Raw genomic sequence first — 71,936 nt, forward strand, 5'->3', positions numbered from 1 at the left:
CCCGCTGCCCTGCTTAGCAGAGCAGCGGTGAATAGACGCTGTGCGCATGCGCACAGCGTCTATTCACTGCACCAGAGGGAGAGGGGGCATGCCAGCGGCTCACAGAGCGCTGGGCATGCCCCCTCAGTGACGAAAAAGGGGGCGTGGCTCGCGATCGTGGGTCCTCCCGCGAAGCCACGACCCTTGTTTCTTAGGCCACGCCCCTTTTTCGGGAGCGCGCTTGGCTTCGCCGCGCGTGTGTCCCGCTTTATAAAGAAGAAATGTTGGGAGGTATGCTCTCAGCGGTGCTGTGGAGAAAAAACATGGCGCTGGTGAGTGCTGAGGAAGAAGCCTCGCCCCCTCGACGGTGGGCTTCTGTCCCGCTTTCATGTACAATTTTGGCGGGGGCTCATACATATATACAGTGCCCAACTGTATATTATGTAAACTTTTGCCAAGAGGTACCTAATTGCTGCCCAGGGCGCTCCCCCCTACGCCCTGCACCCTACAGTGACCGGAGTGTGTGGGTTTAGTGTGGGAGCAATGGCGCACAGCTGCAGTGCTGTGCGCTACCTCATATGAAGACTGGAGTCTTCTGCCGCCGATTTCGAAGTCTTCTTGCCTCTGACACCGGCTTCTGTCTTCTGGCACTGCGAGGGGGACGGCGGCGCGGCTCCGGGATCGGACGACCAAGGGTGCGATCCTGTGTACGATCCCTCTGGAGCTAATGGTGTCCAGTAGCCTAAGAAGCAGGACCTATCTTCAGTGAGTAGGGCTGCTTCTCTCCCCTCAGTCCCACGTAGCAGAGAGCCTGTTGCCAGCTGATCTCTCTGAAAATAAAAAACCTAACAAAATACTTTCTTTTTAGCAAGCTCAGGAGAGCCCACTAAGTAGCACCCAGCTCGTCCGGGCACAGATTCAAACTGAGGTCTGGAGGAGGGACATAGAGGGAGGAGCCAGAACACACCAGAATCCAAATTCTTTCTTAAAGTGCCCTGTCTCCTGCGGAGCCCGTCTATTCCCCATGGTCCTTACGGAGTCCCCAGCATCCACTAGGACGTTAGAGAAAGGGGTATTACTATTACCCTCTGCAGCTATGCGTCACTGCAAATAGTGTATTTTTTTTTTATTTTTAAGGCGATGTAGCCACACCTTCCAGACTTAGCTGCACCCACAAGCCCCTCCTGTATTTTGCCAGAACAAAGGTGGCAACCATACCCACTTGCCTCAAATGAAATACATTGTATGTAATGGTATTTAGAATCAGGATGGGAAAAAACAGACCTAAGTACATTTATGATAAATAAAGAATCGCCTGCAAAGCACACGCACTTCTGCCTTTTTACTGACAGATCATTTGGACATAACTGTTGTCATCACAAGAAGACTTGAGTTTGACATACCTCCCAACATGACCCTCTCCAGGAGGGACAAAATGCTCTGTTCCTGGACTTTTCTCTTAATTTAGGATTGCCGGCACCTGTGTTGAACAGGTTAATGGATAAGAAAGGTGTTTCAGCACAGGTGATGGCAATCAGTAATTAAAAGGGAAGTCCAGAAACAGAGTATTCTGTCCCTCCTGGAGAGGGTCATGTTGGGAGGTATGGTTTGAGACTGAGTTGACATTTCACATATAAAACGACACGCCCTGTGAAAGCCACGTGTGGCAAGGTGACCCGGCCGGGCGACTTCCCGCCTTCCCTCTGCGCTGTGACTGCAACCTACAGTATGTTACCTATCACCCAGTGAAATGGCAGCTATAGGTGACATACAAATGATAGACACGCCCTACACCCAATAAGCACACTGCAAGAGAAACCACCCACGTAGTTCAGCCAATTAGACGATGGGTGGGCGGGGCGCTGTTACGGTGTGTGTGGGTCAGAGTGCTTGTGCCCGGCGTCTCTCTCTCGCGTGAAACATGGCTCCCAGAGAGGGCGCAGAGCGGGGCTCCGTCATGGACGGGATCAGGGCCATTTTATTGGGGCCACCCGGAGCCGGCAAGGGAACCCAGGTAACGATTACCCCCGTATTCGTGTTAATGACTTCACTGTATATGTGTGTGCTCATAGCAGTTTCCCTGTCCGCTGCTGTACCTCACACCATCGCTGGCACACGGGGGAAGGGGGGTGGCTCTGGGCGCGGTGACGTATGTCTGTGTCATTGGACACTGCTCTCTGCCTGCTTAGTTGCTCCAGTGTCTGGCCATTGAGGCTGCATGACTTTCTGTAGGGGCAGGGTTGATTCTATATCGGAGTGGGAGAAGGGACCTCCTGACCAGTGTTGCCAACTCTGAAATGAAAAACAAGCAACCGATGACTGAAAAATAAGCCCAAACCAATCCTAAAAAGCCCAACTCAAGTTTTTTTTTATATAAAAACAAACATTATTGTTTGTCTTATTAAAATACATATAATTATATAATCTGCCATTTAAGGTCTTTACAATGATATTTATCAGCACAAATCTGGCTTTTAAAGAATACTGGAATTTTTATAAATATTATAGTTAGAGTTGTGAATTTAAGATACTATACTTTCATGTTTCCTCTAATGAAAAATCTCAAGTGAAAATTGCCAACTGTATATACTGTATCTGTGGTCATTTGTATTCACTGTGAAATATTTATTCTATGGAAAGATAAAACAAATAATCTTACAACATCCAACTTTGTACTTCTATTAAATAAAGAGGCCAAATCAAGGTAACAAAACAAAAGATTATTAAGACAATTCAAAATAATAAATGCATATATAAATATTAAATAGTAACTCAATTCAATAACAAATAAAGGAATTACTGAGAGGTAAAGTGCATTGCAGATGGCACACTGTGAGGTAAAGTGCATGGCACACTGTGTGAAGTAAAGTGCATTGCAGATGGCATACTATGTGAGGTAAAGTGCATGGCACACTGTGTGAAGTATAGTGCATTGCAGATGGCACACTTGGGGTCATTCCGAGTTGTTCGCTCGTTGCCGATTTTCGCAACGGAGTTATTAAGGCAAAAATGCGCATGGTACGCAGTGCGCATGCGCTAAGTAATTTAGCACAAAACGTAGTAGATTTATTCACGTCCGAACAAAGAATTTTCATCGTTGAAGTGATCGGAGTGTGATTGACAGGAAGTGGGTGTTTCTGGGCGGAAATTGATCGTTTTTTGGGAGTGTGCGGAAAAACGCAGGCGTGTCAGGATAAAACACAGGAGTGTCTGGAGAAACGGGGGGGGTGGCTGGCCGAACGCAGGGCGTGTTTGTGACGTCAAACCAGGAACGAAACGGGCTGAGCTGATCGCAGTGTAGGAGTAAGTCTCGAGCTACTCAGAAACTGCTAAGAATTATTTATTTGCAATTCTGCTAATCTTTCGTTCGCAATTCTGCTAAGCTAAGATTCACTCCCAGAGGGCGGCGGCCTAGCGTGTGCAATGCTGCTAAAATTTGCTAGCGAGCGAACAACTCTGAATGACCCCCACTGTGTGAGGTAAAGTGCATGGCACACTGTGTGAAGTAAAGTGCATTGCAGATGGCATACTGTGAGGTAAAGTACATAGCACACTGAATTACAAAGGTTTTATGTAAAATGGATATAAACAAATTCATGTGAGCTGTCTCCATCGTCTATAGAAGCTTCCATGTTATACATTCCTGAGTTGAAGCGCTGAAGCATATTGGTAGTTGGTTTAAAATCCTTGCAACAAATACCCAAGCGTCTTAAACCATATCGGACATAAAGAATACCACATAAAGTGGTCCTGAATTGCTTCACTGTTGTGTGTCTGGTCAGTGTCTTTGTTGTTGTCATTGTTAAAAACAACTTAGCCCTACTGAATACACACAACCGGCAGTCTGCAACAATAGACATAATTAATGACTCATCATCATTTCTTTAAGACTCTATTCATCCACAACGTCTCACCTACAGTATGTCTGTGTGAGGATCTGTGTTGAATGGATGATTGACTAATTATCTCTGAAAGTCGGTGTCAGTGATACCTAAAAACAAAAGAAGCCCAAAAACAAGCAGCAAAAAAAATTATAAGCCCAAAATCAAGCAACCACCCAAAAAATAAGCAACCAGAAGAAAAAACAAGCCCAATTCCGCTTGTTATAAGCTGAATTGGCAACTATGCTTCTGACGTACCTAGGGGAGGAGCCACGTCACCAGGGGGAGGAGCTACGGGCAATCAGGGTACCCGAAAAGTTCGCTCGCCACGCTTCGGGCTCGGTGGCTCGCTCCGCTTCGCTCGCCACCTGATTACTAAAGGTAATAGTTGATGGCGTGGATAGTAGAGGAACTATTCCGCTGGCCTAACTCCTCCCCCTTGTGTCGTGACTCCTTCCCCCAGACGGAAAAGGTCCCTTAGCCCACTTGATTCTAGCATCTACCATGCCAATACACAAACATTTATTGTCATACAAGTGTTGTAAGAAAAATGCATCTCATTGGCTGTTGTAGTATATACAGTTTGCAATGAATTTACTGCAGAATTACAGGGCATACTTTATATAGAGTGCCCCGGAACTTGTCCCTTCCATTCAATACAAATCTTGTTCTGAATGATTTCATAGGGGTATTTTTTTAAAACATTTTATTTTTTTTAGACATTTAATATATGTATATGGAAATGGGTACAGAACAAATAAAAAGGAGGCATATCTAGTGGTGTAGGGCACAATTTGTCAGCTAATAAAATGAATAAACATAACTGTTGTCAGAGAGGCATTTTTTATATCCTAAACTACAGGCTTGAATGTACATTGTATACGAGTGGCATGCAAATAATATATTGGGAATCAGCCAAGTTGAATGAGGGGCGACTTGCAGAAGGGCTGGGTCTAATAATGGCTGCCCCATGTTATACTCGTATGGGTTGGGTTTGGATAACTGCCGGTCACCATACAGATGCGGGGACTCCGGTCGTTAGGTGGCCGGCGGGGGGTGAGCGCAATGAAGCCCCTTGTGGGATCACTGCGTACGCTATGCAGCAGGCTCAGTGGCTGGCTGCGCTCGCCACAGGTTCAATTTCCACTATGGGTGTCGTGGACCCCCACGAGTGGGATAGTGGTCACGCTAGACTGTTTTAGCAGGGCGCCGCTCCCTGGCCGTTTTTTTTTTTTTTCTAACGTCCTAGAGCAGGCCTGGCCAACCTGTGGCTCTCCAGATGTTGTGAAACTACACATCCCAGCATGCCCTGCCACAGTTTTAGCCTTCCCTAATAGCAAAACTGTAGCAAAGCATGATGGGACTTGTAGTTTTACAACAGCTGGAGAGCCACAGGTTGGCCAGGCCTGTCCTAGAGGATGCTGGGACTCCGTAAGGACCATGGGGATAGACGGGCTCCGCAGGAAACATGGGCACTTTAAGAAAGACTTTAGGCTCTGGGTGTGCACTGGCTCCTCCCTCTATGCCCCTCCTCCAGACCTCAGTTTGATACTGTGCCCAGAAGAGATGGGTGCACTGTAGGGAGCTCTCCTGAGTTTTCAGTAAGAAAGTATTTTGGTTAGGTTTTTTATTTTCAGGGAGCCTGCTGGCAACAGACTCCCTGCATCGAGGGACTGAGGAGAGAGAAACAGCCCTACTTCTCTGAGTTTCAAGGTCCTGTTTCTTAGGCTACTGGACACCATTTGCTCCAGAGGGATTGGTACGCAGGTTTAATCCTCGCCGTCCGTCCCAGAGCCGCGCCGCCGTCCTCCTCGCAGAGCCAGAAGATAGAAGCCGGGTGAGTATGAGAAGAAAGAAGACTTCAGAGGCGGCAGAAGACGTCTGATCTTCGTACAGGTAACGCACAGCGGTGAAGCTGTGCGCCATTGCTCCCGTTCACCTCACACACTCCGGTCACTGTAAGGGTGCAGGGCGCAGGGGGGGCGCCCTGGGCAGCAGTATAAACCTCTCCTATGGCAAAAGCATATATATACATGTACAGCTGGGCACTGTACATGTATATAAAGAGCCCCCGCCATGTTTTGATAGATTTTGAGCTGGACAGAAGCCCGCCGCCGAGGGGGCGGGGGTTCTTCCTCAGCACTCACCAGCGCTATTTTCTCCACAGCACAGCGCTGAGAGGAAGTTCCCCGGACTCTCCCCTGCTTACTGACGGTGACAGTGGGTTTTTCAAGAGGGGGGGCACATAATTGGCGTGTATAAAGTTATAACAGCGCTACTGGGTAAAACATTCTGTGTTTTTTCCTGGGTCATATAGCGCTGGGGTGTGTGCTGGCATACTCTCTCTTTGTCTCTCCAAAGGGCCTTGTGGGGAACCTGTCTTCAGATAAGAGCTTCCCTGTGTGTGTGGGGTGTGTCGGTACGCGTGTGTCGACATGTATGAGGTTGAAGGCTCACCTAAGGAGGAGGGGGAGTGTATGAATGCAAGGTCTCCGTCGGCAGCGCCGACACCTGACTGGATGGATGTGTGGAATGTCTTAAGTGCTAATGTGAATTTCTCTGACGTCCTAAGTGGATGCTGGGACTCCGTAAGGACCATGGGGATTAGCGGCTCCGCAGGAGACTGGGCACAACTAAAGAAAGCTTTAGGACTACCTGGTGTGCACTGGCTCCTCCCACTAAGACCCTCCTCCAGACCTCAGTTAGATTCTTGTGCCCGGCTGAGCTGGATGCACACTAGGGGCTCTCCTGAGCTCCTAGAAAGAAAGTATATTTTAGGTTTTTTTTATTTTACAGTGAGATCTGCTGGCAACAGACTCACTGCAGCAAGGGACTAAGGGGAGAAGAAGCGAACCTACCTAACTGGTGGTAGCTTGGGCTTCTTAGGCTACTGGACACCATTAGCTCCAGAGGGATCGACCGCATGGAACCGGCCATTGATGTTCGGTCCCGGAGCCGCGCCGCCGGCCCCCTTACAGAGCCAGAAGCAAGAAGTGTTCCGGAAAATTGGCGGCAGAAGACTTCAGTCTTCACCAAGGTAGCGCACAGCACTGCAGCTGTGCGCCTTTGCTCCTCATGCACACCTCACACTCCGGTCACTGATGGGTGCAGGGCGCTGGGGGGGGGGGGGGGCGCCCTGAGCAGCAATATAAACACCTTGCCTGGCAAGGAAGTCAAACCATGCCTGTCCCAATGTCGCCGAGTCCTTCGGGGTCTCAGAAGCGCACACTATCCCAAATAGTTGACACAGATACCGACACGGATTCAGACTCCAGTGTCGACTACGATGATGCAAAATTACAGCCAAAAGTGGCTTAGGGTATTCGATATATGATTATTGCAATAAGAGATTTTGCATATCACAGAGGAACCCCCTGTCCCTGACACGAGGGTACACGTGTATAAAGAGAAAAAGCCTGAGGTCACCTTTCCATCCTCGTATGAGCTGAACGAATTATGCGAAAAGGCTTGGGAAACCCCAGACAAGAGACTGCAGGTTCCCAAAAGGATTCTTATGGCGTATCCTTTCCCGAAAAAAGGATAGGATACAATGGGCATCCTCTCCTAAGGTGGACAAGGCATTGACACGCTTATCAAAAAAGATAGCGCTACCCTCAAGGATGCTGCTGATCGCAAGCAGGAGGTTACCATGAAGTCCATTTACACACATTCTGGTACAATACTTAGACCGGCAATGGCGTCGGCCTGGGTTTGTAGTGCTGTGGCTGCATGGACTGATTCCTTATCAGCGGAGATTGAGACCCTAGATAAGGATACCATTTTAATGACCCTAGGGCATATAAAAGATGCTGTATTATATATGAGGGATGCTCAAAGAGATGTTTGTTTACTAAGTTCCAGAATAAACGCTATTTCTGTTTCCGCTAGGCGAGTCTTATGGACCCGACAGTGGACGGGGGATGCCGACTCGAAGAGTCATATGGAGTTTTTGCCTTACAAAGGTGAGGAGTTATTTGGAGAAGGCCTCTCGGACCTCGTCTCCACAGCTACGGCAGGTAAATCGAATTTCTTGCCTTATGTTCCCTCACAGCCTAAGAAAGCGCCTCATTATCAAATGCAGTCCTTTCGTTCGAATAAAAGCAAAAAAGTACGTGGATCGTCCTTTCTTGCCAGAGGTAAGGGCAGAGGAAAAAAGCTGCACACAGCTAGTTCCCAGGAACAGAAGTCCTCCCCGGCCTCTGCAAAATCCACCGCATGACGCTGGGTTTCCCCTGAGGGAGTCCGCTCCAGTGGGGGCACGTCTTCGACTTTTCAGCCACATCTGGGTTCTCTCACAGGTGGATTCCTGGGCAATAGAAATTGTTTCTCAGGGATACAAGCTGGAATTCAAAGAGGTCCCCCCTCGCCGGTTTTTCAAATCGGCTCTGCCAGCTTCTCCCTCAGAGAGGGAGTTAGTGTTAAATGCAATTCAAAAATTGTATCTTCAACAGGTGGTGGTCAAGGTTCCCTACTGCAACAGGGGAGGGGATATTACTCAACCCTGTTTGTGGTCCCGAAACCGGACGGTTCGGTCAGACCCATTTTGAATTTAAAATCCCTGAACCTATATTTGAAAAAGTTCAAGTTCAAGATGGAGTCGCTCAGAGTGGTCATCGCCAGCCTGGAAGGGGGGGATTTTATGGTTTCCCTAGACATAAAGGATGCGTACCTTCATGTTCCAATATTTCCACCTCATCAGGCGTTCCTGAGATTTGCTGTACAGGATTGTCATTACCAATTTCAGACGTTGCCGTTTGGGCTTTCCACGGCCCCGAGGATTTTCACCAAGGTAATGGCGGAAATGATGGTGCTCCTGCGCAAGCGAGGTGTCACAATGATCCCATACTTGGACGATCTCCTCATAAAAGCGAGATCTCGGGAGAAGTTACTGGACAGCGTGTCACTTTCGTTGAAGGTGTTACAGCAACACGGCTGGATTCTCAATATCCTGAAGTCGCAGCTGGTTCCTACGACGCGTCTGACCTTCTTGGGCTTGATTCTGGACACAGACCAGAAAAGGGTTTTCTTCCGACGGAAAAAGCTCAGTAACTCATGACTCTGGTCAGGAACCTATTGAAGCCAAAACAGGTGTCAGTGCATCACTGCACTCGAGTTCTGGGGAAAATGGTGGCATCATACAAAGCCATTCCCTTCGGCAGGTTCCATGCGAGAACCTTCCAATGGGACCTGCTGGACAAGTGGTCCGGGTCACATCTACATATGCATCGGCGGATCACCCTGTCCCCCAGAGCCAGGGTATCTCTCCTGTGGTGGCTGCAGAGTGCTCACCTCCTAGAGGGCCGCAGGTTTGGCATTCAGGACTGGATCCTGGTGACCACGGACGCAAGCCTCCGAGGTTGGGGAGCAGTCACACAGGGAAGAAATTTCCAGGGTCTCTGGTCAAGTCTAGAGACTTGTCTCCACATCAACGTCCTGGAGTTGAGGGCCATATACAACGCCCTACGTCAAGCGGAGGCATTACTTCGCGACAAACCAGTTCTGATTCAGTCAGACAATGTCACCGCAGTGGCTCATGTAAACCGCCAAGGCGGCACAAGGAGCAGGGTGGCAATGGCGGAAGCCACCAGGATTCTTCGCTGGGCAGAGAATCATGTCAGCGCACTGTCAGCAGTGTTCATTCCGGGAGTGGACAATTGGGAAGAAGACTTCCTCAGCAGACACGATCTGCATCCGGGAGAGTGGGGGCTTCATCAGGAAGTCTTCGAGCAGATCGCAAGTCGGTGGGGACTGCCCCAAATAGACATGATGGCGTCCCGTCTCAACAAAAAGCTAAAAAGGTATTGCGCCAGGTCAAGAGATCCTCAGGCGGTAGCTGTGGACGCCCTGGTGACACCGTGGGTGTACCGGTCGGTCTATGTATTTCCTCCTCTTCCTCTCATACCCAAGGTGTTGAGAATAATAAGACAAAGAGGAGTGAGAACAATCCTCATTGTTCCAGATTGGCTACGAAGGACCTGGTATCCGGAGCTGCAGGAGTTGCTCACAGAAGATCCGTGGCCTCTTCCTCTAAGACAGGACCTGCTGCAACAGGGGCCCTGTCTGTTCCAGGACTTACCGCGGCTGCGTTTGACGGCATGGCGGTTGAACGCCGGATCCTAGCGAAAAAAGGTATTCCGGATGAGGTCATTCCTACACTAATAAAGGCTAGTAAGGACGTGACATCAAAACATTATCGCCGAATATGGCGAAAATATGTTTCTTGGTGTGAGGCCAGGAATGCTCCTAGGGAAGAATTCCAGCTGGGCCGTCTCCTTCACTTCCTACAAACTGGAGTGAATTTGGGCTTAAAATTAGGCTCCATTAAGGTTCAGATTTCGGCCCTATCCATTTTCTTTCAGAAGGAATTGGCCTTTCTTCCTGAAGTACAGACGTTTGTGAAGGGAGTACTGCATATTCAGCCTCCTTTTGTACCTCCGGTGGCGCCTTGGGACCTTAACGTGGTGTTGAGTTTCCTTAAGTCACATTGGTTTGAACCAGGGTGGAGTTAAAATATCTCACTTGGAAGGTGGTCATGTTGTTAGCCTTAGCTTAGGCTTGGCGAGTTTCGGAATTAGCGGCTTTATCACATAAAAGCCCCTATCTGGTTTTTCATATGGATAGGGCGGAAGTGCGGACTCGTCCTCAATTCCTACCTAAAGTGGTCTCATCCTTTCATATGAACCAGCCTATTGTCGTGCCTGTGGCTACACGTGACTTGGAGGATTCTGAGTCCCTTGATGTGGTCAGGGCTTTGAAGATTTACGTGGCCAGAACGGCTAGGATCAGAAAAACAGAGGCACTGTTTGTCTGTATGCAGCCAACAAGGTTGGCGGCCCTGCTTCAAAGCAGACTATTGCTCGCTGGATCTGTAACACTATTCAGCAGGCGCATTCTACGGCAGGATTGCCGTTACCAAAATCGGTTAAGGCCCATTCCACTAGGAAGGTGGGCTCTTCTTGGGCGGCTGCCCGAGGGGTCTCTGCACTACAGCTGTGCCGAGCTGCTACTTGGTCGGTCAAACACCTTTGCAGAGTTCTATAAGTTTGATACCCTGGCTGAGGAGGACCTCCTGTTTGCTCAATCGGTGCTGCAGAGTCATCCGCACTCTCCCGCCCGTTTGGGAGCTTTGGTATAATCCCCATGGTCCTTACGGAGTCCCAGCATCCTCTAGGACGTTAGAGAAAATACGATTTTAAACCTACCGGTAAATCTTTTTCTCGTAGTCCGTAGAGGATGCTGGGCGCCCGTCCCAAGTGCGGACTACTTCTGCAAGGCTTGTATATAGTTATTGCGTACATAAGGGTTATGTTATAGTTTCATCGGTGGTGGACCGAGGCTATGTTGGTTTTTCATACTGTTAACTAGATAGTATATCACAAGTTATACGGTGTGATTGGTGTGGCTGGTATGAATCTTTCCCTTGGATTACCTAAAATCCTTTCCTCGTACTGTCCGTCTCCTCTGGGCACAGTTTCTGTAACTGAGGTCTGGAGGAGGGGCATAGAGGGAGGAGCCAGTGAACACCCAGAGCCTAAAGTCTTTCTTAAAGTACCCATGTTTCCTGCGGAGCCCGTCTATCCCCATGGTCCTTACAGAGTCCCAGCATCCTCTACGGACTACGAGAAAAAGATTTACCGGTAGGTTTAAAATCGTATTTTTTTTTTATTAGGGCAAAATCTGCCCTGCCTTTTCTGCGGCGCCCTGCTAGAACAGCCCCCCGCTTCCTGCCCTCCCAGCGTGTAAAGATACCGTGCGCATGCGCGCGGCATCCATTCACGCTGTGAGAGTGCTTGGGGGAAGCCCAGCACCTCCGTAGGTGCTGGGCACGCCCCCAACAGTGACGCTGCCCACGCCCCCTGTTTTGATGTCTGTGGGCTGAACCGCCCACTTTTTATGTCATGAAAATGACCAAGCCCCCTATTTTCGTGTCCACGCCCCTTTTTCGGCACGCACAAGCTTGTGCCCCTCAGAGTCCGGCGCCCTGCCCAAAGTCTAGAGTGAACACTAAGTGGGAATAGTCCCTGCTGGTCGGCATGCTGACCTGCAGGCTGTTAACAGGGATCCCGGCGTCTTATAGTGATCGGCGGTCTCCTGACTGCCGGTCACATAACCGCATCCCATATACTCATGCTTTTTAAACCACCTCACTATAGGAGAACAGCCAGAGATGGAATAGGGCATTCCAGAGACGCAATTACAAAATTAAAATGGATTTTGTTAACAATTTTTTCAGTGGGAGGGTGTTTTCAATTTTGTGTAATTACTGCATTTGACTGCATCAAAATGTGCATGCTTCAGAGTAGAGTAATGCCCCCTACAGACTCGGCAATCCACAGATATAGCCGACCCGGCGACGGGGGGGAGTGAAGTTTCTTCACTCCCCCCGTCACCCAGCTTGATAGCAGTGCATGCTAATATGGACAAGATTGTCCATATTGGCCTGCATGCATAAGCGACGGGGCACCAACGATGAACGAGCGCGGGGCCGCGCATCGTTGCTGCCTCCACACTGAACGATATGAATGAGTTCTCGTTCATTAAGAAACAAAAACGTTCATGTCGTGCGGTGTTATCTGCCAGTGTGTAGTGCCCTTAAGGGACTACGTGGAGGAGTGCTAGTCCCCGATTTGTATCAATTGTTTTGTTCAGGATGTGATCAGCTTAAGAACTGCCCTCCAGAAAAGGTTGGTAACCTGTCAGTCCCACATAATGTGAATAGTGCCAATTCGGTCATTATTGCGACAGCAGAATTTAGAGCTGAAAGACCATATTGTACTGTGTGTCATTTATGAGGGATGTAGTTTGAGGCGTAAGATAGGCTATTAAGCTATTTTACTTGTATTTCAGTGTGGTTAAAATATTTTTACTTGTGATAGGTGATCATGAAAATTAGTTCATTGTTGAATTAAGGGGATGGTATCGTAATCCTGGAGCTGTGTGAGAAAGGTGCGTACACATTAATACCGTATTTGCTGACCTATTGTTCACAGGCTCCAAAATTGGCAGAAAAATACTGCGTTTGCCATCTTGCCACAGGAGATATGCTGAGAGCCATGGTGGCTACAGGTTCAGAGCTAGGAAAACGTTTGAAGGCCACAATGGATGCAGGGAAACTGGTTAGTATCTTGGCATCACCTATTAATGTGCATATTTTGTGGAGTCTTGTGGTGATTATTGACTTGTCTTTAGGTCAGTGATGAGATGGTGGTAGAGCTGATTGAGAAGAACCTGGATACAGCGCCATGTCAAAAGGGTTTCTTACTGGATGGGTTTCCTCGCACTGTCAAACAAGCAGAGATGGTAATTTCTTTATGGTGTATGTTTCCTAGCAGCCTAGAGGTAATGAACTCCTCCACTATATTACTCTTATAAGGGGAGTTCTCTCTGCAGGTAGTTATACAGCTATGGTGCATATCCTTCCTAATGTAGGCTGATTTGTCATGTTTAGGTACATCTGTTGATTTTTTTTCTTTTTTTTTTTTTTTGTCAATGGCCATATTGTGGTGATATGTAACAATGTACAATGAGACTGACATTAAACTGAAACAGTCTTTGTGGATAGAAGTCCAAAAATGTAGTGTTTGTCAGCTGCAGCGCTGACCACGCTGTACAGAGGGGGCCGCCTGGTTATCCCGGGACTTTGAAGTGATGTGTGTATTAAGCCGCCTTGTGGCACCCTGCACTCAGCATTAGGCTTCATTCTCCTAAGCCCGCCCCCAGACTCCTATTGGCTAGTTTCTCTGGAGTTTGGGGGAGCCTTATAGTGAGTCCCAGGTTCTGCAGTGCGAGTTAATAAACATAGCGCTGCTGATAACCAGCCAGCACATACATAATTTACAGCAAAACATGTATGTTTATATGTGCTAAGCACCCCACTGCACTGTGTGATTGGCGCTGCAGCCACCACTGGTGTTTGCATAGATTATATAGTGTGCAGTACAGTCAATTAGCGCTATAATTATCTTTAAAGCAGCATTAGCTTGTTTCCTGAGATGTGACAATTGCTTTGGGTAATATTAATCTCTGTTTCTACCTTAGCTCGATGATCTTCTGGAAAAGCGACAGGAAAAGCTGGATTCCGTTATTGAGTTTTGTGTGGATGACTCACTGCTTGTGCGTAGGATCTGTGGGAGGTAATCACAATGCTAATTTTTATTTATTTTATTTTTTACACAATTTATTGAGTAGCTCACAATGAAATACAAGAAGCATAACACAGTATTGTAGTATGCAAATTAGCAACCAATATAATGAACACAATGAATTGGATATCAATGAGGTGAACGAGTTTTTTTTTGGTCGAGTATCAGAGCAAGAATAGAGTCTCACAGCGACTGTGTGGCGACCTGTCACAGAAAAGAAATAGAGAAGAGGAGTAAAGGGATTGGGGGAGGACGATTAAAAGAAAGTAGAGAGGAAGGGGTGACCTCCGGGCACATAGCTTTAAAAACGAAACCGAGTTGTCAGATGATCCAATGATCAAAATGTCAGAATGTCAATGGCCAAATGGGGAGGGGAGGTTTTGAGAAGCCAGCCAGATTGATCAGGTTTGTTAAACAATTTAGAGGAATTACTAATTATGGTGGTCATGTGCTTCATTTTATAGACGTACTAAATGCGGGCTATGATTGCCTGCATAGGGGATGGTGAGGGGTTTTTCCAGTCAGCAACTATTTGACAGGTCATGGCAAAAAACAGTGGGACAGACAGTTTATTTTGGTGTCGGGTAAGAGTAGGGAAAGTCAAGGGGAGTAGGAAGTATTTGGGATCAAAAGGGATAGTGATTTCAAATAGCACCTAGAAAGTAAGGTGATAACCTTTCGACAAATATTAGCAAGTTTCGGGCAGGAACACCAGATATGCAAAAAGATTCCCTCATCGCACAACCTCTCCAGCACCTATCCGAAGTGTAAGGGAACATGGTTTTTAGACGGGAATGTACATTAATACCAGCGATACAGCAATTTATAAACATTTTCCTTACTCTTCACCCATATGGAGCTAGAAGTGGCATTGTCCCAAATTACACACAATCATCACAGATGATAATGTGACCCTGAGCCTCTCTACCCAGACGCTGAAACAGGGAATCAAGCAGTGGTTGGGAGCATGAACTGAAACTAAGGTAAGGGTCCTCGAGCAAAGGGAGCCAATGACTATGAGGAAACAGCCCACCGGATCGTCATATTTCTTGTATGGAGAAATGGAATATTATGACTGATCAAAATAGCTACCCCTGTTTTTTGTTTGTTTTTTTTGTTTTTTTACAAGCCGCTGAAGCAAAGATGGTCTGGGAGAATAATCGACTCCGGAGCTGGGAATGCAAACCAGTTAAATGTGTCTCTTGAAGTAAAAGCAAAATCTGCTTTGTCTTTCCAACATGCTCCCAAGAGAACTGTGCGTTTTCTAGGGGAGTTTAGACCATTTGCATTAATGGATAACCGTTTAAGAGGCATGGAGGAACAGGGGAAATAATTGTGCATGAAAAACTGGACAACTCAATAAATTAAACATTGGCCCTGTGGAAGGCCACACCAAGAAAGGGATAAAGAAAGGAGAACATGGGAAAGCCATACAGAAGAAAGAGCGACAATGTTAATTTTGAATGCTCTTTTATATTTCATCCGATTGACCTGCCCCTTGAGCCTTTACTGTTACAGTTAAAGATAAGTTACTCTTAATTTTCCATCTCATTGACAGATTGATACACCAGGCAAGTGGGCGGTCGTACCATGAGGAGTTTAATCCACCTAAAGAACATTTGAAAGATGATGTGAGTGGGAATTGCAAGTATTTGCTCTTTACAAGACATTACTTATAGCTCATTGAGTGTTGTTTACACACTTGTATGTGTACGTATTACACTATACTGTATGTATGAAAATACAGTGTATATGATATTTCTCTAGCATCCATAAGGGATATTGGGGACAGAATTAGTACGATGGGGTATAGACGGGTCCAAAGGAGCCAGTGCACTTTAAATTTCTTCAACTGGGTGTGCTGTCTCCTCCCCTCTATGCCCCCTCCCACAGGCAGTTTAGATAAAAGTGCCCTCAGGAGAGGATGCACACTCTGCTAGCTCCAGAGTTTTTTCTTAAATTTTTTAAAAAAACTTTTATTTCTGTATGCTGTTTGGGCAACAGCATACCTGCACTGTGGGAGTTGGGGGGGCACCGGCCTCTTGAGGTGCAGAGCTGCTTCCCCGCTGCAGGACCACCGTCCTGAGGGGCTGTTTGTTCAGCGGGGCATGGCGCCTTGGCTGTCGCAGCATGCCGCACACCCCTAACGCTGCCTGAAGGTGATCATTGGTGGTGAGTACACACCGGGGACACCGCTAGGGGGGTCCCCTGGGGCACTGTGCGGCAGAAGCGCGAGTGAGACGTACGGGTCCCTGGGGGGGACTTTCTTTGACCCCTGCATGAGACTGGCTTAATACAAATGTACCAAGCATTTATGTGAGACTACAAACAGTTAAGAGACTTGGCCAGTATAAAGATTACACAGTATCTTTGGCGCCATAGCGGGGGGCGGAGCTACATAAGAGCGGGCTCAGCAGCATTTTGGTGCCTTCCACTGCATAAGCAGCAGCCTCACACAGCTCCTCCATAACGGTCACACGCTGGATCACTGGTACAGGGTGTAGAGGTTGAGAGCCGCTATATTGTGCACAAATATCATCCCTCTGAGGGATTTTTCATTAGACAGACTTACTGTTTATATAAAATGCTGACAGCTTCACTGGGGCTGTGCAGCGCTGGGTGCGCTTGTGTCCCCTCTCCTGTGTCTCCTCTCACATGCAAAAGAGCAGGCTTGTATTATGTTTCAGGCTGTGTTGTATGCGTATTGTACCTGTTTTCTTCGCAATGGTAAAACAGAAGTTATGCAGTGTGTGTAATGTTAGATTTTCCCCTAGCTTATCTGACTCAATATCATGTGAGCAGTGTAGTCAGTCATCACAAAATGCTGATGATAATGTGGGGGAGAGTCCATAGCCTTCCTGGAGAGTCCATAGCCTTCTGGGAAGAATCTCCAGCAGTGGATGTCTCCGTCTCTCGCCTTTCTAAGAAGGCGGTGCTTCCTGCTCTGGGCTCTTTCACGGAAAAAGATCCGGAGGATAGGAAAATAGAGACTACTCTAAAATCTATCTACACTGCTGCAGTTGTAGCTCAAAGGCCGGTCATTGCTGGTTGCTGGATGACACATGCCATTCATACATGGGCTACTCAAATTCAAGAGGGCCTTTCAGGGGATATGACCTTGGTTACTACGGTAATTTTCCTAAAACACATTCAGCACACTACAAGAATCCTCTGTGACTCCCTTAAAGAGATTGGCAATATACAGGCTAGCACAACTGCTATGGCTGTGTCTGCTCGCAGAGCCATATGGTTGCGTCAGTGGATTGCAGACGCTGACTCCAAACATAATATGTAATCTCTTCCCTTCACAGGCGAATGTCTCTTCGGAGGGGAATTGGACGCATGGATCTCCAAAGCTACTGCTGGGAAATCCACGTTTCTCCCTTCAGGGGCTCCATATGCTAGACATACCTACCCGGGACCGTCTACTCAGTCCTTTCGGTCCTACAGATTTCGATCTAGGGCCCGGGATGCCTCCAGTGCAGCTAGAGGCCCCAAAGGGAAGCCTAAGAAACCAGCCGTTGTCAGCTCTCAGGACCAGAGCACCAGTTCAGCTTCCGTTAAGACTTCAGCATGACTGTGCCCACCCACTCCGAGGGAACCTCGTGGTGGGAGCTCGATTACGTCACTTCAGCCACATCTCGGACAGTTCCTGCCAAGATGCCTGGGTAAGGGACCTTATCTCTCAGGGTTACAAGCTGGAGTTCGACGGTGCTCCTCCCCAACCATTTTTCAAATCATGCTTGCCAGCTTTGGAAAATATGCGTGTTACCCTACTGCTGGCCATCGACAAGTTGGTCCAGTCCCAGGTAATTGTTCCAGTACCCCTGATACAACCAGGTCAAGGTTACTACTCGAGTCTGTTTGTAGTGCCAAAACCAGACGGGTCTGTGAGACCCATTTTGAATCTGAAGTCCTTGAATCCTCACCTCATATTCAAGATGGAATCTTTCAGAGCGGTGATCGCGGGCCTGGAACAAGAAGATTTCCTCATGTACCTGGATATCAAGGACGCCTACCTACATATCTCGATTTGGCCTCCTCATCAGGCCTATCTACGGTTCGCCCTACTGAACGATCACTACCAGTTTCAGGCGTTGCCCTTCGGCCTATCTACAGCTCCGAGGGTGTTCACGAAGGTGATGGCGGAAATGATGTTCCAGCTCAGAGTCCAGGGGGTCAACATTGTACCTTACCTGGACGATCTCCTGATAAAAGCGAGTTCCAGGGAGCTTCTATTGCTTCATATAGATCGCACTATCCAACTCTGTCTCACCATGGGTGGATCCTCAATCTTCAGAAGTCTCAACGGTTCCTGTTTCTGGGTATGATACTGTAACTCAGAGTGTTTCTCCTAGAGGACAAGGTGAGAACACTCCAAGAGATGGTTCGCATGGTTCTCCGTCCTGCTCGAGTTTCCATTCACCTTTGCATATAGTTGTTGGGAAAAATGGTGGCCTCGTACGAGGCGATACAGTTTGGCAGGTTCCATGGCAGATCTTTCCAATTGGACATCCTGAACAAGTGGTCCGGTTCACCGGATGCACCGACTGATTCAGTTGTTACCCCAGTGCAGGATTTTGCTCCTGTTGTGGTTGCAGTCTTCCAACCTGTGTGAAGGTCGACGTTTCGGGATTCAGGATTGGACCCTCCTCACGATGGATGCGAGTCTGAGAGGATGAGGCGCTATCACCCAGGGGGCGCAGTTCAGCACAGGTGGTCTGCCCAAGAAGCCCTACTCCCAATCAACATTCTGGAACTTCGGGTAATATACAATGCTCTGCTTCAGGCCTCCCCTCTGCTCAGGGATCGGGCGGTCCAGGTTCAGTCGGACAACGCCATGGCAGTGGCGTACATCAGTCGACAAGGAGGGTCAAAATGCAAGGCCTGCATGCGATAAGTGTCAAAAAGAACTCTCTGGGCGGAGAGAAATGCAAGAGCACTGTCCGCAATTTTCATTCCGTGTGTGGACAACTGGGAAGCGGACTTCCTGAGTTGCCACGACCTCCACCCGGGGGAATGGGGATTACATCCTCTGGTGTTTCAACAGATTTGTCAACATGTGGGGATACCCGCAGATCAACATGATGGCGTCTCGCTTCAACAAGAAGCTCTGCCGCTGCTGCTCGCAAACCAGGGACCCTCAGGCGAGTCTACCTATTTCCTCCGATTCCGTTGATCCCAAGGGTGCTCCAACAGATCAGGCATCAGAGTCCAAGCAATCCTGATTGCGCTGGATTCGCTCTGAGGTGCGTGGTACTCAACTCTTCTTGACATGTCTGTAGAAGAGGTTTCAAAAGGAAAAAGACTCTGTGTTGGGGCACTCTTTAAAATAAAACTTAACTTTTAATTAGTATGCGTTAAAATGTAAGGTACACAAACACACACATATAATACACTGAGGGAGGTTATGGGTTAAACCTACCTCATATGATATCACGAATCTGTAACCCAAATTGGGAAAACTAGGAGTAACACATTCTCCAAGCATTTTAGGTGTCAGTGGCACCAAAGGTGAAAATATCAAAAATCAAGATTCCAAATAACCGAAAATTCAAATATGTAACACAGTGGCATCTATTATGGAAAATAGGACTGAGAATTAGTCAAATTTAGGATGTCAACTGTAATAATATCTCCTGGTAAAGATTAATTGGCCATTTAAAGAGCTACGAACATCAGAATTAAATAAGCTATATGTTGATCTCTGTCAACTAGTTTGTCATGAAGATAGATAAATGAATGAAGAGGGTAGGGGTCAAATGTTGCTCCACCACTTCTGCTGTTCACACAGGTTCAGGAGTGTTATATTACTGCACCCAATATTCCCTAGTGGTCTCCCATCTAGGTACTAATGAAGCTGCTCACTGCTTTAGCTTCCAAGATCAGGCGAGATTGGGCGTGGCCAGTGAGATATGACAGTAATATCCCAAGAGTTGTGAATGAGAGAGTGTTTGGTTATTGACGCCCACCAGAGGAAAGGCACTTCTGCTGTCCAATATTAATGCACAGATTCTCTGTTACTTTGAGCATTGCAGAGAGATAATAGGCTGGTATTTGGATGAGAGTGTGCCGGAAAAAAGTGGATACATGAGAAAGTATAGGTTCGGGACCCGTCTTCTGCTGTCCACTGTCATATACTGATATAGCAGACAGTGGATGAGAGAGGCGGGTTGCCTTTGCCCATGGAAAGTAGCTAGGATGGAAGGTTATGAACACAGTGAATATAGATGACACAATAATAACAATATGATATTACTGTCAAATCATGAAGCTATAGATAGATGTTCAAATACAGTATATCCACTTAGGCAAAGTGATTACTGGTAGAGAGATTCACTGTACGTGATGTATACTGTAAGTGAGAAGCATAAGTGAGCTAATATAGGTATTAAGTGAATGACGGCTGTTTAAATAAATATCTCACCGTATATAGTGATTTCTAAGAGAAATAGATGTTCAGCTGGTAATACACAAATAAATGCATGATTGCTTCAAAATGGGAAAAGGAAAACAGGAGCAAAAAAAATTGACAAGGAAAAATATTAGATTTTATCAGCTCAATAAATGGACCACAATAAATTGAAAATTCAAAATAGCAAATAATTTAACAGCCCAAAATGAGCATGTATACGATACCAGGAGGTGCGTGGGCTGAACCGTGCACTGTTCAGCTCCACATTACACAGACGGCCGTTTCACCTGGAGGTGGCTTGTTCACTCCCTCAGTGTATTATATGTGTGTCTGTTTGTGTACCTTAAATTTTAACGCATACTAATTAAAAGTTAAATTGTATTTTAAAGAGTGCTCCAACACAGAGTCTTTCTTTTTCCTTTTGAAACCTCGATATGTATCACTGACTCTGGGTGCACCACCAACAAAATCAATTCCTTGGATACCTATCTCAGGCATCTTCTATGTACATGCACTGTTGGTTTACAAGGGACAAACTTTATAAGAGCCCATTATGAAGATTACCAAAATAGTCCTGTGCAGCACTAAATTGAACCTCTTATGTCTGTAGAAGACCCTTGGCCTCTGCCGTTACGAAAGGATCTTCTTCAGCAAGGACAGTTCGTCTACCTTGACTTACGGCGGCTTCGTTTGACGGCATGGAAGTTGAGCGGAATATCCTAGCTCACAAAGGGCTTTCCAAAAGGGTCATTGCCACTTTGGTGCAAGCCAGAAAACCTGTGACGTCAAAACATTATCATTATATCTGGAGGAGATCCGTCTCTTGTTGCAAGGAACGCACGTATCCGCCTGCAGAGTTTCACTTGGGACGTTTCCTGCAGGTTGGTGTGGATAAAGGCTTGCGTCTGGGTTCCGTTAAGGTCCAGATTTCAGCTCTTTCAATTTTCTTTCAGAAGAAATTGGCTGTGTTGCCAGAAGTTTAGACCTTCTTACAAGGGGTGCTCCACATACAACCTCCCTTAGTGCCGCCTACGGAACCCTGGGCTTTGGATGTAGTGTTGCAATTTCTACAGTCCTCCTGGTTGGAGCCTTTGATGACCGTAGAAGACAAGTACCTCACATAGAAGACAGTGATGTTGTTGGCCCTGGCTTCTGCTAGACGCGTCTCAGAATTAGGGGGGCCTTATCGTGTAAAAGTCCCTACTTGGTCTTTTACGAGGACAGAGCGGAGCTCCGGACAAGACAGCAGTTCCTGCCGAAGGTTGTCTCCGCTTTCCATCTGAATCAACCTGTTGTGGTTCTGTCTTGTTCTGATGCTTCGGCTCCTTCGGAGTTTTTGGATGGTGTGCGCTTTGAAGATCTATGTCACAGCTCGGGTAAGGAAGATGGATTCCTTATTCGTGCTCTATGATGCGCAGAAGAAGGGTTGTCCTGCTTCAATGCAGTCCATTGCTCGTTGGATTAGGCTTGCTATCCAACAGGCCTATGTGTCGGCAGCCTTACCTGTTCCTAAGTCTCTGAAGGCCCACTCTACAAGATCAGTGGGGTCTTCCTGGGTGGCTGCCCGTGGAGTCTCGGCCTTGTAACTATGCCGAGCTGCTACCTTGTCTAGGAAGAACACTTTTGTGAAATTCTACAAATTTGATACCCTGGCCAAAGAGGATACCCGGTATGGGCAGGCGGTGCTGCAGCAGTCTCCGCACGTTTCCGCCTGTTCTGGAAGCTTTGGGACATCCCCATCCTACTAATTCTGTCCCCAATATCCCTTATGGATGCTAGAGAAAATAGGATTTTAAATACCTACCGGTAAATCCTTTTCTCTAACGTCCTAGTGGATGCTGGGGACTCCGAAAGGACCATGGGGAATAGCGGCTCCGCAGGAGACTGGGCACAAAAGTAAAAGCTTTAGAACTACCTGGTGTGCACTGGCTCCTCCCCCTATGACCCTCCTCCAAGCCTCAGTTAGATTTTTGTGCCCGAACGAGAAGGGTGCATACTAAGGGGCTCTCCTGAGCTGCTTAGAGTAAAAGTTTAAAGTAGGTTTTTTTATTTTCAGTGAGACCTGCTGTCAACAGGGTCACTGCACCGAGGGACTAAGGGGAGAAGAAGCGAACTCGCCTGCGTGCAGAGTGGATTGGGCTTCTTAGGCTACTGGACATTAGCTCCAGAGGGACGATCACAGGCCCAGCCATGGATGGGTCCCAGAGCCGCACCGCCGGCCCCCTTACAGAGCCAGAAGACTGAAGAGGTCCGGAAAATCGGCGGCAGAAGACGTCCTGTCTTCAATAAGGTAGCGCACAGCACCGCAGCTGTGCGCCATTGCTCTCAGCACACTTCACACTCCGGTCATTGAGGGTGCAGGGCGCTGGGGGGGGCGCCCTGAGACGCAATAAAAATACCTTTTTTGTCAAAAAAAATACATCACGTATAGCTCCTGGGCTATATGGATGCATTTAACCCCTGCCAATTTTTCCATGAAAAAGCGGGAGAAAGGCTCCGCCCCCTTCTCGGCGGCCTATCTCCTCAGCACACTGGCGCCATTTTTTCCTCACAGCTCCGTTGGAGGAAGGCTCCCTGACTCTCCCCTGCAGTCCTGCACTACAGAAACAGGGTAAAACAAGAGAGGGGGGGCACTAATTTGGCAGATAAATATATACAGCAGCTATATCAGGGAAAAACACTTATGTAAGGTTATCCCTATATGTGTATGTGTGTATATATATATATATATATATATATATATATATATATATATATATATATATATATATATATATATATAGCGCGCTCTGGTGTGTGCTGGCAAACTCTCCCTCTGTCTCCCCAAAGGGCTAGTGGGGTCCTGTCCTCTATCAGAGCATTCCCTGTGTGTGTGCTGTGTGTCGGTACGTTGTGTCGACATGTATGAGGAGGAAAATGGTGTGGAGGCGGAGCAATTGCCTGTGTTAGTGATGTCACCCCCTAGGGAGTCGACACCTGACTGGATGGTCTTATGGAAAGAATTACGTGATAGTGTCAGCACTTTACAAAAGACTGTTGACGACATGAGACAGCCGGCAAATCAGTTAATACCTGTACAGGCGTCTCAAACACCGTCAGGGGCTATAAAACGCCCGTTACCTCAGGTCGATACAGACACAGACACGGACACTGACTCCAGTGTCGACGGTGAGGAAACAAACGTATTTTCCAGTAGGGCCACACGTTACATGATCACGGCAATGAAGGAGGTTTTGAACATTTCTGATACTACAAGTACCACAAAAAAGGGTATTATGTGGGGTGTGAAAAAACTACCCGTAGTTTTTCCTGAATCAGATGAATTAAATGAGGTGTGTGATGAAGCGTGGGTTTCCCCCGATAAAAAACTGCTAATTTCTAAAAAATTATTGGCATTATACCCTTTCCCGCCAGAGGTTAGGGCACGTTGGGAAACACCCCCTAGGGTAGATAAGGCGCTCACACGCTTATCAAAACAAGTGGCGTTACCGTCTCCTGATACGGCCGCCCTCAAGGAACCAGCTGATAGGAAGCTGGAAAATATCCTAAAAAGTATATACACGCATACTGGTATTATACTGCGACCAGCAATCGCCTCAGCCTGGATGTGCAGTGCTGGGGTGGCTTGGTCGGATTCCCTGACTGAAAATATTGATACCCTGGACAGGGACAATATATTATTGACTATAGAGCATTTAAAGGATTCATTTCTATATATGCGTGATGCACAGAGGGATATTTGCACTCTGGCATCAAGAGTAAGTGCGATGTCCATTTCTGCCAGAAGAGGGTTATGGACGCGACAGTGGTCAGGTGATGCGGATTCCAAACGGCATATGGAAGTATTGCCGTATAAAGGGGAGGAATTATTTGGGGTCGGTCTATCGGACCTGGTGGCCACGGCAACGGCTGGGAAATCCACCTTTTTACCCCAGGTCACCTCTCAGCAGAAAAAGATACCGTCTTTTCAGGCTCAGTCCTTTCGTCCCCATAAGGGCAAGCGGGCAAAAGGCCACTCATATCTGCCCCGGGGCAGAGGAAGGGGAAAAAGACTGCAGCAGACAGCCTCTTCCCACGAACAGAAGCCCTCCCCCGCTTCTGCCAAGTCCTCAGCATGACGCTGGGGCCTTACAAGCGGACTCAGGCACGGTGGGGGCCCGTCTCAAGAATTTCAGCGCGCAGTGGGCTCACTCGCAAGTGGACCCCTGGATCCTGCAGGTAGTATCTCAGGGGTACAAATTGGAATTCGAGACGTCTCCCCCTCGCCGGTTCCTGAAGTCTGCTTTACCAACGTCTCCCCCCGACAGGGAGGCGGTATTGGAAGCCATTCACAAGCTGTATTCCCAGCAGGTGATAATCAAGGTACCCCTCCTACAACAGGGAAAGGGGTATTATTCCACGCTGTTTGTGGTACCGAAGCCGGACGGCTCGGTGAGACCCATTTTAAATCTGAAATCCTTGAACACTTACATAAAAAGGTTCAAGTTCAAGATGGGGTCACTCAGAGCAGTGATAGCGAACCGGGAAGAAGGGGACTATATGGTGTCTCTGGACATTAAGGATGCTTACCTCCATGTCCCAATTTGCCCTTCTCACCAAGGGTACCTCAGGTTTGTGGTACAGAACTGTCACTATCAGTTTCAGACGCTGCCGTTTGGATTGTCCACGGCACCCCGGGTCTTTACCAAGGTAATGGCCGAAATGATGATGATTCTTCGAAGAAAAGGCGTCTTAATTATCCCTTACTTGGACGATCTCCTGATAAGGGCAAGGTCCAGAGAACAGTTAGAGGTCGGAGTAGCACTATCTCAAGTAGTACTACAACAGCACGGATGGATTCTAAATATTCCAAAATCGCAGCTGATTCCGACGACACGTCTGCTGTTCCTAGGGATGATTCTGGACACAGTACAGAAAAAGGTGTTTCTCCCGGAGGAGAAAGCCAGGGAGTTATCCGACCTAGTCAGGAACCTCCTAAAACCAGGCCAAGTGTCAATGCACAAGGGTCCTGGGAAAAATGGTGGCTTCTTACGAAGCGATTCCATTCGGCAGATTCCACGCAAGAACTTTTCAGTGGGATCTGCTGGACAAATGGTCCGGATCGCATCTTCAAATGCATCAGCGGATAACCCTGTCTCCAAGGACAAGGGTGTCTCTCCTGTGGTGGTTACAGAGTGCTCATCTTCTAGAGGGCCGCAGATTCGGCAATCAGGACTGGGTCCTGGTGATCACGGATGCCAGCCTGAGAGGCTGGGGAGCAGTCACACAGGGAAGAAATTTCCAGGGCTTGTGGTCAAGCATGGAAACGTCACTTCACATAAATATCCTGGAACTAAGGGCCATTTACAATGCCCTAAGTCAGGCAAGGCCTCTGCTTCAGGGTCAGCCAGTGTTGATCCAGTCGGACAACATCACGGCAGTCGCCCACGTAAACAGACAGGGCGGCACAAGAAGCAGGAGGGCAATGACGGAAGTGGCAAGGATTCTTCGCTGGGCGGAAAATCATGTGATAGCACTATCAGCAGTGTTCATTCCGGGAGTGGACAACTGGGAAGCAGACTTCCTCAGCAGACACGACCTCCACCCGGGGGAGTGGGGACTTCACCCAGAAGTCTTCCACATGATTGTGAACCGTTGGGAAAAACCAAAGGTGGACATGATGGCGTCCCGCCTCAACAAAAAACTGGACAGATATTGCGCCAGGTCAAGGGACCCTCAGGCAATAGCTGTGGACGCTCTGGTAACACCGTGGGTGTACCAGTCAGTGTATGTGTTCCCTCCTCTGCCTCTCATACCCAAGGTACTGAGAGTCATAAGAAGGAGAGGATTAAGGACTATACTCGTAGCTCCGGATTGGCCAAGAAGGACTTGGTACCCGGAACTTCAAGAGATGCTCACGGAAGACCCGTGGCCTCTACCTCTAAGAAAGGACCTGCTCCAGCAGGGACCATGTCTGTTCCAAGACTTACCGCGGCTGCGTTTGACGGCATGGCGGTTGAACGCCGGATCCTGAAGGAAAAAGGCATTCCGGATGAAGTCATCCCTACCCTGATCAAAGCCAGGAAGGATGTAACTGTGCAACATTATCACCGTATTTGGCGTAAATATGTTGCGTGGTGTGAGGCCAGGAAGGCCCCTACAGAGGAATTTCAACTGGGTCGTTTCCTGCATTTCCTGCAAACAGGACTGTCTATGGGCCTAAAATTAGGGTCCATTAAGGTTCAAATTTCGGCCCTGTCAATATTCTTCCAAAAAGAACTAGCTTCAGTTCCTGAAGTTCAGACGTTTGTCAAGGGAGTACTGCATATACAGCCTCCTTTTGTGCCTCCAGTGGCACCTTGGGATCTCAATGTAGTTTTGGGGTTCCTAAAATCACATTGGTTTGAACCACTCACTACTGTGGACTTAAAATGTCTCACATGGAAAGTGGTAATGCTGTTAGCCCTGGCTTCGGGTTCACTACGGCTGGCCGGCGGTCGGGCTCCCGGCGACCAGCATCCCGGCGCCGGGAGCCCGACCGCCGGCTTACCGACAGCTTGGCGAGCGCAAATGAGCCCCTTGCGGGCTCGCTGCGCTCGCCACGCTACGGGCACGGTGGCGCGCTACGCGCGCCACACTATTTTATTCTCCCTCTATGGGGGTCGTGGACCCCCACGAGGGAAAATAATTGTCGGTATTCCGGCTGTCGGGCTCCCGGCGCCGGTATACTGAGCGCCGGGAGCCCGACCGCCGGCAAACAGAAGACCACCCCTGGCTTCAGCCAGGCGTGTTTCAGAATTGGCGGCTTTATCCTATAAAAGCCCTTACCTAATTTTTCATACGGACAGGGCAGAATTGAGGACTCGTCCTCAATTTCTCCCTAAGGTGGTTTCAGCATTTCACTTAAACCAGCCTATTGTGGTGCCTGCGGCTACTAGGGACTTGGAGGATTCCAAGTTACTGGACGTAGTCAGGGCCCTGAAAATATGTTTCCAGGACGGCTGGAGTCAGAAAATCTGACTCGCTGTTTATCCTGTATGCACCCAACAAGCTGGGTGCTCCTGCTTCTAAGCAGACGATTGCTCGTTGGATTTGTAGTACAATTCAGCTTGCACATTCTGTGGCAGGCCTGCCACAGCCAAAATCTGTAAAAGCCCATTCCACAAGGAAAGTGGGCTCATCTTGGGCGGCTGCCCGAGGGGTCTCGGCTTTACAACTTTGCCGAGCAGCTACTTGGTCAGGGGCAAACACGTTTGCTAAATTCTACAAATTTGATACCCTGGCTGAGGAGGACCTGGAGTTCTCTCATTCGGTGCTGCAGAGTCATCCGCACTCTCCCGCCCGTTTGGGAGCTTTGGTATAATCCCCATGGTCCTTTCGGAGTCCCCAGCATCCACTAGGACGTTAGAGAAAATAAGAATTTACTTACCGATAATTCTATTTCTCATAGTCCGTAGTGGATGCTGGGCGCCCATCCCAAGTGCGGATTGTCTGCAATACTTGTACATAGTTATTGTTACAAAAATCGGGTTATTATTGTTGTGAGCCATCTTATCAGAGGCTCCTCTGTTATCATGCTGTTAACTGGGTTCAAATCACAAGTTGTACGGTGTGATTGGTGTGGCTGGTATGAGTCTTACCCGGGATTCAAAATCCTTCCTTATTGTGTACGCTCGTCCGGGCACAGTATCCTAACTGAGGCTTGGAGGAGGGTCATAGGGGGAGGAGCCAGTGCACACCAGGTAGTTCTAAAGCTTTTTACTTTTGTGCCCAGTCTCCTGCGGAGCCGCTATTCCCCAGCATCCACTACGGACTATGAGAAATAGAATTATCGGTAAGTAAATTCTTATTTTCTCGTAGTCTATAAGGAATATTGGGCGCCCGCCTCTGTGCGGTTACTTTCTGCAGGTTTCTCTGTTCTGTGTTACCTGTTCAGCTGTTACTGTTGCCAGACGTTGCTGGCTTGGTTTTGTTTTGGTGTGCTCATGGATAATTCTCACCACCATTATTGTTATGTTCCTTCTCTCAATTGTCATTCTCCCTCGGGCACTGTTTTACCTATAACTGACCTGTAGGAGGAGCCAGCACACCCTGTTGAAGAAATTTAAAGTGCACTGGCTCTTTTGGACGCGTCTACACCCCATCGTACTAATTCTGTCCCCAATATCCCTTATGGACTACGAGAAAAGGATTTACAGGTAGGTATTTAAAAATAAGAATTTACTTACCGATAATTCTATTTCTCATAGTCCGTAGTGGATGCTGGGGACTCCGAAAGGACCATGGGGAATAGCGGCTCCGAAGGAGACTGGGCACAAAAGTAAAAAGCTTTAGGACTACCTGGTGTGCACTGGCTCCTCCCCCTATGACCCTCCTCCAAGCCTCAGTTAGGATACTGTGCCCGGACGAGCGTACACAATAAGGAAGGATTTTGAATCCCGGGTAAGACTCATACCAGCCACACCAATCACACCGTACAACTTGTGATCTGAACCCAGTTAACAGCATGATAACAGAAGGAGCCTCTGAAAAGATGGCTCACAACAACAATAACCCGATTTTTGTAACAATAACTATGTACAAGTAATGCAGACAATCCGCACTTGGGATGGGCGCCCAGCATCCACTACGGACTATGAGAAATAGAATTATCGGTAAGTAAATTCTTATTTCTCTATCGTCCTAAGTGGATGCTGGGGTTCCTGAAAGGACCATGGGGAATAGCGGCTCCGCAGGAGACAGGGCACAAAAAAGTAAAGCTTTACTAGGTCAGGTGGTGTGCACTGGCTCCTCCCCCCATGACCCTCCTCCAGACTCCAGTTAGATTTTGTGCCCGAACGAGAAGGGTGCAATCTAGGTGGCTCTCCTAAAGAGCTGCTTAGAGAAAGTTTAGTTTAGGTTTTTTTTTCTTTACAGTGAGTCCTGCTGGCAACAGGATCACTGCAACGTGGGACTTAGGGGGAAAGTAGTAAACTCACCTGCATGCAGAGTGGATTTGCTGCTTGGCTACTGGACACCATTAGCTCCAGAGGGATCGAACACAGGCCCAGCCGTGGAGTCCGGTCCCGGAGCCGCGCCGCCGACCCCCTTGCAGATGCTGAAGCGTGAAGAGGTCCGGAAACCGGCGGCTGAAGACTCCTCAGTCTTCATAAGGTAGCGCACAGCACTGCAGCTGTGCGCCATTTTCCTCTCAGCACACTTCACTGGGCAGTCACTGAGGGTGCAGAGCGCTGGGGGGGGGCGCTCTGAGAGGCAAATATAAACCTTATACAAGGCTAAAAATACCTCACATATAGCCCATAGGGGCTATATGGAGATATTTAACCCCTGCCTGACTGGAAAAATAGCGGGAGAAGAACCCGCCGAAAAAGGGGCGGGGCCTATCTCCTCAGCACACGGCGCCATTTTCTGTCACAGCTCCGCTGGTCAGGACGGCTCCCAGGTCTCTCCCCTGCACTGCACTACAGAAACAGGGTAAAACAGAGAGGGGGGGCACATTAATGGCTATATATATATATATTATATATTAAAGCAGCTATAAGGGAGCACTTAATATAAGGATATCCCTTGTATATATAGCGCTTTGTGGTGTGTGCTGGCAGACTCTCCCTCTGTCTCCCCAAAAGGGCTAGTGGGTCCTGTCTTCATTAGAGCATTCCCTGTGAGTTTGCGGTGTGTGTCGGTACGGGGTGTCGACATGTATGAGGACGATATTGGTGTGGAGGCGGAGCAATTGCCAAATATGCAGATGTCACCCCCCAGGGGGTCGACACCAGAATGGATGCCTTTATTTGTGGAATTACGTGATGGTTTATCTTCCCTTAAACAGTCAGTTGAGGACATGAGGCGGCCGGACAATCAATTAATGCCTGTCCAGGCGCCTCAAACACCGTCAGGGGCTGTAAAACGCCCTTTGCCTCAGTCGGTCGACACAGACCCAGACACAGGCACTGATTCCAGTGACGACGGTAGAAATTCAAACGTATTTTCCAGTAGGGCCACACGTTATATGATTTTGGCAATGAAGGAGACGTTACATTTAGCTGATACTACAGATACCGTAAAACAGGGTATTATGTATGGTGTGAAAAAACTACAAACAGTTTTTCCTGAATCAGAAGAATTAAATGACGTGTGTGATGAAGCGTGGGTTGCTCCTGATAAAAAGTTGATAATTTCAAAAAAGTTATTGGCATTATACCCTTTCCCGCCAGAGGTTAGGGCGCGCTGGGAAACACCCCCTAAGGTGGACAAGGCGCTCACACGCTTATCTAAACAAGTGGCGTTACCCTCTCCTGAGACGGCCGCACTTAAGGATCCATCAGATAGAAAGATGGAAGTTATTCAAAAGAATATATACACACATGCAGGTGTTATACTACGACCAGCTATAGCAACTGCCTGGATGTGCAGTGCTGGAGTAGTTTGGTCAGAATCCCTGATTGAAAATATTGATACCCTAGATAGGGACAATGTTTTACTGTCGTTAGAACAAATAAAGGATGCATTTATCTATATGCGTGATGCACAGAGGGATATTTGCACACTGGCATCTCGGGTGAGTGCTATGTCCATTTCAGCCAGAAGAGCCTTATGGACACGACAGTGGACAGGCGATGCGGATTCAAAACGTCACATGGAGGTTTTGCCGTATAAAGGGGAGGAGTTATTTGGAGTTGGTCTATCAGACTTGGTGGCCACGGCTACTGCCGGGAAATCCACTTTTTTACCTCAAGTCACTCCCCAACAGAGAAAGGCACCGACCTTTCAACCGCAGCCTTTTCGCTCCTACAAAAATAAGAGAGCAAAGGGTTTGTCGTACCTGCCACGAGGCAGAGGAAGAGGGAAGAGACACCAACAGGCAGCTCCTTCCCAGGAACAGAAGCCCTCCCCGGCTCCTGCAAAAACCTCAGCATGACGCTGGGGCCTCTCAAGCGGACTCGGGGACAGTGGGCGGCCGTCTCAAAAATTACAGCGCGCAGTGGGCTCACGCGCAGGTAGACCCCTGGATCCTGCAGATAATATCTCAGGGGTACAGGTTGGAATTAGAGACGGATCCTCCTCATCGTTTCCTGAAGTCTGCTTTACCAACCGTCTCTTCCGAAAGGGAGAGGGTGTTGGAAGCCATTCACAAGCTGTACGCTCAGCAGGTGATAGTCAAAGTACCCCTATTACAACAAGGAAAGGGGTATTATTCCACTCTATTTGTGGTACCGAAGCCGGATGGCTCGGTAAGGCCTATTCTAAATCTGAAGTCCTTGAACCTCTACATAAAAAAGTTCAAGTTCAAAATGGAGTCACTCAGAGCAGTGATAGCGAACCTGGAAGAAGGGGACTTTATGGTATCCTTGGACATCAAGGATGCGTATCTACACGTTCCGATTTACCCCGCACACCAGGGGTACCTCAGGTTCATTGTTCAAAACTGTCACTATCAGTTTCAGACGCTGCCGTTCGGATTGTCCACGGCGCCTCGGGTCTTTACCAAGGTAATGGCCGAGATGATGATTCTTCTTCGAAGAAAAGGCGTATTAGTTATCCCATACTTGGACGATCTCCTAATAAGGGCAAGGTCCAGAGAACAGCTGGAGACAGCTTTAGCACTATCTCAAGAGGTGCTAAGACAACACGGGTGGATTCTGAATATTCCAAAATCCCATTTAATCCCGACAACTCGTCTGCTGTTCCTAGGAATGATTCTGGACACGGTTCAGAAAAAGGTTTTCCTTCCAGAGGAAAAAGCCAAGGAGTTATCCGATCTGGTCAGGAACCTCCTAAAACCAGGAAAGGTGTCAGTACATCAATGCACAAGAGTCCTGGGAAAAATGGTGGCTTCTTACGAAGCAATTCCATTCGGCAGATTCCATGCAAGAATATTCCAAAGGGATCTGTTGGACAAATGGTCAGGGTCGCATCTGCAGATGCACCTGCGAATAACCCTGTCACCAAAGACAAGGGTGTCACTTCTGTGGTGGTTGCAGAAGGCTCACCTATTAGAAGGCCGCAGATTCGGCATTCAGGATTGGATCCTGGTGACCACGGACGCCAGCCTGAGAGGCTGGGGAGCAGTCACACAAGGAAGAAACTTCCAGGGAGTATGGACGAGTCTGGAAAAGTCTCTTCACATAAACATTCTGGAACTAAGAGCAATCTACAATGCTCTAAGCCAGGCGGAACTTCTCCTGAAAGGAAAGCCGGTGTTGATTCAGTCGGACAACATCACGGCGGTCGCCCATGTAAACAGGCAGGGCGGCACAAGAAGCAGGAGTGCAATGGCAGAAGCTGCCAAGATTCTTCGCTGGGCGGAGAATCACGTGATAGCACTGTCAGCAGTGTTCATCCCGGGCGTGGACAACTGGGAAGCAGACTTCCTCAGCAGACACGATCTTCATCCGGTAGAGTGGGGTCTACATCCAGAAGTCTTCAACATGTTAATAGACCGTTGGGAAAGACCAATTGTAGACATGATGGCGTCTCGCCTCAACAAGAAACTGGACAAATATTGCGCCAGGTCAAGAGATCCACAGGCAATAGCTGTGGACGCACTGGTAACTCTTTGGGTGTACCAGTCAGTGTATGTGTTTCCTCCTCTGCCGCTCATACCAAAGGTATTGAAGATCATACGGCAAAGAAGAGTAAGAACAATACTAGTGGTTCCGGATTGGCCGAGAAGGACTTGGTATCCGGAACTTCAAGAGATGCTCACGGACGAACCGTGGCCTCTACCTCTGAGAAGGGACCTGCTACAGCAGGGTCCCTGTCTTTTTCAAGACTTACCGCGGCTGCGTTTGACGGCATGGCGGTTGAACGCCAGATCCTAAAAGGGAAAGGCATTCCAGAAGAAGTCATTCCTACCTTGATTAAGGCACGGAAGGAAGTCACCGTGAAACATTATCACCGCATTTGGCGAAAATATGTAGCGTGGTGCGAGGATCGGAGTGTTCCGACGGAGGAATTCCAACTGGGTCGTTTCCTACATTTCCTGCAATCAGGATTATCTATGGGTCTCAAATTGGGATCCATTAAGGTTCAAATTTCGGCCCTGTCAATATTCTTCCAAAAAGAATTGGCCTCTGTCCCTGAGGTCCAGACTTTTGTCAAGGGAGTACTGCATATACAGCCTCCTGTGGTGCCTCCGGTGGCACCGTGGGATCTAAATGTAGTTTTAGATTTCCTCAAATCCCATTGGTTTGAACCATTGAAAAAGGTGGATTTGAAATATCTCACATTGAAAGTGACTATGTTACTAGCCCTGGCCTCTGCCAGGAGAGTATCTGAATTGGCGGCTTTATCTTATAAAAGTCCTTATCTAATCTTCCATTCGGATAGGGCAGAACTGCGGACTCGTCCGCATTTTCTCCCTAAAGTGGTATCAGCATTTCATCTGAACCAACCTATTGTGGTGCCTGCGGCCACTAGCGACTTGGAGGACTCCAAGTTGTTGGACGTTGTCAGAGCCTTAAAAATATACATTTCAAGGACGGCTGGAGTCAGAAAATCTGACTCGCTGTTTATATTGTATGCACCCAACAAGTTGGGCGCACCTGCTTCTAAGCAGTCGATTGCTCGTTGGATTTGTAACACAATTCAACTTGCACATTCTGTGGCAGGCCTGCCACAGCCTAAAACTGTAAAAGCCCACTCCACAAGGAAGGTGGGCTCATCTTGGGCGGCTGCCCGAGGGGTCTCGGCATTACAACTCTGCCGAGCAGCTACGTGGTCGGGGGAGAACACGTTTGTAAAATTTTACAAATTTGATACCCTGGCAAAGGAGGACCTGGAGTTCTCTCATTCGGTGCTGCAGAGTCATCCGCACTCTCCCGCCCGTTTGGGAGCTTTGGTATAATCCCCATGGTCCTTTCAGGAACCCCAGCATCCACTTAGGACGATAGAGAAAATAAGAATTTACTTACCGATAATTCTATTTCTCGGAGTCCGTAGTGGATGCTGGGCGCCCATCCCAAGTGCGGATTATCTGCAATACTTGTACATAGTTATTGTTAACTAATTCGGGTTATTGTTAAGGAGCCATCTTTAAGAGGCCCTTTCTGTTATCATACTGTTAACTGGGTTTAGATCACAAGTTGTACGGTGTGATTGGTGTGGCTGGTATGAGTCTTACCCGGGATTCAAAATGCCTCCCTTATTGTGTATGCTCGTCCGGGCACAGTACCTAACTGGAGTCTGGAGGAGGGTCATGGGGGGAGGAGCCAGTGCACACCACCTGACCTAGTAAAGCTTTACTTTTTTGTGCCCTGTCTCCTGCGGAGCCGCTATTCCCCATGGTCCTTTCAGGAACCCCAGCATCCACTACGGACTCCGAGAAATAGAATTATCGGTAAGTAAATTCTTATTTTTCTCTAACGTCCTAGTGGATGCTGGGGACTCCGAAAGGACCATGGGGATTATACCAAAGCTCCCAAACGGGCGGGAGAGTGCGGATGACTCTGCAGCACCGAATGAGAGAACTCCAGGTCCTCCTCAGCCAGGGTATCAAATTTGTAGAATTTAGCAAACGTGTTTGCCCCTGACCAAGTAGCTGCTCGGCAAAGTTGTAAAGCCGAGACCCCTCGGGCAGCCGCCCAAGATGAGCCCACTTTCCGTGTGGAATGGGCTTTTACAGATTTTGGCTGTGGCAGGCCTGCCACAGAATGTGCAAGCTGAATTGTACTACAAATCCAACGAGCAATCGTCTGCTTAGAAGCAGGAGCACCCAGCTTGTTGGGTGCATACAGGATAAACAGCGAGTCAGATTTTCTGACTCCAGCCGTCCTGGAAACATATATTTTTTAGGGCCCTGACTACGTCCAGCAACTTGGAATCCTCCAAGTCCCTAGTAGCCGCAGGCACCACAATAGGCTGGTTTAAGTGAAAAGCTGAAACCACCTTAGGGAGAAATTGAGGACGAGTCCTCAATTCTGCCCTGTCCGTATGAAAAATTAGGTAAGGGCTTTTATAGGATAAAGCCGCCAATTCTGAAACACGCCTGGCTGAAGCCAGGGCTAACAGCATTACCACTTTCCATGTGAGATATTTTAAGTCCACAGTGGTGAGTGGTTCAAACCAATGTGATTTTAGGAATCCCAAAACTACATTGAGATCCCAAGGTGCCACTGGAGGCACAAAAGGAGGCTGTATATGCAGTACTCCCTTGACAAACGTCTGAACTTCAGGAACAGAAGCTAGTTCTTTTTGGAAGAATATTGACAGGGCCGAAATTTGAACCTTAATGGACCCTAATTTGAGGCCCATAGACAGTCCTGTTTGCAGGAAATGCAGGAATCGACCCAGTTGAAATTCCTCTGTAGGGGCCTTCCTGGCCTCGCACCACGCAACATATTTACGCCAAATACGGTGATAATGTTGTACGGTCACATCCTTCCTGGCTTTGATCAGGGTAGGGATGACTTCATCCGGAATGCCTTTTTCCTTCAGGATCCGGCGTTCAACCGCCATGCCGTCAAACGCAGCCGCGGTAAGTCTTGGAACAGACATGGTCCCTGCTGGAGCAGGTCCTTTCTTAGAGGTAGAGGCCACGGGTCTTCCGTGAGCATCTCTTGAATTTCCGGGTACCAAGTCCTTCTTGGCCAATCCGGAGCCACGAGTATAGTCTTTACTCCTCTCCTTCTTATGATTCTCAGTACTTTTGGTATGAGAGGAAGAGGAGGGAACACATACACTGACTGGTACACCCACGGTGTTACCAGAGCGTCCACAGCTATTGCCTGAGGGTCCCTTGACCTGGCGCAATACCTGTCCAGTTTTTTGTTGAGGCGGGACGCCATCATGTCCACCTTTGGTTTTTCCCAACGGTTCACAATCATGTGGAAGACTTCTGGGTGAAGTCCCCACTCCCCCGGGTGAAGATCGTGTCTGCTGAGGAAGTCTGCTTCCCAGTTGTCCACTCCCGGAATGAACACTGCTGACAGTGCTATCACATGATTTTCCGCCCAGCGAAGAATCCTTGCCACTTCCGTCATTGCCCTCCTGCTTCTTGTGCCGCCCTGTCTGTTTACGTGGGCGACTGCCGTGATGTCCGACTGGATCAACACCGGCTGACCCTGAAGCAGAGGTCTTGCCTGACTTAGGGCATTGTAAATGGCCCTTAGTTCCAGGATATTTATGTGAAGTGACGTTTCCATGCTTGACCACAAGCCCTGGAAATTTTTTCCCTGTGTGACTGCTCCCCAGCCTCTCAGGCTGGCATCCGTGGTCACCAGGACCCAATCCTGAATGCCGAATCTGCGGCCCTCTAGGAGATGAGCACTCTGTAACCACCACAGGAGAGACACCCTTGTCCTTGGAGACAGGGTTATCCGCTGATGCATTTGAAGATGCGATCCGGACCATTTGTCCAGCAGATCCCACTGAAAAGTTCTTGCGTGGAATCTGCCGAATGGAATCGCTTCGTAAGAAGCCAACATCTTTCCCAGGACCCTTGTGCATTGATGTACTGACACTTGGCCTGGTCTTAGGAGGTTCCTGACTAGGTCGGATAACTCCCTGGCTTTCTCTTCCGGGAGAAACACCTTTTTCTGTACTGTGTCCAGAATCATTCCTAGGAACAGCAGACGTGTCGTCGGAATCAGCTGCGATTTTGGAATATTTAGAATCCATCCGTGTTGTCGTAGTACTACTTGAGATAGTGCTACTTCGACCTCTAACTGTTCCCTGGACCTTGCCCTTATCAGGAGATCGTCCAAGTAAGGGATAATTAAGACTCCTTTTCTTCGAAGAAGAATCATCATTTCGGCCATTACCTTGGTAAAGACCCGGGGTGCCGTGGACAATCCAAACGGCAGCGTCTGAAACTGATAGTGACAGTTCTGTACCACAAACCTGAGGTACCCTTGGTGAGAAGGGCAAATTGGGACATGGAGGTAAGCATCCTTGATGTCCAGAGACACCATATAGTCCCCTTCTTCCAGGTTCGCTATCACTGCTCTGAGTGACTCCATTTTGAACTTGAACCTTTTTATGTAAGTGTTCAAGGATTTCAGATTTAAAATGGGTCTCACCGAGCCGTCCGGCTTCGGTACCACAAACAGCGTGGAATAATACCCCTTTCCCTGGTGAAGGAGGGGTACCTTGATTATGACTTGCTGGGAATACAGCTTGTGAATGGCTTCCAATACCGCCTCCCTGTCGGGGAGAGATGTTGGTAAAGCAGACTTCAGGAACCGGCGAGGGGGAGACGTCTCGAATTCCAATTTGTACCCCTGAGATACTACCAGCAGGATCCAGGGGTCCACTTGCGAGTGAGCCCACTGCGCGCTGAAATTCTTGAGACGGGCCCCCACCGTGCCTGAGTCCGCTTGTAAGGCCCCAGCGTCATGCTGAGGACTTGGCAGAAGCGGGGGAGGGCTTCTGTTCGTGGGAAGAGGCTGTCTGCTGCAGTCTTTTTCCCCTTCCTCTGCCCCGGGGCAGATATGAGTGGCCTTTTGCCCGCTTGCCCTTATGGGGACGAAAGGACTGAGCCTGAAAAGACGGTATCTTTTTCTGCTGCGAGGTGACTTGGGGTAAAAAGGTGGATTTCCCAGCCGTTGCCGTGGCCACCAGGTCCGATAGACCGACCCCAAATAACTCCTCCCCTTTATACGGCAATACTTCCATATGCCGTTTGGAATCCGCATCACCTGACCACTGTCGCGTCCATAACCCTCTTCTGGCAGAAAAGGACATCGCACTTACTCTTGATGCCAGAGTGCAAATATCCCTCTGTGCATCACGCATATATAGAAATGCATCCTTTAAATGCTCTATAGTCAATAATATATTGTCCCTGTCCAGGGTATCCATATTTTCAGTCAGGGAATCCGACCAAGCCACCCCAGCACTGCACATCCAGGCTGAGGCGATTGCTGGTCGCAGTATAATACCGGTATGTGTGTATATACTTTTTAGGATATTTTCCAGCTTTCTATCAGCTGGTTCCTTGAGGGCGGCCGTATCCGGAGACGGTAACGCCACTTGTTTTGATAAGCGTGTGAGCGCCTTATCCACTCTAGGGGGTGTTTCCCAACGCGCCCTAACCTCTGGCGGGAAAGGGTATAATGCCAATAATTTTTTAGAAATTAGCAGTTTTTTATCGGGGGAAACCCACGCTTCATCACACACCTCATTTAATTCATCTGATTCAGGAAAAACTACGGGTAGTTTTTTCACACCCCACATAATACCCTTTTTTGAGGTACTTGTAGTATCAGAAATGTTCAAAACCTCCTTCATTGCCGTGATCATGTAACGTGTGGCCCTACTGGAAAATACGTTTGTTTCCTCACCGTCGACACTGGAGTCAGTGTCAGTGTCTGTATCGACCTGAGGTAACGGGCGTTTTATAGCCCCTGACGGTGTTTGAGACGCCTGTACAGGTATTAACTGATTTGCCGGCTGTCTCATGTCGTCAACAGTCTTTTGTAAAGTGCCGACACTATCACGTAATTCTTTCCATAAGACCATCCAGTCAGGTGTCGACTCCCTAGGGGGTGACATCACTAACACAGGCAATTGCTCCGCCTCCACATCATTTTCCTCCTCATACATGTCGACACAGCGTACCGACACACAGCACACACACAGGGAATGCTCTGATAGAGGACAGGACCCCACTAGCCCTTTGGGGAGACAGAGGGAGAGTTTGCCAGCACACACCAGAGCGCTATATATATACAGGGATAACCTTAGATAAGTGTTTTTCCCTAATATAGCTGCTGTATATATTAATATGCCAATTTAGTGCCCCCCCTCTCTTGTTTTACCCTGTTTCTGTAGTGCAGGACTGCAGGGGAGAGTCAGGGAGCCTTCCTCCAACGGAGCTGTGAGGAAAAAATGGCGCCAGTGTGCTGAGGAGATAGGCTCCGCCCCCTTATCGGCGGCCTTTCTCCCGCTTTTTAATGGAAAAATTGGCAGGGGTTAAATGCATCCATATAGCCCAGGAGCTATATGTGATGTATTTTTTGCCAAACAAAGGTTTTTTATTGCGTCTCAGGGCGCCCCCCCCCAGCGCCCTGCACCCTCAGTGACCGGAGTGTGAAGTGTGCTGAGAGCAATGGCGCACAGCTGCGGTGCTGTGCGCTACCTTATTGAAGACAGGACGTCTTCTGCCGCCGATTTTCCGGACCTCTTCACTCTTCTGGCTCTGTAAGGGGGCCGGCGGCGCGGCTCCGGGACCCATCCATGGCTGGGCCTGTGATCGTCCCTCTGGAGCTAATGTCCAGTAGCCTAAGAAGCCCAATCCACTCTGCACGCAGGTGAGTTCGCTTCTTCTCCCCTTAGTCCCTCGGTGCAGTGAGCCTGTTGCCAGCAGGTCTCACTGAAAATTAAAAACCTACTTTAAACTTTTACACTAAGCAGCTCAGGAGAGCCCCTTAGCCTGCACCCGTCTCGTTCGGGCACAAAAATCTAACTGAGGCTTGGAGGAGGGTCATAGGGGGAGGAGCCAGTGCACACCAGGTAGTCCTAAAGCTTTTTACTTTTGTGCCCAGTCTCCTGCGGAGCCGCTATTCCCCATGGTCCTTTCGGAGTCCCCAGCATCCACTAGGACGTTAGAGAAATCCTATTTTCTGTACCATGTTGTGCTATGAGAAGCATTACATTTTAAAATTTTGGGCTAAAACATGGAACCACTGATGGTTTGTGGCTGTTTTACTGGATCCAAGTTGGTGACTTGCACCCTGAACCAAAAGAGCTAACGCAGTATTTTGCGGCACCATGTAATACCTTCTGGTGTATGCCTAGTTGGCCGAGGGTTTACCTTACAGCAAGATAATCACCCAAAACATACCGCCAGGCTATGTCAGAATCAACTTCCAGATAAAGAACATGATGGCAGGCTTCAAATCATAAAATGGCCACCAGAGTCTCCATCTTAAAGTCTATCCAGCTAGTTTTAGCTGAGCTAAGGCGCACAGCGTACAGAGTACATTAAACAGCGTAAAATTCAGTATAAACTGGAAAAGTGGGGAGGGTGTTCTATAACCTTTTACTGATGCTGTCTGTCACTCAACCATACATCGCTGTAAAGTGCCCCGTTTCCTTCCAAAATAACATGACAGATAAACCATGAAGCCCCCACACTTAAGGCTAAGAAATGAAGTATGCTAAAACTTAGGATCAAACTTGATTTAGCCTACCATATTTGCTTGTCTTTGAATGTCGCCTGCATTATATCTCTGGCGTGACTGTGCTATATGTATATATTTAAATTTAAAAAAAATCTGTGTCTATTTTGGAGAGTTGTTTAATGGTTAAAATAACTGACTTGAATGGTATTGGTTCCATTATTACTTATGTTTTTGATATGCCAACTCTTATTATTTCATCTTGTAATCTGCATTTGTCACACTGGAAATAGTTTCCTTGCAATTTTAACAATGGAGACCTATTCAGACGACATTGTAAGTGCACAGTGGACCTAATTAAGAGTTGATCGCAGCAGCAAATTTGTTAGTAGTTGGGCAAAACCATGTGCAGTGCAGGGGGTGCAGATATAACGTGCAGAGAGAGTTAGATTTGGGTGGGGTGTGTTCATACTGAAATCTAAACTGCAGTGTAAAAATAAAGCAGCCAGTATTTACCCTGCACAGAAACAAAATAACCCACCCAAATCTAACTCCCTCTGCACAAGTTATATCTGTCCCCCCGCAGTGCACATGGTTTTGCCCAACTGCTAACAAATTTGCTGCTGTGATCAGGTCTGAATTAGGCCCTTAGTCCTAATTCAGCCACTCAGGTCCTGCAATCCTCTATGGTTGTATGGTCTGATACTGGTACGGGACTCTGTCTACCCAGTACCCTGTGTATTTGTGGGGTGTTTGGTGTGTGTGTGACAACATGTCTAGGGACACTGTTTCATATGCTTCAGAGGATTTATCTTCCCAGGAAGACTGCTTACCATGTAATCAGGATTGCACTGTTGTAGCGCAGATCCCAGCTAGAGACCCAGAATGGTTAGTCTCTCTGAGGGGGGTATTTCTCAGATTTCTGGTAGGGTTGCTAGGACTGAGCATGCCACTCAGGTCCTGCAATCCTCTATGGTTGTATGGTCTGATACTGGTACGGGACTCTGTCTACCCAGTACCCTGTGTATTTGTGGGGTGTTTGGTGTGTGTGTGACAACATGTCTAGGGACACTGGGGTAGATTTATTAAAGTTCTTTAGGGGTTAAAGCGCTATCTGCACACGTTATGTGCCGCAGATAGCGCATCCCCTGATGTAGTATCCCGGCAATGCGGTATAGAAGGCTGGGGCGCTATGCGCCCGCTGCCTTATCGGCGCCTCTATCTGTTAGATAGAACACCGATAAGCTTGCTAACTTATGAACGTTCGGTGTGCCCGAACGTTAGTCACTCCTACCCTGCTCCTCTTCGCCTCCCAGATCCAGCGCTGTGGGTGTACAAGCAGTTCCTCCCCCTACACACACGACAAGCTCCGGCATCCACAGAATGAAAGTGCGCATGCGCCAGCTTAACTCCCGAAAGGCACGCTGGGAGTTACTGGACGGCGCAGGCGTGGAAGTAGATACTGCAGCCGAAGCGGACGCATGTTATGGGAGGACACGTATCACCAGAAGGGTGAGATAACGTGCTCCCATAACGAACAAGGCAGGGTTAGTAAATTCACTTGAAAAGAGGTCCCGCTTCACCACGATAATGCGGTGAAGCGGGACCCTGCTTATAAAGAACCTTATGTGCATTTTAATAAATCTACCCCACTGTTTCATATGCTTCAGAGGATTTATCTTCCCAGGAAGACTGCTTACCATGTAATCAGGATTGCACTGTTGTAGCGCAGATCCCAGCTAGAGACCCAGAATGGTTAGTCTCTCTGAGGGGGGTATTTCTCAGATTTCTGGTAGGGTTGCTAGGACTGAGCATGCCACTCAGGTCCTGCAATCCTCTATGGTTGTATGCAAAAAACAAGATTTTTCCCCAGCGCACAGTACAGGATGTATAATAAGGAAATCTGAAAACAAACTTTTTCAATTCCTTAAATTTCTTTTTATTAAATAATTCAGGAAAGGTCCAATATTCAGTTAAAAAGTATACATACAGTGAAGAAGGTGACTGCCTATTACCGGTAAACATACATTTAACAATCACAAACACACAAACAACAATGTTGAAGGGTAAATATTCACTATACCCCACAGTATTTTGGTAGTCTCCAGTGTAAAAATTCAAAAGCAACCAGTTCTCATAGATCGGATGCGCTGCTCTGCGGCTTACTCCTTCTATGCTATATAATGATGACCGCAAATTTCCTCTTAAGGCAAACACCCTTTTTTAAGGGAGGGGGGAGGGGGGGGGGGGGAGCACACTCCTGGTTATATAACTGAATTTATAGGAGGAGATGATCTTTTCCAATCGGAATGTGTGCACCCCTATCTGTGTTGCTAGCAGCAAATCAAGTCTTGTCGTAATGAGGGGTTACCTTCCAAATGCACGAAAGGGTTCCCTCCAGAAGGAGTCTCTCTGGCTGGTGTGTCCTCCGGGCTGATGTGCTGGGTCCGGAGTCCGCCGGCGGAAGTCCCGTGCACGCTGTACGGAGAACATCGATCCTGAGCAACGCTGAGTAGCGCTACACACAGCGTGCACGGGACTTCCGCCGGCGGACTCCGGACCCAGCACATCAGCCCGGAGGACACACCAGCCAGAGAGACTCCTTCTGGAGGGAACCCTTTCGTGCATTTGGAAGGTAACCCCTCATTACGACAAGACTTCCTTTGCTGCTAGCAACACAGATAGGGGTGCACACATTCCGATTGGAAAAAATCATCTCCTCCTATAAATTCAGTTATATAACCAGGAGTGTGCTTCCCCCCCCCTTAAAAAAGGGTGTTTGCCTTAAGAGGAAATTTGCGGTCATCATTATATAGCATAGAAGGAGTAAGCCGCAGAGCAGCGCATCCGATCTATGAGAACTGGTTGCTTTTGAATTTTTACACTGGAGACTACCAAAATACTGTGGGGTATAGTGAATATTTACCCTTCAACATTGTTGTTTGTGTGTTTGTGATTGTTAAATGTATGTTTACCGGTAATAGGCAGTCACCTTCTTCACTGTATGTATACTTTTTAACTGAATATTGGACCTTTCCTGAATTATTTAATAAAAAGAAATTTAAGGAATTGAAAAAGTTTGTTTTCAGATTTCCTTATTATACATCCTGTACTGTGCGCTGGGGAAAAATCTTGTTTTTTGTCTATAGCTTAGTGGAGCTAGGTAGTAGCCCCACTCCTTGCAGCAGCACTATACAGTTTTAACCTATTCTTTTTCTTTAGCGCAGTGCAAATCTGTTTTTTTTCCCTCTATGGTTGTATGGTCTGATACTGCTTCCTCGGGGTCCCCTGCGGTACATTCCCACAAACGTGCACTTGCGAAATTTATGCAGGATGACACGGACACCGATTCTGACACTGCAGACGGTGACGGGGATGTGTCGAGGGGGACAGCTTCACTTGCTAAGGGGGTGCAGTTGATGATTGAAGCTGTGAGGGATGTGTTGCACATTTCTGACACCGCTCCTGAGCAGGTGGAGGAGGCCTTTTTCACAGACAGTAGGAAGCCCCCCCCCCTCACCGGCATCCAGAGAATTAAATGCTATCTTTGAGAGAGCCTGGGAAACTCCGGAGAAGAAATTCCAGATCCCTACGAGGGTCTTGGTTGCCTTTCCCTTCCCAGAGGAAGATAGAAAAAAATGGGAGTCCCCACCGATAGTCAACGCCTCTGTCTCAAGGCTGTCCAAACAGGTGGTGTTGCCAGTCCCAGGATCTACCGCGTTGAAGGACCTGGCGGATCGCAAGGTAGATGCTACCCTAAAAACCATTTACATGGCTTCAGGGGCTATATTACGGCCTACTATAGCCTGTGCTTGGATTGCAAAAGCTATTGCCAGGTGGTCAATCACTCTGCAGGAGGAATCGACTACGATGGATAGAGGTAACGTTGATTTATTTTTACGTAATATTCAGGATTCTGCAGGGTTCCTGGTAGATTCCATGAAGGACCTGGGTTTCATGGCTGCGGGGATCTCCTCCATGTCCGTCTCGGCTCGCAGGGGTCTCTGGCTGCGACAATGGTCTGCGGAATACAGGAAAAGTGTGGAAGGCCTACCCTATACAGGTCAGGCTCTCTTTGGGGAGGCGCTGGATGCGTGGATTGCCACGGCTACCGCGGGTAAGTCTCATTTTCTCCCCTCAGCTGCACCGGCTACGAAGAAGCCTTTTACACCAGCCACGTCAGTCCTTTCGGCCCGCGAGGCCTAGAAAGAACAAACCTTCGAACACCTTCTTCAGAGGTGGTCGTGCCAAAGGAAAGAAACCTGCTCCCACAGGTTCCCAAACGCAGAAGCCTGCTTCTGATACCCCCAAGTCCTCCGCACGGTGGACAGCTAGGCCTGGAGGAAGGTCAGGTGGGGGCGAGACTCCGGCATTTCAGCCACGTCTGGGTGTCATCTGGCCTGGACCTATGGGTGCTGGATATTGTGTCCAGGAGGTACAGACTGGAGTTTCAAAATCCCCCACCTCACCGTTTCTTCAAGTCAGGCTTGCCGGCTCTGCTGGCAGATAAAACAATTCTTCTGGAAGCCATCCAAAAATTGGTGGTGTCGGTGGTCATTGTTCCAGTTCCGCCTCAGCAGTGGAACAAAGGTTTATTATTCGAACCTTTTCGTGGTACCGAAACCGGATGGTTCGGTACGGCCAATTCTGAACTTAGTCTTTGAACCCTTATCTCAGGGAGTTCAAATTCAAGAGGGAATCTCTGAGAGCTGTCATCTCAGGACTGACAGAGGGGGAGTTCCCGGTGTCTCTGGACATCAAGGATGCGTACCTCCACATTCTAATTTGGTCGCCGCATCAGGCATATCTAAGGTTTGCACTGTTGGAAGATCACTATCAGTTTCAGGCGCTGCTGTTTGGCCTCTCCACAGCACCGAGGATCTTCACCAAGGTGATGGCGGAAATGATGGTTCTCCTCCGCAAGCAGGGGGTGAACATAATCCTGTATTTGGACGATCTCCTGATCAAGGCGTCGTCCAGGGAGAAGTTGTTGCGATCCATTGCTCTCACGACACATCTGCTCAAGGAGCACGGTTGGATCCTGAACCTTCCAAAGTCCTCATCTGGAGCCGACAAGGTGGCTGTCTTTCCTGGGAATGATCCTAGACACGGAAGTGCAGAGGGTGTTTCTGCCGGTGGAGAAAGCATTGGTGATTCAATCAATGGTGCGAGATGTCTTAAAGCCTACCCGGGTCTCGGTTCATCAGTGCATCCGCCTTCTGGGGAAGATGGTTGCCTCCTACGGGGCTCTACAATATGGAAGGTTTCATGCTCGATCCTTTCAACTGGATCTCCTGGACCAGTGGTCGGGATCTCACCTACACATGCACCAGAGGATCCGTCTCTGAAAGCCAGGATTTCGCTCCTCTGGTGGATACAACTGCCTCACCTTCTGGAAGGCCGAAGGTTCGGAGTTCAGGACTGGATCCTTCTAACCACAGATGTAAGTCTAAGAGGTTGGGGAGCAGTCGCTCAGGGGGAAACCTTCCAAGGACGGTGGTCGGATCAAGAATCCCTTCTCCCGATTTAAACATTCTGGAGCTAAGAGACGTGTACAACGGCCTTCTGCAAGCAGCACACCTTCTACAGGATCGGGCTGTTCAGGTGCAGTCGGACAACGTGACCACAGTGGCCTACATAAACCGACAAGGCGGAACGAAGAGCAGGGCTGCCATGTCAGAGGTGTCAAAAATCCAATTCTGGGCAGAAAGGCACGCGGTGGTGATGTCGGCAATCTTCATTCTGGGTGTAGACAACTGGGAAGCAGACTTCCTCAGCAGACACGATCTCCATCCAGGAGAGTGGGGCCTCCATCCGGAGGTGTTTGAGGAGGTAACCGGTTGGTGGGGGGGTTCCTCACATAGACATGATGGCCTCCCGCCTCAACAAGAAGCTGCGGAGGTACTGTTCCAGGTCGGGGGACCCACAGGCAGTGGCGGTGGACGCATTGGTAACACCGTGGGTGTTCACGTCGGTGTATGTGTTCCCTTCACTTCCTCTTGTACCAAGGGTTCTTCAACTGGTAAGAAGAACAAAGGTTCTGGCAATCCTCATTGCTCCAGACTGGCCAAGGAGTGTTTGGTACGCGGATCTACTGGATCTTCTGCTGGAAGATCCAAGGCCGTTACCTCTTCGGAATGATCTGCTACTGCAGGGGCCGTTCGCTTATCAAGACTTAACACGGCTACGTTTGACGGCATGGCGTTTGAACGCCAGATCTTAGCTCGGAAGAGTATCCCGAGTGAGATCATTCCTACCCTGATACAGGCTAGGAAGGGGATAACGTCTAAACATTACCATCGCATTTGGAAAAAATATGTTTCTTGGTGTGAGTCCAAGACGTTTCCTGCGGTGGTGTTTCAACTTAGAGGTTTTCTCCTTTTCCTGCAAGCAGTGGTGGAGATGGGACGGAGATTGGGCTCCATCAAGGTCCAGATCTCTATTTTGTCCATCTTCTTCCAAAAACAATTGGCTGTCCTCCCTGAGGTTCAGACCTTTTTGAAAGGGGTTCTGCACATCCAGCCTCCCTTTGTGGCGCCAACGGCACCCTGGGATCTTGATGTGGTGTTGCAGTTCCTGCAATCTGCTTGGTTTGAGCCTCTGCGGGAGGCTGATCTCAAGTTTCTCACAAGGAAGGCAGTCACTTTGTTGGCCTTGGCTTCTGCACAATGCGTGTCGGAATTGGGGGCTTTATCTTGTAAAAGCCCCTAACTGATCTTCCATGAAGACAGGGCGGAACTTAGGACTCGTCCACAGTTCCTTCCTAAGGTTGTATCGGCTTTCCATATCAACCAACCTATTGTGGTGCCAGTGGCTGCTGACTCCTCAATTGCTTCAAAGGCCTTGGATGTTGTGAGGACTTTGAAGATTTTTGTGCAGAGGACGGCGCGTCATAGGAAAAGTGACTATCTGTCCTCTATGATCCCAAGAAAATTGGGTGTCCTGCGTCTAAGCAGTCGATTTCACGCTGGATCAGGTTCACTATCCAGCATGTTTATTCCACAGCAGGATTGCCTTGTCCAAGATCTGTAAAGGCCCACTCTACTCGTAAAGTGGGCTCTTCCTGGGTGGCTGTCTCGGCTGTACAACTCTGCCGAGCTGCTACTTGGTCTAGGTCGAACACGTTTGCCAAGTTTTAAAAGTTCGATACTTTGGCCTCTGATGACCTCAAGTTTGGTCAAGCAGTATTGCAGGAGCCTCCGCGCTCTCCCTCCCGTACTGGGAGCTTTGGTACATCCCCCATGGTACTAATATGGACCCCAGCATCCTCTAGGAGTAAATAGGATTTTGGTTACCTACTGGTAAATCCTTTTCTCGTAGTCCGTAGAGGATGCTGGGCGCCCGCACAGCGCTGCGTTTTCCTGCTTTGGTTTTATAGTTCAGTACTGCCTGGTTCATAGGTAAGTTCTGCGTTATTTACTGTTTCAGCTGTTGCTGAGTTGTTCCGGCCTGTTGGCCGGATTTGCTTTGTTGTGTGAGCTGGTATGACTCTCGCCACTATCTGTGTATTTCCTTCTCTCGAAGTATGTTGTCTCCTCGGGCACAGTTTCTAGACTTAGTCTGGTAGGAGGGGCATGGAGGGAGGAGCCAGCCCACGCTATTAAACTCTTTAAAGTGCCAATGGCTCCTGGTGGACCCGTCTATACCCCATGGTACTAATATGGACCCCAGCACCCTCTACGGTCTATGAGAAAAGGATTTACCGGTAGGTAATTAAAATCCTATTATCTGCCCAACCCCCTGCAGTGCACATGGTTTTGCCCAACTGCTAACAAATTTGCTGCTGCGATCAACTCTGAATTACCCCCTAGGTCTAGTAGGACCACAGTCCACCTGAATCTACTCTAAGGTGCAGTTGAAATCCATTCTCAGTGATGTGCTTATGCTAACATCACACAGTCACAGTACTCCAACATCACACATTTTCTTGTGCACCCTTCTATTTGGTGCAAAGAAAAATGTGCAATGTAAGTGGCTGCAAGATGCTGGCCCTCTTTTAATTTCATAGTATTACATCCCAATAAAAAAAAAAAATGATTCATATAAATAAAGTATGTTGTGACATTTCCTTCTGTCAATGCTGTGAACCAAAGCTATGAAATACTAAATCTGCATGCCATGAAAATTAATGTCTCCCTAAACCAATTCCATAGTGTGCGTTCTACTTGTGGCTCTTTGATAGGGAGGTGCTTTGGTTAGATTAGGGAACAGTATTTCACATTCTTTCATGATTAGAGAGTATCTGCTTTAGAACACTCTAGTCAGAAAATTGCAGAGTTTGTCTCCTATTTTACAGTGGTTCTCAATTGCTCAATTTACATTCAGATTCTCATTTGCTCCACAGATAACTGGAGAACCTCTGGTGAGACGCTCTGATGACAATGAGACGACTTTGAAGTCACGGCTGGAGGCTTATCACACCATGACTGCACCATTGGTGGAATATTATCAGCGCCACGGAATCCACACTGCAGTGGATGCTGCACAGTCTCCAGATGTGGTGTTTGCAAGCATCCTGGCAGCTTTCTCCAAAGCTCGCAGTAAAGACCTTGTTATATTTTTGTGAAACTCGTGTAGAAGACAGACAAAAGTATGGTTAATGTTCTGCTGTTAGTGACTCTCGGTGCATTAGTATCTTCTATGTTGCATTATATGTTGTGCAGGGACTTGTTTCAGAAGTCTAGTGAGAAGGGCTGGCAATGTGTAGTATGCTGTTACTACTTGTGTTGTCACCCACTAGCAGCGCACTCTATCATATCTAAATAAGCTGAACATTTCTAAGTGTAACTGATTACAGAAATATAATTTTATTTTTGCCCCATTTCTTTGCATCTTGTTTGCCACTGTGTTGTCATTTGTGTATATGGCTCTACACCTTTAGTGCTCACTTTCAAATTTTTATTACATTTTTTTTTTTTTTTTGTTGTTTTTATTCATTTCAGCGCACTGATTTCCAACCCTCCTGGAGTGTGTTGTCTGCAGGCATGAAATCCTATGCACAAGAGTAGGGCAGTGCATGATAACTGATGACTGAGTTGACTCGCCGATTCCTCTGCTGCTGTGTGGTGCTCCTCCATTGTAGTAAAATGTTATTGCATTCGTCATCTGACAGTCTTACAATTTTAGCTGTAGAAGCTACAGCGTGTCTTACCTCATTGTTGAGGTGTGTATGTGACGAAACCATTACACATAAACCATGTCTTCCTTGTTATCCCTCAGGTACAAACAGCTGACCTAGGTCCGGTGGAAAGACTGTGACAATAGATATGAATGGTTTAAATGAGCCCATAATATATACACTCTGGGAACCTCCATGTTATCACCTGTTAAGGATCATGGACTGAATATTCATTAACCCTAGAAACATTTTGTCAAAGCTGTGGTTGTTGGTGTTTGCAGAGGCACTAGCAATAGGCTATCTCTATTTAGGTACCAAAACCAGTATAAAATAAACTGCAAATATGTAATAAGGTGACACCTTATAAGCTACGAATCCTGACGGGACTCTTTCATACGTTCTGATAAAAACTTGATCATTTGTCTATTGCTTACTTCCAAATCTAAACACTGTGCCTTATGTGATTACCAAAGCAATAAACAGTGTGCGAAAGTGACTGACTTGTTTTTATTTTTATTTATGTATATATATATATATTTTTTTATATTCTGCATTGTTTGCTAGCAGATGTGCATGTTGTGTGTACCTATTGCCAATCTTTAGTATACACAAATAGCACAGGTCTTGTCATTTTCATTATCAGGACTGGTGTAAAGGTGGCACTTGCAATCATGCTCAGAAGAATGTGGGGATAAATTTGACCTGTATTAGCTGTGTCTTCTCGTCCTCTTTCCCAGGCTTCTGCTAACAGAGCTCAGACATACAGGCTGCATTTGGGTTCAACAGTAGTTTTAATTCAAGTTTTCTCAATCCAAGCTCCCATAGAGGCACAATTGTAACACCACAGCCAATTAGTATTTAGGCGTACCAACAAGTAACGCTGAATCGATCTCAAGGTGGGTACACACTAGTAGATATATCTGCAGATCAATTGATCTGCAGATATGTCTACGGACGGATCGGGCAGTGTGTTGAGCATACACACTTCCCGATCCGTCGGGGACTGACGTCATGAGAGTACACACGCCCAGTTCAGCTGTCAATCACCGCCGGCCGCCGCAGCATGTGTACGGGTGGTCGGCCGACTGCCGTACACACACAGCTACGCGCCAATATATCGGTAGATATATTGGCCGTCGGCTGTGCTGCGGGGCCGATGCGATAAGTCTGTGAACGACGGAGTTCACAGACGTATCAGCCGTACACACTGGCCGACGGACACGCGATATATCGGCCGTTCAAGAGAACGGCCGATATATTGGCCAGTGTGTACGGGCCTTAAGGTGAGTGTAAATGAGCTGTGCCTGCTTTAGTTATTTTGTAACATTTATATAGTGGCAACATATTCCATGGTGCTTTGAAATATGTATCAAAAGTGTTAAAAAAGAAAACTGGGTAATAACCGACAAAGAGGGTAAGGGAGCCCTACTCACTTGCAAGTTTAAAATCAGGTCTGAGGCTCCGAGGACGATAAGCACTGTTACTGGCTACTGCTGAAATTAATTCTTGTCCTTTTGTAGCTGGAAGGTGGTGAGTACTGCTGGGTTTTTTTACATGAAAGTATCGTACATTTCTCTAACGTCCTAAGTGGATGCTGGGACTCCGTAAGGACCATGGGGAACAGCGGCTCCGCAGGAGACAGGGCACAAAATAAAAGCTTGAGATATCAGGTGGTGTGCACTGGCTCCTCCCCCTATGACCCTCCTCCAAGCCAGTTAGATTTTTGTGCCCGGCCGAGAAGGGTGCAAACTAGGTAGCTCTCCAGAGCTGCTTAGAATAAAGGTTTAGTTAGGTTTTTTTATTTTCAGTGAGTCCTGCTGGCAACAGGCTCACTGCATCGTGGGACTAAGGGGAGAAGAAGCGAACTCACCTGAGTGCAGAGTGGATTGGGCTTCTTAGGCTACTGGACGTTAGCTCCAGAGGGACGATCACAGGTTCAGCCTGGATGGGTCACCGGAGCCGCGCCGCCGTCCCCCTTACAGAGCCAGAAGAGACGAAGGTCCGGTGAAAGCGGCGGCAGAAGACATCCTGTCTTCAAGACTAAGGTAGCGCACAGCACCGCAGCTGTGCGCCATTGCTCTCAGCACACTTCACACTCCGGTCACTGAGGGTGCAGGGCGCTGGGGGGGAGCGCCCTGAGACGCAATATAACACACATATACCTTAGCTGGCAAAAGGAATACATCACATATAGCTCCAGGGCTATATGGATGTATTTTTTCCCCTGCCATTTTACACAAAAAAGCGGGAGTTAAGGACGTCGTGAAGGGGCGGGGCCTATCTCCTCAGCACACTGGCGCCATTATTCCCTCACAGCTCCGCTGGAAGGACGGCTCCCTGATTCTCCCCTGCAGTACTGCATCTGATTCAGGGTAAAAAAGAGAAGGGGGGGCATTTTGGCAGCAAATAACTAGATTAACAGCAGCTATAAGGGATTAACACTTATATAAGGTTATCCCTGTATATATATAGCGCTGGGTGTGTGCTGGCAGACTCTCCCTCTGTCTCTCCAAAGGGCTAAGTAGGGTCCTGTCCTCTATCAGAGCATTCCCGGTGTGTGTGCTGTGTGTCGGTACACGTGTGTCGACATGTATGAGGAGGAAAATGAGGTGGAGGCGGAGCAGTTGCCTGTGTTAGTGATGTCACCCCCTAGGGAGTCGACACCTGACTGGATGATTGTGTTTAAGCAATTAAGTGATAATGTCAGCAATTTACAAAAAACTGTTGACGACATGAGAAAGCCGGCAAATCAATTAGTGCCTGTTCAGGCGTCTCAGACACCCTCAGGGGCCCTAAAACGGCCGCTACCTCAGTGGGTCGACACGGATCCAGATACTGAATCTAGTGTCGACGGTGACGAGACAAACGTAATGTCCAGTAGGGCCACACGTTACATGATCATGGCAATGAAAGAGGCATTGAACCTTTCTGACACTACAAATACCTCAAAGGCGGGTATTATGTGGGGTGTGAAAAAACTGCCAATAGTTTTTCCTGAGTCTGAGGAAATAAATGAGGTGTGTGATAAAGCGTGGGTTTCCCCCGATAAAAAACAGCTAATTTCTAATAAGTTATTAGCACTATACCCTTTCCCGCCAGAGGTTAGGGCACGGTGGGAAACACCCCCTAGGGTAGATAAGGCGCTCACACGTTTATCTAAACAAGTAGCGTTACCGTCCCCTGATACGGCCACCCTCAAAGAACCAGCTGATAGGAGGCTGGAAAATATCCTGAAAAGTATATACACACATACTGGTGTTATACTGCGACCAGCAATCGCATCAGCCTGGATGTGCAGTGCTGGAGTCGCATGGGCGGATTCCCTGACTGAGAATATTGATACCCTGGATAGGGACAATATTCTGTTAACTATAGAACATTTAAAGGATGCATTGCTATATATGCGTGATGCGCAGAGGGATATTTGTACCCTGGCATCAAGAGTAAGCGCAATGTCCATCTCTGCCAGAAGAGCATTATGGACCAGACAGTGGTCAGGGGACGCAGATTCCAAACGGCACATGGAAATATTGCCGTATAAGGGGGAGGAGTTATTTGGGGCTGGTCTAACAGACCTGGTGGCCACGGCAACGGCTGGAAAATCCACCTTTTTACCCCAGGTTACTTCACATCAACAGAAAAAGACACAGTCTTTTCAAACTCAGTCCTTTCGTTCCCATAAGTACAAGCGAGCAAAAGGTCACTCTTTTCTGCCCAAGGGCAGAGGAAGAGGAAAAAGGCAGCACCATGCAGCCGCTTCCCAGGAGCAGAAGCCCTCCCCTGCTTCTGCCAAGTCTTCAGCATGACGCTGGGGCTTTACAAGCAGACTCAGACACGGTGGGGGCCCGTCTCAAGAATTTCAACGCGCAGTGGGCTCACTCGCAAGTGGATCCCTGGATTCTACAGGTAGTATCACAGGGGTACAAACTGGAATTCGAGGCGTTTCCTCCTCATCGGTTCCTGAAGTCTGCTTTACCAAAGTCTCCCTCCGACAGGGAGGCAGTTCTGGAAGCCATTCACAAGCTGTACTCCCAGCAGGTGATAATCAAGGTACCCCTCTTACAACAGGGGAAGGGGTATTATTCCACACTATTTGTGGTACCGAAGCCGGACGGCTCGGTGAGACCAATATTAAATCTAAAATCTTTGAACACTTACATAAAAAGGTTCAAATTCAAGATGGAGTCACTCAGAGCGGTGATAGCGAACCTGGAAGAGGGGGACTATATGGTGTCGCTGGACATCAAGGATGCTTATCTCCACGTCCCAATATATCCTTCTCACCAAGGGTACCTCAGGTTTGTAGTACAAAACTGTCATTATCAGTTTCAGACGCTGCCGTTTGGATTGTCCACGGCGCCTCGGGTCTTTACCAAGGTAATGGCCGAAATGATGATTCTTCTACGAAGAAAAGGCATCTTAATTATCCCTTACTTGGACGATCTCCTGATAAGGGCAAGAACCAAGGAACAGTTAGAAGTCGGAGTGGCACTATCTCAGGTAGTGCTAAGTCAGCACGGATGGATTCTAAATATTCCAAAATCGCAGCTGATTCCAACGACACGTCTACTGTTCTTAGGAATGATTCTGGACACAGTCCAGAAGAAGGTGTTTCTCCCGGAGGAGAAGGCCAGGGAGTTATCCGAGCTAGTCAGGAACCTCCTAAAACCAGGACAGGTCGCAGTGCATCAGTGCACAAGGGTCCTGGAAAAAATGGTGGCTTCTTACGAAGCGATTCCATTCGGAAGATTCCATGCAAGAACTTTTCAGTGGGATCTACTGGGAAAATGGTCCGGATCGCATCTTCAGATGCATCAACGGATAACCCTGTCGCCAAGGACAAGGGTGTCTCTCCTGTGGTGGCTTCAGAGGGCTCATCTACTAGAGGGCCGCAGATTTGGCATTCAGGATTGGATCCTGGTAACCACGGATGCCAGCCTGAGAGGCTGGGGAGCAGTCACACAGGGAAGGAATTTCCAGGGCTTGTGGTCAAGCATGGAAACATCTCTTCATATAAACATTCTAGAACTAAGGGCCATTTACAATGCCTTAATTCAAGCAAAACCTCTGCTTCAGGGTCAGGCGGTGTTGATCCAGTCGGACAACATCACGTCAGTCGCCCACATAAACAGACAGGGCGGCACGAGAAGCAGGAGGGCAATGGCAGAAACTGCAAGGATTCTTCGCTGGGCGGAAAATCATGTGATAGCACTGTCAGCAGTGTTCATTCCGGGAGTGGACAACTGGGAAGCAGACTTCCTCAGCAGACACGACCTTCACCCGGGAGAGTGGGGACTTCACCCAGAAGTCTTCCACCAAATTGTACACCGTTGGGAAAGACCAAAGGTGGACATGATGGCGTCACGTCTAAACAAAAAACTGGACAGATATTGCGCCAGGTCAAGGGACCCTCAGGCAATAGCAGTGGACGCTCTGGTAACGCCGTGGGTGTACCAGTCAGTGTATGTATTCCCTCCTCTGCCCCTCATACCGAAAGTATTGAGAATCATAAGAAGGAGAGGAGTAAGAACTATACTCGTGGTTCCGGATTGGCCAAGAAGGTCTTGGTACCCGGAACTTCAAGAGATGCTCACGGACGAACCGTGGCCTCTACCTCTAAGACAGGACCTGCTACTGCAGGGGCCTTGTCTGTTCCAAGACTTACCGCGGCTGCGTTTGACGGCATGGCGGTTGAACGCCGGATCCTGAAGGACAAGGGCATTCCAGAAGAAGTCATCCCTACTCTGGTAAAAGCCAGAAAGGAAGTAACCGCAAAACATTATCACCGCATTTGGCGTAAATATGTTGCGTGGTGTGAGGCCAAGAAGGCCCCTACACAGGAATTTCAACTGGGTCGTTTCTTGCATTTCCTGCAAACAGGACTGTCTATGGGCCTAAAATTAGGGTCCATTAAGGTTCAAATTTCGGCCCTGTCGATATTCTTCCAGAAAGAACTGGCTTCAGTACCTGAAGTTCAGACATTTGTGAAAGGGGTGCTGCACATACAGCCTCCTTTTGTGCCTCCAGTGGCACCTTGGGATCTCAATGTTGTGTTGAGATTTCTAAAATCACACTGGTTTGAACCATTGTCTACGGTAGATTTAAAATATCTCACGTGGAAGGTGTCGATGCTGTTGGCCTTGGCTTCAGCTAGGCGTGTGTCAGAATTGGCGGCTTTATCATGTAAAAGCCCTTACCTAAATTTTCATTCTGACAGGGCGGAATTGAGGACTCGTCCTCAATTTCTACCTAAGGTGGTTTCTGCATTTCACATGAACCAACCTATTGTGGTACCTGCGGCTACTAGGGACTTAGAGGACTCTAAGTTGCTGGACGTTGTCAGGGCCTTGAAAATATATGTTTCCAGGACGGCTGGAGTCAGGAAAACTGACTCGCTGTTTATCCTGTATGCACCCAACAAGCTGGGTGCTCCTGCTTCAAAGCAGACGATTGCTCGTTGGATTTGTAGTACAATTCAGCTTGCACATTCCGTGGCAGGATTGCCACAGCCAAAATCAGTAAAAGCCCATTCCACAAGGAAAGTGGGCTCATCTTGGGCGGCTGCCCGAGGGGTCTCGGCTTTACAACTTTGCCGAGCAGCTACTTGGTCAGGGGCAAACACGTTTGCTAAATTCTACAAATTTGATACCCTGGCTGAGGAGGACCTGGAGTTCTCTCATTCGGTGCTGCAGAGTCATCCGCACTCTCCCGCCCGTTTGGGAGCTTTGGTATAATCCCCATGGTCCTTACGGAGTCCCAGCATCCACTTAGGACGTTAGAGAAAATAGGATTTTACTTACCGATAAATCTATTTCTCGTAGTCCGTAGTGGATGCTGGGCGCCCATCCCTAGTGCGGATTGTCTGCAATACTTGTATATAGTTATTGTTACAAAAAATTCGGGTTATTATTGTTGAGCCATCTTTTCAGAGGCTCCTTTAAATTTATCATACTGTTAACTGGGTTCAGATCACGAGTTGTACGGTGTGATTGGTGTGGCTGGTATGAGTCTTACCCGGGATTCAATTATCCTTCCTTATTATGTACGCTCGTCCGGGCACAGTATCCTAACTGGCTTGGAGGAGGGTCATAGGGGGAGGAGCCAGTGTACACCACCTGATATCTCAAGCTTTTATTTTGTGCCCTGTCTCCTGCGGAGCCGCTGTTCCCCATGGTCCTTACGGAGTCCCAGCATCCACTACGGACTACGAGAAATAGATTTATCGGTAAGTAAAATCTTATTATCTGCTGTAAAACACATTCCGGAACTATTGGTGTGTACACACGGTGAGATTTTTTTCTTACGATTTTGAATATGTATTCAAAATCGAAAGAAAAGTTAGTGCAGATCGCAAGGTGAAAGTCTCCTTGCGATCCCGATAATGCTGCCGAAGCACGGTCGACATTGCAAGCCTAGATAGACTGTGCAGGCAAGTCAATTTTGACTATCTCGTAGAAGAGAGTCAAAATTGACACTTAGTCAAAATCGACATAGTCAGTATCGACATAGTCAGTATCGCAAGCACAGTCACTATGTGCCTGCGATACCGACCTAGCCCCTGTCGCATAGTGAGAATTGAGGTTAGCCTGAATCTCACCATGTGTACACACCTTTAAACAACCCCCCCTCCTCCTGAACTCCCCTTAGATAAAGAAATGTGTGATTGATTTCTACAAAGTTACATTTAAAAGAATTCTATAAGTGTCATATCTAACACTTTCAATCAGGACAGGTGCTTATCTCAACCCCACACCTATTCATTACTATGTGTAGCAGCCATTGTTTGCTCCTCTCTTAAGCAGAGTATAAAGGGGGGGTACACACGGAGAGATCCGTGCTTAAAATCTAAGCAATCTTGCTAGATTGCTTAGATTTTAAGCACGGATCTGCCGTGTGTATGCCCCCCAGCGATAGCGATGCGCGGCCCCGCACATCGCTATCGCCGGTGCTAGATTGAGCCTGCATGCAGGCTCAATCTAGCGGGTCGCTCACTTCACCGTTGTGTGAAGTGAGCGGCCCCCCCGTCGGCTTTCCCCCTCGCTCAGCACATCGCGCTGTGCTGAGCGGGGTGAGAGATGTGTGCTGAGCGGTCTGCGTTAAGATCGCTCAGCACACATCTCTCCCGTGAGTACCCCCCTTTTCTCTGACGTCCTAGTGGATGCTGGGGACTCCGTAAGGACCATGGGGAATAGCGGCTCCGCAGGAGACTGGGCACAAAAGTAAAGCTTTAGAACAACCTGGTGTGCACTGGCTCCTCCCCCTATGACCCTCCTCCAAGCCTCAGTTAGATTTTTGTGCCCGGCCGAGAAGGGTGCGTGCACACTAGGTGGCTCTCCTGAGCTGCTTAGTGAAAAGTTTAGTTTTAGGTTTTTTAGGTTCAGTGAGACCTGCTGGCAACAGGCTCACTGCATCGAGGGACTAAGGGGAGAAGAAGCGAACTCACCTGCGTGCAGAGTGGATTGGGCTTCTTAGGCTACTGGACATTAGCTCCAGAGGGACCGATCACAGGCCCAGCCATGGATAGGTCCCAGAGCCGCGCCGCCGGCCCCCTTACAGAGCCAGAAGACAGAGTTCCGGAAAATCGGCGGCCCTGAGACGCCTTGGATGGCGAAAAATGCATCACATATAGCTCCTGGGCTATATGGATGAATTTAACCCCTGCCAGAATACACAGAAAAACGGGAGATAAGGCCGCCGAGAAGGGGGCGGAGCCTATCTCCTCAGCACACTGGCGCCATTTTCCCTCACAGCTCCGTTGGAGGGAAGCTCCCTGGCTCTCCCCTGCAGTCACTACACTACAGAAAGGGTTAAAAAAAGAGAGGGGGGCACTAATTACGCGCAGTATTAAAAATACAGCAGCTATAAGGGGAAAAACACTTATATAAGGTTATCCCTGTATATATATAGCGCTCTGGTGTGTGCTGGCAAACTCTCCCTCTGTCTACCCAAAGGGCTAGTGGGGTCCTGTCCTCTATCAGAGCATTCCCTGTGTGTGTGCTGTGTGTCGGTACGTTTGTGTCGACATGTATGAGGAGAAAAATGATGTGGAGACGGAGCAGATTGCCTGTAATAGTGATGTCACCCCCTAGGGGGTCGACACCTGAGTGGATGAACTGTTGGAAGGAATTACGTGACAGTGTCAGCTCTGTATAAAAGACAGTGGTTGACATGAGACAGCCGGCTACTCAGCTTGTGCCTGTCCAGACGTCTCATAGGCCGTCAGGGGCTCTAAAGCGCCCGTTACCTCAGATGGCAGATATAGACGCCGACACGGATACTGACTCCAGTGTCGACGGTGAAGAGACAAATGTGACTTCCAGTAGGGCCACACGTTACATGATTGAGGCAATGAAAAATGTTTTACACATTTCTGATAATACGAGTACCACCAAAAAGGGGTATTATGTTCGGTGAGGAAAAACTACCTGTAGTTTTCCTGAATCTGAGAAATTAAATGAGATGTGTGATGATGCGTGGGTTTCCCCCGATAACAACTGATAATTTCTAAAATGTTATTGGCATTATATCCTTTCCCGCCAGAGGTTAGGGTGCGTTGGGAAACACCCCCTAGGGTGGATAAAGCGCTCACACGCTTGTAAGAACAAGGGCTCTACCCTCTCCTGAGATGGCCGCCCTTAAGGATCCTGCTGATAGAAAGCAGGAGGGTATCCTAAAATGTATTTACACACATACTGGTGTTATACTGCGACCAGCAATCGCCTCAGCCTGGATGTGCAGTGCTGGGTTGGCGTGGTCGGATTCCCTGACTAAAAATATTGATACCCTAGATAGGGACAGTATATTATTGCCTATAGAGCATTTAAAAGATGCATTTCTATATATGCGTGATGCACAGCGGAATATTTGCCGACTGGCATCAAGTCTAAGTGCGTTGTCCATTTCTGCCAGTAGAGGGTTATGGACACGACAGTGGTCAGGTGATGCGGATTCCAAACGGCATTTGGAAGTATTGCCTTATTAAGGGGAGGAGTTATTTGGGGTCGGTCTTTCAGACCTGGTGGCCACGGCAACAGCTGGGAAATCCACGTTTGTACCCCAGGTCGCCTCTCAACATAAGAAGACGCCGTATTATCAGGCGCAGTCTTTTCGTGGGCAAGCGGGCAAAAGGTTCCTCATTTCTGCCCCGTGACAGAGGGAGAGGAAAAAGGCTGCAGAAATCAGCCAGTTCCCAGGAACAGAAGCCCTCTCCCGCCTCTGCCAAGCCCTCAGTATGACGCTGGGGCTTTACAAGCAGAATCGGGCACGATGGGGGCCCGTCTCAATGAATTTCAGCGCGCAGTGGGCTCACTCGCAAGTAGACCCCTGGATCCTTCAGGTGATATCTCAGGGGTACAAATTGGAATTCAAGACGTCTCCCCCTCGCCGTTTCCTAAAGTCGGCTTTACCGATGTCTCCTTCTGACAGGGAGGCAGTTTTGGAAGCCATTCACAAGCTGTATTCCCAGCAGGTGATAATCAAGGTACCACTCCTGCAACCGGGAACGGGGTATTATTCCACACTGTTGTGGTACCGAAGCCGGACGGCTCGGTGAGACCGATTCTAAATCTAAAATCTTGAACACTTACATACGGAGGTTCAAATTCAAGATTGAGTCACTCAGAGCAGTGATTGCGAACCTGGAAGAAGGGGACTACATGATGTCTCGGGACATCAAGGATGCTTACCTTCATGTCCCAATTTACCCTTCTCACCAAGGGTACCTCAGGTTTATGGTACAGAACTGTCACTATCAGTTTCAGACGCTGCCGTATGGATGGTCCTCGGCACCCCGGGTCTTTACCAAGGTAATGGCCGAAATGATGATACTCCTTCGAAGGAAGGGAATTTTAGTTATCCCTTACTTGGACGATTCCCTGATAAGGGTAAGATCCAGGGAACAGTTGGAGGTCGGTGTAGCACTATCTCAGGTAGTGTTGCGGCAGCACGATTGGATTCTCAATATTCCAAAATCGCAGCTGATTCCGACGACTCGTCGTCTGTTCCTAGGGATGATCCTGGACACAGTCCAGAAAAAGGTGTTTCTCCCGGAGGAGAAAGTCAGGGAGTTATCCGAGCTAGTCGGGAACCTCCTATAACCGAGCCAAGTCTCAGTACATCAATGAAAGGGTTCTGGGAAAAATGGTGGCTTCCTACGAAGCAATCCCATTCGGCAGATTCCACGCAAGAACTTTCCAGTGGGACCTGCTGGACAAATGGTCCGGGTAGCATCTTCAGATGCATCAGCGGATAACCCTGTCACCAAGCTCAAGGGTGTCTCTCCTGTGGTGGTTGCAGAGTGCTCATCTTCTAGAGGGCCGCAGATTCGACATTCAGGACTGGGTCCTGGTGACCACGGATGCCAGCCTGCGAGGCTGGGGAGCAGTCACACAGGGAAGGAATTTCCAGAGCTTATGGTCAAGCCTGGAGACATCACTTCACATAAATATCCTGAAGCTAAGGGCCATTTACAATGCTCTAAGCTCAGCAAGACCTCTGCTTCAAGGTCACCCGGAGTTGATCCATTCGGACAACATCACGGCAGTCACCCACGTAAACAGACAGGGTGACACAAGAAGCAGGAGGGCAATGGCAGAAGCTGCAAGGATTCTTCGCTGGGCGGAAAATCATGTGATAGCGCTGTCAGCAAGTGGGGACTTCACCCAGAAGTCTTCCACATGTTTATAAAACTCGACAAGTATTGCGCCGGGTCAAGGGACCCTCCGGCAATAGCTGTAGACGCTCTGGTAACACAGTGGGTGTACCAGTCAGTGTATGTGTTCCCTCCTCTGCCTCTCATACCCAAGGTACTGAGAATTATAAGATGGAGAGGAGTAAGCACTATATTCGGGCTCCGGATTGGCCAAGAAGGACTTGGTAACCGGAACTTCAAGAGATGCTCACGGAGGATCCGTGGCCTCTACCTCTAAGAAGGGACCTGCTCCAGCAAGGACCCTGTCTGTTCCAAGACTTAACGCGACTGCGTTTGACGGCATGGCGGTTGAACGCCGGATCCTGAAGGAGAAAGGCATTCCGGATGAAGTCATTCCTATCCTGATCAAAGCCAGGAAAGATATAACCGCAAAACATTATCACCGCATTTGGCGAAAATATGTTGCGTGGTGCGAGGCCAGTAAGGCCCCGACGGAGGAATTTTCAACTAGGTCGATTCCTACATTTCCTGCAAACAGGAGTGTCTATGGGCCTGAAATGGGGGTCCATTAAGGTTCAAATTTCGGCCCTGTCAATTTTCTTCCAAAAAGAACTAGCTTCAGTCCCTGAAGTTCAGACGTTTGTGAAAGGGGTACTGTATATACAGCCTCCTTTTGTGCCTCCAGTGGCACTTTGGGATCTAAATGTAGTTTTTGAGTTCCAAAAGTCACATTGGTTTGGACCACTTAAATATGTGGAGTTAAAATATCTCACATGGAAAGTGGTCATGCTGTTGACCCTGGCCTGGGCCAGGTGCGTGTCAGAATTGGCGGCTTTATCCTGTAAAAGCCCTCATCTGATTTTCCATTCGGACAGGGCGGAATTGAGGACTTGTCCTCAGTTTCTCCCTAAGGTGGTTTTCAGCGTTTCACCTGAATCAACCTATTGTGGTGCCTGCGGCTACTAGGGACTTGGAGGACTCCAAGTTGCTAGACGTTGTCAGGGCCCTGGAAATATAGGTTTCCAGGACGGCTGGAGTCAGAAAATCTGACTCGTTTATTCTGTATGCACCCAACAAGCTGGGTGCTCCTGCTTCTAAGCAGACTATTGCTCGTTGGATTTGTAGTACAATTCAGCTTGCACATTCTGTGGCAGGCCTGCCACAGACAAAATCTGTAAAAGCCCATTCCACAAGGAAGGTGGGCTCATCTTGGGCGGCTGCCCGAGGGGTCTCGGCTTTACAACTTTGCCGAGCAGCTACTTGGTCAGGAGCAAATACGTTTGTAAAATTCTACAAATTTGATACCCTGGCTGAGGAGGACCTGGAGTTCTCTCATTTGGTGCTGCAGAGTCATCCGCACTCTCCCGCCCGTTTGGGAGCTTTGGTATAATCCCCATGGTCCTTACGGAGTCCCCAGCATCCACTAGGACGTCAGAGAAAATAAGAATTTACTTACCGATAATTCTATTTCTCGTAGTCCGTAGTGGATGCTGGGCGCCCATCCCAAGTGCGGATTGTCTGCAATACTGGTACATAGTTATTGTTACCAAAAAAATCGGGTTATTGCTGTAGTGAGCCATCTTTTCTAGAGGCTCCTCTGTTATCATGCTGTTAACTGGGTTTAGATCACAAGTTATATGGTGTGATTGGTGTGGCTGGTATGAGTCTTACCCGGGATTCAAAATCCTTCCTTATTGTGTACGCTCGTCCGGGCACAGTATCCTAACTGAGGCTTGGAGGAGGGTCATAGGGGGAGGAGCCAGTGCACACCAGGTTGTTCTAAAGCTTTACTTTTGTGCCCAGTCTCCTGCGGAGCCGCTATTCCCCATGGTCCTTACGGAGTCCCCAGCATCCACTACGGACTACGAGAAATAGAATTATCGGTAAGTAAATTCTTATTAAAAGTCTCTTGGTAGATAAGATCGGAAAAAGGAGATTAATAAATGGTGTGATGCATTTCTACCAAGTTTCTATTATTGGTGAGAAACCAGATCTACTGGCTTTATCGTGTTAGATTTCTCCTTCATCCACTAGGGGCCACTGGCGTGCAGATACAATGGGGAAATAGTAACTAAGAGCTGGCACTTTAAATTTATAACCATGTGACTAGCTCCTCCCCTACTATGTCCCCCCTACAAGCCAGTCTTTAATTTGTTCCCAAGGGAGCTGGTTCACTTTTGGGACGTCTGAAGATTTTTTTTATTTATTTTTGTTTTTCTTTTCTTACACTCAGGCTGGCAGCTCTGCCTCTGCCAGTCTGCACCGCGGGAGCTGCCAGCGGGGTCCCATTGCAGCTGCGTGCGGCTTGGGATGGTCCCTGGCTGAAGGAGACACTGAGCTCTCCAGAGACTGGCCGGACACCGCTGCGCGCGGCGCGTGTCGGGCCGCTCCGTCGGCAGAAGATCCTGGCAGCAAGGCAGCGGTGAGTATGAGTGGCCGGACACCGCTGCGTGCAGCGCGTGTCGGGGCCACTCCATCATCCTGCACAGCAGCGGTGAGTACAAACGCTTTGAGTTCGTCCACCCACTCCCAGCTCTGAACTCTGTCCCGCAGATCACAGCTTAACAGAGGCGCCCTTGCAGTTTTAAATTCAGCGCCATTACGGGGGGCGGAGCTTAATGCCGCTCTACACAGCGGGCTCAGCTCCCTCCGATCCCCCTGCTCCCTAGCCGTGGCTCACATTGTTTCTAAGCAGCGCAGCACTCTATGCCGGCGGGGGATGCGGGGTGAATTTAGAAATATTAAGATGCCATATTCTGTTGGTTTTAGAGGGCTAATCCCTCATATCAGGGAGCAGGCAGACCAGTGTTTCACTCTAGACTGGTTTCATTTATTAAGTGCAGCTTACTCCCCCCCAATAGGTTGGTGACGCATTTTTTGTGGGATGCAGTCATTTTGACCGGTTGGATACTGTTTTTATTCCCCTTCTTTGTAGGTAGAGGGAGTTGAAAAGGTAAGAGGTCTGCAGCCTTTTCAACTTCGCAGAACCTGATATCGTCATCTGTTTCTACCACATCCACCGCAGGTAGCTGGGTCTATCTTGCTGGAGCCCACACCGGTGGGAACTCATCTAATACTCTTCAGTCAGTCCTGGAATGGACTTGACACAGTGAGTTAAGAATAGAGTCCAAAGGGGGACATACTAGAGTTTTCCAAGTGATTCCCCTCACTGAGTTTTCAAATAGATCTTACCGATTCTCCTCTGGAGAAGTAGTATGTGACGCCATACAAGACTTGGGTCAGGATCAGGACACTGTCCATCTGTCCCTGTCACAAAAGAAAAGCTGCTGTTCAAGCTTTTTCGTGCTTCTGAGACCGGACAGCTCGGTCAGAACAATTCCAAATAAATATTTTCTACTCAAGAAATTGAACTACAAGATGGAATCTCCCAGGGCAGGGATCTCCAACCTGTAAAAGCAGAAAGGTTTTAAATGCGGTGTCATCCGCATTAAGCTTACCTGGTTTGCTATTCAGGATTGTCATTGCCATTTCACCAGAGTGATGGCAGTATAATGGTGTTTCTTCTATAGTAAGAGCCATTATTATTCTGTACTGAGACGCTCTCCTGACTACGGCGAGGTCAAGAAACAAGTGGTACAATTCGTTGTTTCTCTCTGACAGTTCTTCAACAAAGAATTGCTGTTGATCCCAACGACACAGAGGTCGGAGTTGGGAATAAGACTAGATATTGATCTGTTAAGAGTTTGTTTTTTCCTGTGGAAAGAGATCTGATGATCCAGAGTCAGTGTAAACCCGTCGATACGTTCCGTTGATGCAGAAGATGGTTGCGGCCTACGAGGCCATTCGGTGAGCAGGTCAAATGCCAGAGTTGTTTTTGCAGGACCAGTTGGACATGTGGTCCGGGTCTTACCTGCACATGCACCGGAAAATAATCTTAGTTTCTAGGACCAGGATATATCTCCTGTGGTGACTCTCACCTCCTAGAGGGACGAAGGTTCGGGATCCAGGATTAGATCCTGGTGTCCATGGATACAAGTCTCCGAGGCTAGGGAGCAGTCTGTCCAGGGGAAGAATTTCCAGGGGAAGAGGTCAAGCCGGGAAGCTTGTCTGCAATAAGCTTTCTTGAATTAAGAGCTATTTACAACGGAACATCTTCGTGTTCTGCCCGTCTTAATTGTGTCGGACGACTAAACAGCAGTGGTGTAAGTAAGCCGCTAGGGCGGAACGAGGAGCAAAGCGGAAATGGTAGAAGCCGCAAAAGTTTCCGATGAGCGGAAAGGCATGTAAACGCTCTATTAGAGGTAGTCATTCCGGGTGAAGACAACAGAGAAATAGACTTCCTCAGCAGACACGGTCTCCATCCAGGAGAGTGGGGTCTTCATCAAGAAGTTTTCACAGAAATGACAAGTCTTTGAGAAATTCCTCGATTAGACGTGATGGCGTCTCGCCTCAACAAGAAACTTCAGGGATATTGTTCCAGGTCAAGGGACACTCAAGCTATAGCAGTGGGCGCCCTCGTGACACCTTGGGTGTTTCATTCGGTCTATGTGTTCCCTCCACTTTCACTCTTTCCGAAGGTGATAAACATAAGAAAAACAAAGGTTCAGGCGATCCTCATTTTTCCGGTCTAGCCAATGAGGGCTTGGTATCCAGATCTTCAAGACTTGCTCATAAAAGATCCCTGGCCTCTTCCTCTACGAGAGGACCTGTTACAGCTAGGACCGGGCGTGTATCAAGACTTACCAGGGCTGCGTTTGACGGCTTGGCGGTTGAACGCCATATCCTAGCCCGAAAGGGTATTGCCGGTGAAGTCCTTCCCATATTGCTTCAGGCTAGGACAGGAGTAACGGCGAAGCTTTACCACCGTATTTGGAGGAAGTATGTGTTTTGGTGTGAATCCAAGAAGGCTCCTACGGAGGAATTTCAGCTGGGTCGTTTTCTCCATTTTTTGCAAGCAGGTGTGGAGGCAGGCCTGAAGTTAAGGCCAAAATCTGCACTTTAATGGAGCCTATCAATTTTATTTCAAAATAAATTGGCCACCTTTCCAGAGGTTCAGACTTTCGTGAAAGGAGTGCTGCACATCCAACCTCCATTTGTGCCCCCAGTGGCACCATGGGACCTTAACGTGGTGTGTAGGTTCTTATGTCACACTGGTTAAAATCTTTACGAAAGGTTGGGTAAAAATTTCTCACTTGGAAAGTGGTCATGCTATTGGCCTTGGCATCCGCAAGGCAGGTGTCGGAATTGGCGGCTTTGTCTCACAAGAGCCCCTATTTGACCTTCCATGTGGATAAAGTGGAATTGAGAACTCGGCAACAATTTCTGCCAAAAGTGGTTTCTGTGTTTCACAGGAACCAGCCTATTGTGGTGCCTGGGGCTACTTAAGCCTTGGCTGATTCGAAGTCTCTCGATGTAGTCAGAGCTTTGAATATTTATGTCGCCAGAACGGCTCAGATTGGGAAACAGACGCTCTGTTTGTCCTGTATGCTCCCAATAATAGTGGGGCCCCTGCTTCTAAGCAGACTGTTACACGCTGGATCTGTGATATGATTCGGCATGCTCATTCTACGGCTGGATTGCCGGTACCGAAGTCTGTGAAGGCCCATTCTACCAGGAAGGTGGGCTCTTCTTGGGACAGATGCCCGAGGAGTCTCTGCGGTTCAGCTTTGCCGAGCAGCTACTTGGTCGGGTTCAAACACTTTTGCTAAGTTCTACAAGTTTGATACCCTGGCTGATGAGAAACATAGAAACATAGAATTTGTCGGCAGATAAGAACCACTTGGCCTATCTAGTCTGCCCCTTTTTTTTTTTATATATTTTTATCTCTAACCTTATTTGATCCTTATTTCTTTGTAAGGATATCCTTATGTCTATCCCATGCATGTTTAAATTGCTCTACTGTCTTAGCCTCTACCACCTCTGATGGGAGGCTATTCCACTTGTCCACTACCCTTTCTGTGAAATAATTTTTCCGCAAATTTCCCCTGAATCTCCCCCCCTCCAGTCTCAGTGCAGGTCCTCGTGTCCTATTGCTTCTCTTCATTTGGAGAATGTTTCCCTCCTGGACTTTGTTAAAACCCTTGATATATTTGAAAGTTTCTATCATGTCCCCCCTTTCCCTTCTCTGCTCCATACTATACATATTGAGATTTCTTAGTCTTTCTGGGTATGTTTTGTGATGTAGGCCATGCACCATTTTAGTTGCCCTCCTTTGTACAGTTTCTAATGTATTAATATCCTTTTGAAGATATGGCCTCCAGAACTGAATACAGTATTCTAGATGAGGCCGTACCAATGACCTATACAGTGGCATTATTACTTCTTTCTGCTGCTGATTCCTCTCCCAATGCAGCCAAGCACCTGACTAGCCTTCCTCATTGCCTTGTTACATTGCTTACCTGCCTTTAAGTCATCTGAAATAGTGACTCCTAGATCCCTTTCCTCAGTAGTTTCCAGTATAGTGCCATTAATACTGTATTTAGCTTTAGGATTTTTGAGACCCAAGTGCATGATTTTGCATTTTTTGGCATTAAACTGTAATTGCCATACTCTTGACCATTCCTCTAGTCTACCTAGATCCTCAATCATTTGTTTTACCCCACCTGGTGTGTCTACCCTGTTGCATACCTTTGTGTCATCTGCAAAAAGGCATACTTTCCCTTTAATGCCATTTGCAATGTCACCAATAAAGATATTAAAAAGCACTGGTCCAAGTACAGATCCCTGGGATACTCCACTGGTAACATTTCCCTCCTGTGAATGCACTCCATTTACCACAACTCTCTGTTTTCTATCCTTCAACCAAGATCTTATCCATTCAATAATCCTAACATCCAATCCCAAACTTTCAAGTTTATTTAGCAGTCTGCGATGTGGAACTGTGTCAAAAGCCTTACTAAAGTCTAGATAAGCTATATCCATGGCTCCACCTTTATCCATCACTTTAGTCACACAATCAAAAAAGTCAATAAGATTTGTTTGACATGATCTCCCCCCAGTGAATCCATGCTGTTTGGGATCCAGTAAATTGCCGGATTTGAGATATTCTACAACTCTTTCTTTTAAGAATGTTTCCATCAATTTCCCTACTACTGATGTAAGACTCACTGGTCTGTAGTTGTTTGCCTCTTCCTTGCTTCCACTTTTGTGCAGTGGGACTACGTTTGCTCTTTTCCAGTCCCCTGGAATTACTCCTGTAGCTAATGACTGGTTGAATAATTCTGTCAATGGTGCTACCAGCACCTCTTTAAGTTCTTTTAGTATCCTTGGATGTATCCCATCTGGCCCCATAGATTTGTCCACTTTCAGCTTGAGAGTTCTGTTAGGACCTTCTCCTCTGTAAATGTACTTGTTTCATTTTCCTGAATATCCCTGCAACTTAACTGTGGCCCCTTCCCCTCTCTTTCAGTAGTAAATACTGAGCAAAAATAATCATTAAGATGATCTGCTATTAAATTGTCTCCTTCAACAAGACTCCCAGTGTCCGTCTTTAGTTTTATAATTCCGCCTTTTGTTTTTCTCCTTTCGCTTATATACCTAAAAAAAAGTTTTGCCTCCTTTACCCACTGACTGGGCCATTTTCTCCTCAGCTTGTGCCTTTGCACATCTGATTACCTTCTTTGTCTCCTGTCTAACAAAATATATCTTTTTGTCTTCATTATTTTGTGTCTGCTTATATTTCCTAAAAGCCATCTTTTTTGCTCTCACAATATTTGCTACTTCTTTTGCAAACCACACTGGCTTCCTTTTCCTTGTGTTTTTCCTAACAGTTTTGATACAAAGGTCTGTTGCCTTCAATATTGCACATTTTAATGTTTCCCACCTCTCCTGCACTGTTTCCAAGTTCCTCCACTCTGCCAAAGAATCGCTTACACATTTTCCCATCCCTACAAAATCAGCCTTCCTAAAATCCAACACCTTTGTTTTTGTATGGGACGAGTCAGTCTCTGTCTTAATGCTGAACCATACTGCTTGATGATCACTGGATCCCAGGTTTTCACCCACTTTTACGTTCGATAATCTGTCTCCATTTGTAAGTATTAAGTCTAATATTGCGTCTTTCCGAGTGGGCTCCCTCACCAATTGGTGGAGGGATGCTCCCTGAAGGGAATTTAAAATGTTCCTACTTCTAGTGGAACTAGCAACAGACACCTCCCAGTTTACATCAGGAAGATTAAAGTCTCCCATGATTATTACCTCTCCTTTTTAATGCCATTTTAGTTATGTCCTGCAATAGGTTCTTGTCAAGTTCCTCTTCCTGACCTGGTGGCCTGTATATCACGCCAATACGAATAATCAACTTTTCCCCTGTTTCTATGGTCACCCAAAGGGCCTCAGTTTTTTCTTCAATACTTTGTATTAATGTAGTATTTATGGCATTTTTTACATACATTGCTACCCCTCCTCCGATTTTTCCAATTCTGTCCTTCCTAAATAAAGTATATCCCGGTATAGCTATGTCCCAGTCATGATTTTCATTGTACCATGACTCTGTAATTGCCACAATGTCTAGATCATCCCTTGTCATTATTGCAGTTAGTTCTGGGATTTTATTTCCTAAGCTCCTAGCATTTGCACACATAGCTTTTAGAGTTTTGTTTGTGCTTTTTCTGTTCCTAGCTATGTTCTTCTCTCTGCCTATTTTTATTTGGTTTTGATCTGAATTATCTTCTGTTGCTGTGGATATGCTTCCTATTCCCTTTGCCTGCAGAAACAATACCTCTGTGTTGGGGGAGCAGATTTCTTTATTCCTGTTTGGTTCACTGCCCCCCTCATGTTTGCTCAATCGGTGCTGCAGTATCGTCCACACTCTCCCGCCCGGTCTGGAGCTTTGGTATAAACCCCATGGTCTTTTTGGAGTCCCCAGCATCCCCTAGGACATATGAGAATATAGGATTTTAATACCTACCGGTAAATCCTTTTCTCTTAGTCCGTAGAGGATGCTGGGCGCCCGTCCCAGTGCGTACTGTATCTGCAGCTCTTGGTTGTCGTTACACTCATGTGGTGTTTCTTTTCAGTCAAGTCTGTTGCTGCTGTTAGTCATGCCATGGCATGCGGTATGTGATTATTGGTCGTGTTTACACACAGGTTGTGTTACATTTTCGGTCAGCATATTGCTGTATGTTTTTTCCATGCCGTCAGATGGTGTTCTATTGAATGCCAGGTTCTGCGGCATGTTTGAGGTGTGAGCTGGTATGACACTCACCGTGTTTAAACAATAAATCTTTCCTCGAAATGTCAGTCTCCCTGGGCACAGTTCTCTAACTGGAGTCTGGAGGAGGGGCATAGAGGGAGGAGCCAGTTCACACCCATTCAAAGTCTTATAGTGTGCCCATGTCTCCTGCGGATCCGTCTATACCCCATGGTCCTTTTGGAGTCCCCAGCATCCTCTACGGACTAAGAGAAAAGGTTTTACCGGTAGGTATTAAAATCCTATTTTCTTTCCCCTACTGCTGCTCCAGCTCCAAGACGGACCAATACCGGTCTTTCCTTTAGATCTTTCCGTGCCCTTTCCAGGTTTCGAGTCCATGACAGGGACGGTATCTCCGTCACCAAGGGATCTCAGAGTAAGAGGCCGAGGCAGAGGTTCAGCATCCTCAAGCCAGTCGGATTGTAGGTCCTCCAACACACCCGCCGCAGGTCGGACCTCCCTCCCACCTGGGAGATTCCATGGTGGGCGCATGTCTGGTTTTTCTGGGAAGCCTAGGTATGCTTGGGTTAGGTTTCTCATCACGGGCGGTTACATACTAGGTTTTGGAATCAAACAGCCTCAGTGGTCCCTCACCACGGGTCGGCCGGCTTCCGACGACAGTCGTACTGCAGGCGGCGTTCCAGATGCTTCTAACCGCAAGGGTGCTGATCCCTGTTTCCGCACATCATTGGAATCGGGACATTTTCTCAGGCCTTCGTTTTTTGTTTTCTTTTTCTGTGCCGAAGCCAGATGGCTCGGCCAGGCCTATTCTGAACTTAGAATCCCTTCAGTCTGTGATTGCTAGTTTGGAGCAAAGAGGGTTTAGGCGTCCTTAGTCATCTAGGATGCCTGTTTACTGGTTTCCATTGGGCTTTTCTCCGATTCGTAGTATAGAATACTCATTTCCACTTTCAGACCTTTCCGTTCAGTCTCTCTTTCGCTGCCACCATGTTCACGAAGGTCACAAGATGGCCCTACTTCAAAGGCAGGGAGTGGCATTTGTTCCCTAACTGGACAATCTACTGCTGGAAACCCACTCTGCAGATTAGGTTGCTTCTGAATATCCGGAGGATCCAGGATCTTCTGATTCGACATGAGTTCCATTTATGCTCCTCGTACTGTGTTCCGTTTTTAGGGATGGTTCTCATCTCGGTCCGTCAGAGGATTTTTCCTTCCTCTGGACTAGTTCCCTCTCTCTTCAGCCAAGTGCGGCGCTGAGAGAGGTCACCTACATCCTCCTCTGAGCAGAGGACAACAATCTTCATTCCAGGTCAGACACCCGGGTGAGTGGACATTCCCCGGAGTTTTGTCAGCTGGTCCGCTGTTGGTGGAGAACTCTGATCGTCCTCATGGTGTTCCGACTGACTCTACAACTGCCCCTTTACTACTCTTGGACGTGAGCTCTGGCGGCAGTAGCTGAGGATGACCTCATGGCTCCTTGGAGCTTCTGGTTAGTCTATCTTTCCTCCTTTTTTGTTACTACCTCACTTTCTGCAACGCATAAAGGGAGAATGTGCGCTAGTCCTCCCGGTATTCCAGTTTGGCCGCGCAAGACTTGGAA

At 48.0% G+C, this 71,936-nt stretch overlaps 1 protein-coding gene across 2 annotated transcripts; it reads left to right on the forward strand.

The window, feature by feature from the left end:
- The first annotated feature begins 1,826 nt into the window (after positions 1 to 1,826).
- Positions 1,827 to 50,070, forward strand: AK2 (adenylate kinase 2). Of its 2 annotated transcripts, XM_063954127.1 has the most exons (7): positions 1,829 to 1,993; positions 12,851 to 12,976; positions 13,050 to 13,160; positions 13,899 to 13,993; positions 15,561 to 15,633; positions 48,801 to 48,996; positions 49,399 to 50,070. In XM_063954127.1, the coding sequence occupies exons 1-7, from the start codon at positions 1,901 to 1,903 to the stop codon at positions 49,404 to 49,406; spliced, it is 702 nt and encodes a 233-aa protein (XP_063810197.1). In that variant the 5' UTR covers positions 1,829 to 1,900; the 3' UTR covers positions 49,407 to 50,070. The 2 variants fall into 2 exon arrangements, with proteins under 2 accessions (XP_063810196.1, XP_063810197.1); XM_063954126.1 differs by lacking the exon at positions 49,399 to 50,070 and having other exon boundaries at positions 1,827 to 1,993; positions 48,801 to 49,279.
- The last annotated feature ends 21,866 nt before the right edge of the window (positions 50,071 to 71,936 follow it).

This window comes from Pseudophryne corroboree, chromosome 2, assembly GCF_028390025.1.
Source record: "Pseudophryne corroboree isolate aPseCor3 chromosome 2, aPseCor3.hap2, whole genome shotgun sequence".
Taxonomy (NCBI): Eukaryota; Metazoa; Chordata; class Amphibia; order Anura; family Myobatrachidae; genus Pseudophryne; species Pseudophryne corroboree.

Bases quoted from the DNA above. Each gene is read 5' to 3' on its own strand.
- AK2 (XM_063954126.1), top strand. From the start codon at position 1,901: ATGGCTCCCAGAGAGGGCGCAGAGCGGGGCTCCGTCATGGACGGGATC. The intron at 13,161-13,898 runs GTAATTTCTTTA...TTTCTACCTTAG, and splicing joins CTGTCAAACAAGCAGAGATG to CTCGATGATCTTCTGGAAAA. The intron at 13,994-15,560 runs GTAATCACAATG...TCTCATTGACAG, and splicing joins GTGCGTAGGATCTGTGGGAG to ATTGATACACCAGGCAAGTG.